Source organism: Trifolium pratense, linkage group LG1 (genome assembly GCF_020283565.1).
Source record: "Trifolium pratense cultivar HEN17-A07 linkage group LG1, ARS_RC_1.1, whole genome shotgun sequence".
NCBI lineage: Eukaryota > Viridiplantae > Streptophyta > Magnoliopsida > Fabales > Fabaceae > Trifolium > Trifolium pratense.
Window position 1 is genome coordinate 11,440,126 of NC_060059.1, and position 59,119 is coordinate 11,499,244.

Below are 59,119 nucleotides of genomic sequence, written 5' to 3' on the forward strand. Positions count from 1 at the left end.
CATGTAGCATGAACTCTTTGTGAATATAACTGCAGCTTTCTTTGATGCCAAATCCTTCACTCTATCCATTACTACTACTTCAAATTCAATAATCAACTTTTGCTTAGTAAGAGTATAGAAAAGCTTGTGTAAATGTGTTATGTTTTTTGCTTGATGGAATTTGAGATTTCATCACCTCTTATTTATAGTGGTTGGTGAAGATATTGGATTACATTAAAAAAAAAAAAAAAATCACCACGGTATCCGGCCTAATGTACCGTCTAATCTGTTTCGGAGGTCAGTTTTGGTATCAAGTGGTCCTAGCCCCCTTCCGATCGCAGTTGCGGGAGATTGAACTGTGTCCTCCCTACCAAATTCAGCGTCAATCATCACTGGACCAACTAACGATTGGTTGTATTGCATTAAATTGTATATTCTAGTAACTAGTAAAGTATGGAGAAAATAATTATACTTAAAATGGATATAGGAAAAATACATAAAGTTCCTTAAGATATTTGTTTGGATAAGGGAAATTCAAATTCTTTCTACTGATCCTTTGGTGACTATGTCTATGAACATGAACAAGCATCTAGAATCACACTATTTGAGTGATATAATTGAAATCAATTGGAGTGGGGATGAGAGCAATCAATGAAAGGAATAAGAACAATATAATGTAAATAATAATTTATTAATTAATCTTTCGGTCTTGGTTCACAGCATCAATCAAATTATTATTCTAATGTTAATTTATGCAAACTTCTTCTCTAAGGTAGAAGGCACAAAACAATGTTGCGTTGTCATTACAACATGTCAAAAGAATGGAATTTTATATCCAATTAGAATTAGAATTAGCATTGTTATGTTTATGTATGCAAATGCAAAAGTCAGAGGCCATGAAAGAGCTCCATGTGTCATATATGTCTTGTTATTCACAAGGTAACCATACTTCAAAGTCATGGCAATGCTAACCATAAACTAGAGATGTCAACGAGGCCGGCACAATGGAGAGTGTTGGCTACTCTCCGTCTCCGCCCCTCAAATGTTCCTTGTCTCCGTTCTCCATCACATGAAAATTTTCTCCTCCATTTTTACCATGCATACAATCAAGGGCCGCGACTCTTAGAGACTCGTCAACATGGGAAAAAAATATATAAATTTTACATTATTTACTATAGAAATGAATTTCAACCAACTTGAGATTTTTTAGCAATGATAGAAATCAGAGTAATGTGATCATGAGTGTTATTTTATTTTAATTTTTGTTTTTAAAAGGGCAAAAATAACTAAAAGAGATGATATTTGCAATATATTGTACATTTATAAAATAATATTGTAATATTCTCGAGGACGGGGAAATTTTGTACGACGGAGGGCATGATCTTTGTTTTCATCATCAAATTTCCTTCAATAGGATCTCATGTGGCCGTCCTCCTGGGAAAATAACTCCACAGGTAGAGTTCCAAATAGGGCGGTCTCTATAAGATCCTGACATAGACAAATTAACAACCATATCATCAACACATTTATTTACAAAAAAAGAAAAATATAATTATGAAAAATGCAAAAATAAAATAAAAGAAGAAAAGGAAAATCATGATTAATTGATTCCACTTCCTTCCTATAGAGGTGATCGATATGTTCTTATCATCAATTACGTTGGTATTCCCTTTGATTCTAAATGTGAGGATGATGTGTAGAAAGATAAGTGTTGATCCAAAGTCTTTCAACTTTCTTCTCACTTTGGTCCTAGCTAGCATCAGATTCATGGAATATAAAACAGTGCAAGGTAGACAATCCTATGTGTAAATATGGCCCTTTGGGGTATAGAAAGGATCCTTAGCTACTACCCTAAGCACAAGGGTTTTGAAAATAATAGTTCCACAATTGAAATCTACGCCGCAATATCAATGTGTTATATGTGACCGTAATTGAGATCACTTCACAATTTGCACATGATTCTCTACATTATCATACTATCATAGATTATGATCACAAAAACTTTGGTCGGCACCAATAACAAAGGCAAGAATTAAATTTAGGGATCAAATCTAAAGTATAAATTTTTTAAGAGAAATAAGTTATCTCATTTCACTAATAATAATAAAATAAAATAGATACATGTTAGAATATCTTGAAGATACGGAAAAAATCAGTTAAAGATGGAGCCTCCCTAGCAAAGCTTTTGTTTTTAAGAAGTCAAAGAAATATATATTAAATAAAAATAGGCACAACGAATGCCTAAAGGAAAGAGTACAAAAACATGATCCAACATATAAGAACGAAGTTCAACCCACCGCAAGCCCTATACAAGCGAATGGGTTGGACAACCACGAATTTAAGTCATAACAAAAACCTTTTTTCTTAGCTTTCAACCACCACCAAATGTTGATTTTCATGTTGTAAACCAAACTAGTAGCAGAAATCTCTTTGCGATTAAAAAGTCTATTATTACGTTCTTTACAAATAAACCAAACAGTCGCTACCCGGATTGCTTGAAAGCAACTTCTTGAGAATTTGCGGAAATCGTGCGCCCCACAAAACTGACAAGCCCAAGCAATAGCATTATCAGAAAAGACGCAAGGGATCCCTAACCACAAAATTATGCTGAACCACGCCGCACCAAAAACGGGACAATTCAAGAATAAATGGTTCATATCCTCCACTACATTACACCTGGCTGAGCACAAAGTAGAATCATTACGGAGACACCCACGAGCAAATAAGTTTGACTTTATAGGAAGCCCATCACACAAAAAACGCCACGCAAAAATAGATACTTTCGACGGAACAATCTTATTCCAAATGAGAATCCAAAGTTAATATCATTGTAATTTTGTATTGGGAAAAAAACTAATGATAGTAAGGTTCTATTTAACAAATAAATATGAGAAATTCATGCATGGATACTCTCTTAACACCTCACTCTTACATACAACCGATTAATTGCGGTGCCGGCTAACTACCGGGGCACCCAGCTCTATGAGCAGAGCCACATATTTTTGCAAGGCCGCGTAAAAATGAAGTAGGAGTAGTATATGAATGACCCTTTATTAATATATATTTTGTACACACTTAAGCTTTTCTAGATTAATTATTCCTCTCAAGAACTCTCTTCTTCCTTTGTTTTTTTCTTCTGGAAAGAATAAGTGTCATGAATTAAATGAATGCATCTATATATATATATATATATATATATATATATATATATATATATATATATATATATATATATATATATATATATATATATATTTTATCCCTCCATTTTTAAAGAATTAGAGTAAGAGACCATATATGTTGGTTTAAAGTTCAGATAAAAAAAGTAAGTTAAATATCACTGGTGATTGTTACTTGTTACTTGCATTTGATTTATTGATTTAAATGTGACTTTTTTTGTTATTTACATAGATGACTGTTTTTTATATTATTAGTAATAATTTATTTATAATTGAAATAAAGGATAATTATTTTCTTTAAAAAAAATTGTTTTTTTTATAGGGATCTATTATTTATATTAGAGTTGGACCTCCAATTCGATCGGGACTGCCCTGATTAATTGATAAGTTTATTTCTAGCAAATAACTTATAGTTAAAAATGGATAAGCAACTTGATTGATTTTGTGTTATTCGGTAAAGTTAGTGGTTAATTAAACTATATTATAAATATGAAATTACATAAAAAATATATGTTTAATTAATAGTTAACTTTTTTAATATGATAGGGGTAAAATTGAGAGAAAATTGATAATATATTAGCTTATAATGGATAAGCTACTTGACTTTGTAGTATGATCTCTAAAGTTAGTGATTAAATTAGATTATAAATATGAAAATGACAAAAAAAAAAGTGTAATTAATATTTAACTTTTCCAAGATGATAGGGGTATAATTTGGAGAAAAAAATGATAAGATAGTACTCCCTCCGTTACTTTTTATTTGTCGTTTTAGAAGGAAAAAAAATTGTTTCAAATTATTTTTCGTTTTGATAATTTAAGGTTATATTTTGTCGATTATACTCATTGTCAATTACTCTTATCTTTTTCAATAAAACTAATTAATGCTATATATTTGGAAAACTATTTTTTTTTTGGTACATAACATATTAAATTTGTTTTTTGTATTTACATAATATATTAAATTTATTGGAAAGAGAAAATGTGTGCAAGAAAAATATGAATGTATTGGTATATTAAAATTAGGGTATAATAGGAAGATAATGTGCAAATCTTAATTTAATCTTTTTTTTTCTTTCTAAAACGACAAATAAAAAGGAACATAGTAGCTTATAATAACGAATAAACTACATGATTGAATTTGTCATATAATTAGGTAAAGTGGTTAGCTAGATTATAAATATGAAAATGACATGAAAAATATGTTTAACTAATTATACTCCACTTAATAGGTGTAAAATTGAGAGAGAAATGACAAGATATAGTAAAAAAAATATTATAAGCTGTTTTTGTGAGAGAAAAAATGATCAAACAAATCTTCTTTTATCATGAGTTTACGAGGGATTTGCATCCTCTTCAATTTTCCCTCATATTTTCTCTTATTTTTCTTAATCTAAGTGTTGGTAAATTACAAAGAATAAAAAGAAGAGAAAATCAACCTTTAGATTAAAAAAAAATACGAGAAAAAATTGGAGATGATTCAAATCCGTTTACAAGCTATACACTCAAAATCTGACACTGCTTACCACACATAAGAATTTCAATAAACTCAATATTTTTTTTACTTTTTCTAATAAGACCAATATTTTTTGTTAAAAAAAAAACTCAGTATTTCATATAAATCATTATATATTAATTTTCCAAATAGATACTATTGTTGGGTTTCAATTATAAGTGGTTAAGTCTCAAGTCGACTATGAATCGGGAAAAAGATGGACTGTTAACATATGTGACCCACTAACCTAATGTCTTAAGTTTTTGGGTGAAGATGCGGTATGTCACTCTCTTGGTAGTCCCAGAGCATTTAACTCGATATTTTTTCCGAACTTCCTTAAACTTACAACAAGTGATATCAGAACCGTGGTTTATGTGACTCCCCCAACAACTACCTCTTATATATTATCATAAAATAATGAGTTTGTGCTCCATAATATTTATTTATGAGTCAGGATCCGTTGACACCAACTAGTTTGACACCAAATGTTACACCTCTCAATAACGTTTTAACCGATATAAATTTTATAAAATCCACCGTTGGATTGAAAGTTTACATCATATAGATCATTTGTGTAAAATTTCAAATAAATCCAAAATCATTTGATATGTTATTGAGATACATCAAAATTAACGGTTTTTGTATTTTTTTAAATGTCGTTAATCTTTATGTGTCTCAATAGCATATCAAATGATTTTGGATTTGTCTGAAATTTTACACAAATGATCTATATGATGTAAACTTTCAATCCAACGGTGGATTTTATAAAATTTATATCGGTTAAAACGTTATTGAGAGGTGTAACATTTGGTGTCAAACTAGTTGGTGTCAACGGATCCTGACTCTTTATTTATATATGAGTTTTATTTTCCCAACTAATTAATTAATTTTTTTTATATCAGAGAAGCTAAAAACTCACTAATTAATTATTTATATTAAAGAATCTAATCAAAATTAGACTCTATAATTTTTGAAAAATAACAGTGGTTCAAAACTCATTGCAAATGTTGAATATGCACTCTATTATGTTCTATTTAATCAATAATGGTCTCAACTTCTATAGGGTATAAATTCCTTGTCGAACTGTTCCTGTTGTTCATGTTTACTTTGAGAGAATCCTTCTTCCATATTCGATAGATTTAGAATTCTACCTGATCAGTATTCACTTTTGACCCCTTGCCTAGCTAATTCGATCTAGTTGATTTTGGCCATATATCACTTTAGAATCATAAAATACTCCCAATATTATTTCTTCATATGTTATTTGTTAATTTAAATTTTTTGACAGAATGTTATTTGTTAATATTGTTTATGAGGTTATTTGTTAATATTAACTCAATGTGTGTTTGCTTCATAAGTTGTGGAATTATATTGAAATTAGGTTGAATGGTCAAATTTCTTCATATGTTATTTATTTGTCAAACCATTGCACCATAGTGCGGTATTTATTTGATTTAGGTTGAATGATCCAACTCAATTCAGGATATATATTCAATCAATGATTTTATTATCGTCAATAGATCCAGAAACAACCCTACAGACTCATGAGAAAAAATTATTATCAAACGGTTCGACTTTAAATTTGATCTTATAAACTTATACGTTAAAAATAATTACTATGAACCGATGGTTTGACCTTGCTAAACATAATCTAAAGTGCCTAATAGACATTTGATCACCCAACACCTCATTTTTTTTACAGACAAAATGAAAAAATCATTATAAACTCACACGCGAGTGAAAGAGCTTGGGTTTGAACCCCGATCATGACGTCCGCCCTAACAAAGACATTTTTTGTCGATTGAATTATGACTTGTGAACAACACCTCTTTTAGTTAATTAATTAAATTAATATATTTTTAGTCCCTCCAACAATACTAGTATTAATCAGAGAATCTTCACATTATAGAGGTAATCCAAAAAAAAAACATTTACAAAGGATAAACCAAAATTCGCCTCCTTTACGAGAGTAAAATCCCACAAAGTAATAGATTGTTTCAAAGGAATAGATCGACAACTTGAAGGAAGAATCTATAGAAAGTTACGTTTTTAAGAATATGGTATGATTAAATGGACCCGTTTTCAATGTTTAGTCGAATTGAATGAAATGAGAATAATTAAAAGATCCTTCACATTACGTATAGGCATTCTATGAGACAATGACTAAAGTTATGAAATTAACTGAGGTTTTTTTTTTTCTTTCTTCTTTTTCTTTTCTATAATAATCAAAACGGGCTTATAGTGAATAATCTAACTAAAGTCTGTTAGTCTAGATTATTTTTAGAGATTTCTATCCGACGCATAAGTTGATTTGTATTTATTTAGAACAGTGAAAATCAATCTCATAGTACAACTAGGGTTGAGCATTGGTCGAGTTTGGGCCGAAAATTGTCAAACGATAAAAACCGGAACCTCTTAATTTGTTCGAGTGTCTAGTTATACGGATGACCGTGACAGGTTTAACAGGTTAAATTGAAACTTTGTTGCTACATTTTTTTTGTTTTACTTTCACCATCAGTTTAATCAGGTTCGAGGGTTAGTTCTGGCAAGTGGTTTCAGCTCCCTCCCGATCTCGCAGTTGCTACATTTAAAGTTCCATTGATCCATAAATTTATATTTTTCAAATAATTCAACACCTAATTAATACATAGAACAATAAAAGATAGAAGAACTTGATAAACAACAAAGAGGGTTAGATACAATCACTTTGTTTGAAATTTGTAGAAATTAAAATAGACCTAGAATATTAGATTTATATTTTACACCTATTTCTTCACATATTACAAGGTTATAACATTTCTCTCATCTATCAAAGATGGATAAATTAAGCGATAGAGGGGTGGGGGCACTTGAAATCGAGAAAAAAAAAGTTGCATCTTAGTAATTGTTCGGTCGGTTTCGATTATAAAACATTACATTGAAATTTTTTGTCTACTTTATGTATGTGAGATTTTTAACTCATCATTCTCTTTAAAAGTCAGCGTACATTCACAACAAATTTCACTCTATCAGCGTCAACTCAGTGGTAGCATACTAGTGTTTTCTTCTTTGATGATTTTACTCGCTATTAATATTGTGTACAAGTTTTTTAATCCAACATATATGAACTCTTTTTGTGTGTCACGTGTGATTTTTTCTTAAAATCTTATCATCTCAGTGCAATGTTTGTTTTCTCGTCTTAATACGTTTAGTTCAAGTTTTCATATCAATTTCAATCAATTAATAATTCAACTAATAAATAGGTCAAATATTGCATATACAAAGACATGAATATCCTATTCACTTTTTTTTTTCTTTTCTTTTTATACTTCCTCTGTCCTAAATCTTTGGTTCTTTTAGAATTTTGTACATAAATTAAGAAATAACAAATATTAATATGTTAAGTCAATTATACCATTACATTATTAAAAAAGAGAAAAAATCATTTAATAAATTTTTTTTAAGGGTACAAATGGTAAAACATAATTTATTATACATTGATTTCTTGAAAGAATCAGAGTTTTGGGACAAAAGCAAAGGACCAAAGATTAAAGACGAAGAGAGTTATATTTTTTTTAGTCGGGGAAGGTAGTTAATTTTTAACAATGTTAAATTTGTGATTTAAGCCACTAGACTACGAAAAAAATAATAATAAGAGACCGTAATTATTTAAACACAGCATGAAAATTGCTTTTGCCCCCCCCATTGTTTCCTCCAAGGCCCCCCAAAGTGACCATTTTGACCCTATAAATGCGTTTGGACTCTAGAATCCGAAATTTGTTTGTTATGGTCCATACAATCCGAAATCAGTTTAAACAAGCAATTGGCTGGTTATGCCTGCCTTGTACGTGATGTTTTGCCCAGGAAAACCTGGGTACGGACTGTACAATCCGAACGTCCTTATTTTTAACGGTTTTGGAGTATGGAAGCCGAAACTTGTTTGATATGGACCATACAATCCGAAACCAGTTTAAACAAGCCATTGGCTGGCTATGCCTGACTTGTACATCGTTGATGATTTGCCCAGGAAAACTTGATTTTGGACTGTACAATCCGAAATGCTTTGATTTTTAAAATTTTGCATCAATTCGGATTCTACCAACCGGAAACGCTCATATTCGGTGTGTAGGATCCGAATTGAGTCTATATAGCCTATATTTCAGAAGTTGCACTTTCATAACCACTTGGACACTCAATTGGGAGCTTTGGAGCCAGGGCGATTTTTTTGGCGTATCAGAGACTTGAAAGCAACGTTTATTCACTCAAAGAGGGGCGCAATACTCAATCGGAGTCATACAAGAGGTAATAAGCACTTTAAACCGTTAATTTTTCCAATTTTCATGGTTTTATGATCGCAGTCGCGTTTGGCTCATACAATCCGAACCCATTTCGGATCCCACATGCCAAACTGGACAGCTTTTTGAAATTTATTGTGATAGGTAGGGTTTGTGATGGCCGAACCTCCGTTTGAAATGAAACCGAACATCGATGAACCCGACATTGCACAACCTAATGTAGTTGAACCCGCAAAAGAGCAAATTCCGAACATGCATAATGTTGGCCTGTAAAACTGTAAAAAATTTCTGCAGAAAACTTGATTTTGGACTGTACACTCCAAACCTGTAATTTTAGTGACCATTTCGGTTCGCAGGATCCAAACCTGTGATTTTCGTGACTATTTCGGTTCGCAGGATCCAAACCTGTGATTTTTGTGACCATTTCGGTTCGCAGAATCCGAACATAATTGGTTTTGGATTGTAGACTCCAAACCAACGTATAAGCACAATTTTCGCCCCCCCCCCCCCCCCCCCAAAAAAAACGTGTTCCCATCTATAATTGGCTTGTTTCGGATCCCACGAACCACACATAATATATTTCGGATCCTAGGATCCATAGCTTCCTAAACCCCCCAAATTCAAGGTTATTTTGGGATTTTTGAGGGGTTTAAGAGAAACATGGGGGGCGAAAAAAGCAATTTTCACACCGCATTGGATTAATTAAATACAGGCTTTAGTAGCCCAGTGAATATAAAGTTCAAAAGCCCAACCCAATACTTCTATCATCTCTTGGAGATCGCGTGTCGATGAATAGTTTACTTCTTATTTATCCCTTAATTTTGCACTCTTACCCCACATATTTTTTAAAATTCTTATTTTGCCCTTTTCGTTTTAAAAACAAAAAAAAAAATTCAATTTTTTGAATTTTGGAAAAATTTAAAATTTGAGTTTTCTAAAATATTTTTTGTTTAGAAAAATTAAAACATCCATAACAGTTAATCCTGCTAAGGCTTGTTCAAAAAAAAATTAATCCTTCCAATGCTCATATAAGTTTTTGGTCAAGTAATATAGTGGTTAAAAATTTTACCTTAAATTGAATAAGTGAAGTATACGAGATTCGAACTTCAACTTCTGCATACATAATGTAGTGTTCTTGACAACTAAAATTAATAGATGATTGTGTTGTGAATTCAAGTAAACCACACCAAAAACAAAATCAATGACAAACAAAACTAAAATACAAAATTACAAATGATTAATTGTAGTGCTATAATTTGTCCGAATAATAAAGCAATAGGTGATAGCTAAATAACATATGCAGATTCAGCACTGAGATTTTAACTTGAATTTTCACCTAAGTGAAGATTAAATACTCAGTACCACCAACCATAATCTAATAATTAATATTTGTGCCACATATTTTTCAACACGTTTAAACTTGTATTGTGAGCATACTATAAATAGTCGATGGAATTTTTTTAGCATCTGGAAAAATGTTAAACTAATTAAAAGTTGAAATTAAGCATAATCTAAATTACAAATCAGAAAGTGACAGATCATATCTTCTTTAGCTTCTGATTAGTGTCATTGACATGCTCTTCTAGTTTTCTAACATTTTTTTTTCCATGTATTCTCATTCCTTTTCTAAGTTTTGTCACTTCCTTACCTATTTTAGCATAAGTTGCTCTTATCAAACAACCACTATTGATCATTTGATCAAAAGGAAGATGCATTTATGGTTGACTTGATTTAGAAAATATTATAGCTTAAAGTTATGTTTTGAAGGGGATTTTTTTTATTAATTAAATTGGATCTAATGACTATTTTATAAGGTTATAAATCTAAACTACGATTAAACTCTTAGTATTGAGCTAATACCTCAAGTGTTATAGTTTCAATTAATAAAAATTGCTCATTTTTTTACTAATCTAATGTCATTAGAATCTTTGACTCTAGTAGGTGCCTTAAGGTATCCCTACTGACACTATGCCTTAGGTCAGATGGGCTCACTATGAAACTAATCCCTTAGTTAATGATACAGAAAATCTAGTTTTGTTTTTTTGACCAGGGTTAAACTCCCAATGATGAGATCACTGTATAGCTGATATGTAATTTGAATCGTCTGATCTCAAATCAACGGCTGTGATTAAAAAACAGTGTGAAACTGCATGTATCTTGGATAACAACAGATCCATATCTCAAATAGATGACTCCAAGAATCGAATTCTGAGAGGAGATTCATATTGTCAATTTTTCCAACACCATGTTGACGGAATTGCTCATTTATAAATCAAAATACAAGAATCTTATCTATAAAAAAAAATCTTGAATTCATTATAGATTTACCTCAATATATGTATATGCAACCACGCATGAAGAAGATAAAAGTCTCTAGAATAATCTGAAATTTTGTCTTAAGATCTTTTTTTTTTTTTTTGTCTTAAGATCTTATTCTTTCCTTTATATTGACATGGTCACATGCAACAATACATTAATCAACCTATATATATCCCTTTAACGAAGCTTAGTTTCTTCATATAACCAATTAGCTCAAAAATCATCCAATTACGTACATAGCATTACTTCTAGCTAATTATTAATCATGGAAATGATTACAAGGATGGTGAATGATAAGGCTGTGGTGATATTTAGCAAAAGCACATGTTGTTTGAGTCACTCCATCATGTCATTGATAAGAAACTTTGGTGCAAACCCAATTGTTTATGAGCTTGATGAGATGACAAATGGGATACAGATTGAAAGAGAATTGCTTCAATTGGGGTGCCAACCAAGTGTACCAGCTGTGTTTATTGGGCAACAACTCATTGGTGGCTCTAAAAGAATCATGACACTCCATCTTCGCAATGAGTTAGGACCAATGTTGAAATGATGAATGAGAGCTATATATATATGGATTTGATTTTAAGCAAAAAGCTAGTTCTACATCACTTCTAGTTTAATAAATGTCAAAGTTTATCAAGTATATTTTGAATTCTATAGCTAGCTTAATGTTAATATATACAGTATCTAGTTATAAATAGGTTAAATTGCAATTTTACCCCTTAACTTTTAAAAAACTTACGATTTTAGTCCAAATTTTCATAATAGCACTTTAAACCCTCTAACTTTAACCCATTTTAAAAAAGGTTGTCTTCCAAACTTTCACTGATTTTGATCAAGTTAAAGTACATATACTCTCATGCCATGTTAACATGTCTTATCACATGGACAATGATGCACATGTCACGTCATCCTATGTAACAAGACATGCTGACGTAAAGATGAATAATAAAGAATTAAAATTGAATCAAAATTACATCCTCTCTTATGGATAGTATTCATGTTAATAAATAAGTTTATTTCTTTTCTAGCACTTTTGATCCAATCTAATAAAAAAAAATGGTACACGTGATTTATTCTTATTTATATCATTTATATGTGCTTTAAAGCTAGTAGTATATATATACAGAACTGCGAGAACCAATATCAACAAATGACTTCATGGCCCAATGGATAAGGCGCTGGTCTACGGAACCAGAGATTCTGGGTTCGATCCCCAGTGAAGTCGCTTTGTTTTTTATCAAAGCATTTTTTCTTCTTTTTTTAACTTTACCTTCGTTGCAGAAGGAAATGAATGATATAATATTATATATGAAATTTGTTATATACTAGTTCCTACTTCCTCATTTGTTTACCACTGAAAATATATATTAAATTATTAATGTTGTTACAATTCTCAATCAATCGGAAAAAGTAATGTAAATTATAATGGTATTGGTATGTTACCATATTACCAAACAAAACAAAATAGACACAATCACTCCATGCATAATACCATATAAACTATACATGATCTTACTATATGTTAAACAGTTTTTTTTTTTTTTTATTAACTCTCTTGGTTCTCAGAAGAGGGGGCTCAGTAATCCAGAGTTCGGTCGCAAAGGTAAGTAAAATCTGACCATATATGTTAAACATTCTTTTTTGTAGTCAAGAAACTGAATGACGTCTTCTTTTAGGAAAAGGGAACCTTCTCTCAAAACCAACACCATTAGCCTTAATACCATTAATCCTAAACAATGCATTAAGCTTGCTTAGTTTTTTAGTAAATGATTTGAAGAGCTTATTAGCAGGATGAGACTTAACAAGTTCTTGTTTCATAGAAACATGATCTTTCTCCAAATCGGTGAGTCTCATTCTCATTCTTGTTACTTCGAGTTTCAGTTCTCGATTCTCTCTTCTAACTGATGCATAGTTATCTCTAGGTGACATTGCTCCACTTCCTGCACCACTACCTGAACGTTGAGGGAATTGACCATTTAGTCCACCAAAGAGTAATTGATTGTGTCCTCCATTCATGGCGTTGCGAAGACGGATTTGTTCGAAGTATAGAACTTGTACTGCCATTTGAACTGGTAGTCTTTCATTTTGTGCTGCATGGCTGCATGCTTCTTGTGACAGTTTTTGGCAATCTATGGTTTTGCATAACCGGTATCGCTCGGATTCCTTTATGTTTGGATGAACCTATGTCACATAAGTGGAAAATCAATTTAGTCGCGAAGTTGTTAATATTTCGGAATAGTCCTTAAAATTGATAAATCTTGACTGCTCTTTGTAATTGTCTAACAAAGACTAATGTGATCGAGAATTTTAAATATCGTTACTTTTAAAGATGAAATTGTCTGACACGGATAATTTGAGGGACTAAATTGATGATTCGTTTGAAAAGCAAAGACTACTGAGACTGATACCTTAAGGAAGATATCAACTTATCTATAGAGTCAATCACAAAATCATCCTTTAATCAATTTAGTCACGAAATTGTTAATATTTCAGAATAGTCATGGATATTTAAAATTCTCGACCATATTAGTCTTTTTGAGTTGGATGAATTTAGCCATTGAAATTGTCCAACAGAGACTAATGTGACCGAGAATTTTCAATTTTGTTACTTTTATAGAGATAAAATTTCCTGACCCTAAATTGATTGATGATTAATATGAAAAGCAAAGATTACTAACCTTGAGGAAGATATCGACTGCTCTATAAAGTCCATCGCTTAAAATACGTGCATGATCGGGAAGCAATTCAGCGAGTGAAATGAACTTTGATGGAAACAAGTTTGGGTCTAATGCAACTTCAGCAAGATAATTGTCCAGCAATTTGGATACCTTAAGAATTGAGCTTTGTTTTGGAGATCCAGGGCTATCAAAATCATAAACCATTTCATTTTCATCTCGCATCCGGCTATCGTCCTCATCCTCTTCATCCAAGTTAAGAAAAATCGAAAAAATCCTCACAATTGAATCTGTATCGTAAATAGTACTGCAACGGTTATTATTCTGATACGAACTTGTTGGAATCAGAATGTCTTCAAGAATTGCTTGGTCAAGTTGTAGACCGATCCGCTTCTCCAAATCCGATCTACAAGAAGTAGATGCTGAAGTTGCTATTGAAGATTTCAACAAACTTGAGAGAAAAGCTATTGGAACTTGGCTTTTCCTTGATTGAGTTGGTAATAAACTAGTTATTGTTTCAACAAGAATCCTTTGATTCTTCAAAACTTCCAAGTCAAGTAAGCTTCCTTTGACTACTTGAAGAGAATTATGTGCATAGTTTATCAAAATTTTGCTGATAATGTCTTGTTTTAGTCCTTTTGACTTCATCGCGGATAAAACTCGTTTGAAGAAATCAAGGTTAAGAACAGTAAGAGATTTTCCCCACCATTGTGAAGGTGTTTCAGGTTCAATGGTTTTAGAAGGGAAATTATAGTCTAGTTTTTGCAAACCAGAAGTAAGTTCCTCTTTGCACACATTACTTGAAATTGCATTGATTAGTCTGTTAACAAGGCCAATCTCTTCTGAAAAAGGTAGGAGAGTTTCGCAACGGTGAAGAACAGATATTGAGTTTGCTATGTTTGAGAGCACTGTCTCTTTTAGATATGATTCGGCTCGCGTCAACAAGTTTTTCTCGGCAAAGTCTTCTGTCATTTCTAGAAAATGAGCTATGCATCTTAGCATAGCAACATTGGAGAGAGTGATCTCAATGTTAACTCCATAACAGAATTTTGCAGCTAGCTCGAATGCCTCTGCACCACCTGGTACACTTGGTAGACTTATGCGCGAAACTTTCGAATCTCTTGATTCTAACAAAAGTTTTCTAATTCTTCCACTCCTAGAAACTAGAGGAAACTGTAGAAAAAACAGTTGCAAACAACTTATTAGTACTTCAATATTGAAACATTATTTTCATGATTGTAACATTAAAGGAAGATTAACATTGTTTGTTTACCTTGTGAAGTGCAAAGCTTGAAGCTCCGACTTCGATGGTAAGATCACTAGAGACATCAGATATTGGCCTGTAATGCACAAATCTAGCTGAATAATTGCATATGCTAGACATGGAAAACTCAATATAAAGAAGCAACAATTGAAGCAGCTATATATATATATATATATATATATTACCAAAATGAAATTATATTTGAGACCTTAGAAGAGTCTTATGCTGCAGCATATGTATATGTAATTTAATGTACTAAATAGAGTTCAATGTATGTGTTTTGCTAACCACAAACAGAAAAACAGTGTAATCTTGCAAGATCAAGTACATAGATGAGAATGGCCCCAATTCAATAAATACATAATTTGAATGTGACCACTTTAAGTCTTTTACATTACCCTAGACAAAAAAGTAAGTTATCGGCAAATGTTAGTTGTTAGTTTGTTAGAGGGGGAGAGAAAAATTGTTAGCACCAGGAATCGAACTTTTAACCTCGTTTTTAAAGTTTAAACTCATTCAGCATCCCAACTCATACTACTGGACTACGCTTTCGAGGACTTAACTTGGACGAAATGGTTACACGGGTTAAAGTATAGTTGAATATTACAAGATAGGTTATTATTATGGCACTGTAGTAAAACACTGGAACCCATTAATTGAAATCATTGATGAGTGACATTGAGAGATAAGAAAGGGAAACCATTTGTGCCACAAAAGTACTGTCATGTTGATGTTTAAGGCTATGTATAGAGCCAAAATGTTTTCTTATAATCAGTGACTTATTATTAAATCAAAATTCCCTAACATAGCCTTTTAGTTATAGAGGCTATCTAAAGATAACAAAAGTATGTGAATAATTGCAGACAAATGTTCATTGGCATTATCATAAAAGACACGTGGGATTTGGACATTTAACCATGCAGCATCATACTATGTTTCTGTCTAGAGTGTACATGGCTACATCAAAGTCAATGTTCCATTCCATGTTACATCTTAATTTATCTGCTAATTTCAACGTTTCAAAATTGTATCATCATGGACTGAAAGTGAACGTGTTGCTTTTTTCAACCATAGTTTTGCATAGGTTGTGAATGTTAATCAAATACGATATAAAATGTAACACCGACACTTCTGATTGAAGATATGTCTGGTATCTAATTTATGTGATTATATTCAATTAAATTCACTTTTTTCTTAAATTATTAACAATGTTGATGTATAGTGTCGTGTATATGGTGTTTCTGATTGTATTAGTGCTTCATAGGATGAGAGTTTAAGGAGGGTTGGAAATTGGAGGACTATCAAGAGATGAACTAACTAAACCTATGCAGCACAGACACTTTTTGGATTAGGTGTGTCCCGACATCGACACGACACCGACACTTATGATTATATTGAAATATGTTATTTTCTCAAATTATTATTAGTGTCGACGTATCTGTGTCCAGTGTCCGTGTCTTTGTTCGTGCTTCGTAGAACTAAAGTAACACATGAGCAACACTACAAGACAAAATAAAAGTTTTCCAGCTGTTACCTTCAGAATCAAATAAGAAAGGGACGGTTGAATTAATTGTAGAGTGCAGACCCACAAAAATGTAAACCACTAAACACTAACCTTAAAAAAATTAATTCCAATTATTAGTCAAAATCTACATATATGTATGTGATAATGACAATACAGAGGAAAAATAATTAGGATTTGTTTAGAGTTTATGGTGGTTTGTTGGTCATTCATTACTCATTAGAACAATTTCTGTCATCCTGCCTAATTCATATTCATTGTGTCCTCATTGCATTTATTATTTTTAACTAAGAACAAGAAAAACCATCTTCATGTATCTAAAATAAATGCTTCTATATGTTTCTGTAAGCTAGCTAGATTGTATATTTGGAATCAAGGTGAGTTTGACAGAATAACGGTGTACTGTGATTTTGTTAAAGTCACACAGATACATCGTGATTCTGTCAAACTCACTGTCAATTCAAACATATTTGTAAGACAAAAATTAACGGTAAAAACACACATAATTAAGAAATAACAAAGTATTACCATTCAGTTGCATGTCTTATGCTAGAACTTGGACGAAAGGTCCTCTTCCCAGAAATGCTAGGCTTATATTCTCCAACAGTGACAACTCCCATTTCCACAAAATCTGGCAAATTTTGATGCCTTTGCACCCCACTAATTTAATGTACTGTCACTCTTTTACTGAAGTCACTATGTTAACAACTCATTCAAAAACAAAACTATTATGTCATTCTCTTGGTAGATTCTTTTTGTTGAGAACCACACACTTTGTTTCTTCAGCTTCTTTCTGTATAGTTCATGCAGTTCTATAGAACTTGAGGTGATTATGAAACCATACTTTATGAGTGTGTATAATTTAATCTAAAGTCAAGAAATAAACAGGTGTATGGTTTCACTTTTCGGTGAAAGGTAATGAGTAAGTGGACTTTTTCTATTTCTTTTACATGTTTTTTGTCTTAAGATATTGCAGGAATCCGGAAGGGTTGCAGTGCTTTTGGGATTAGTAATAATTATATGAATAGTTAATGAAAAATATTCAAATAATTAGCATATATTAACTGCTACTATAATGTGTATACAAAAGTGGAATATTAGATCAGTCCGATACAAGTATTAAGTTATTGAGCAAGTCATATAATAAAGCTAAGTATATATTTGGTTCCATTTTCAGAGGTGTCAAAATTGATTTTGAAGATATACAATTGATTTTGACATGTTTAAATGTTTTAGAGTAAAATTGATGTTGCCTCCAGAATCGATTCTAACATGAAGTTTTTGTCTCTACAATTGAATGTTTTTGTCTTGAATACGTTGTTCGACTCATTTGTATTGATGTATTCATAGTTTCATAGATAAATCACTTTACATTGAAATTATTTTTAACTAAAATTGTTCACATGTGTAAACACAAGATTAATACAAAGTGTGAGCTGCTCTAAAGAGTTTTATAGCACTCTAGAAAATGACTGTTAAAAATACATTGTTTTACCCTAGAGTGGATTTGTCCCTCTTTTTCTCCCAAGTGCTTCCTTTTATAGTCCATAATTTCTTGACTTAATGGGCTTTTCTCATATTTGGATGTCAAGTTCAATAAGCTAATGGCCCAAATTCCATATGCAGTCTGTCCGTACAGGACACGTGGAGCTGGCGTGCGTAGTTCACGTGCAGATCACGTGAAGCCGAAGCACACGTAGCTCACATCATTCGTCCGTGCATATCACGTGAAGCTGAGGCACGCGTAGCTTATGTCACTATGTTCCCTCGTACAGGATGTGTGGCAGGCCGAGACGAGGTCCAAATGATTTGCATAGTTGAACTAAGGATTGAGCTCAACATGGCCTTAATGGCCTCGATGAGCTTGTTGAGTTGAGTTGGGCTGAAGATGAAGCTCGTGGTGATCTGTATGGTCAAAGTGTAATAGAGTACATATGATATGATCCCCATACCATTTCACAGTCCACCAATTGCCATGCCTGTTAATGCGTAGACGTTTATTTCTTCATCGGATCAACCAATATCAGTCCAAAAATTAATTTCAAACAATCAATTCATTCAAAACCAATATTTATTGGTGCAGGACCAAACACACAATAAGTGAATAGCAAATGATGATGAGTACTAGCACTTTGGGTCACCCCAATACACATGAATTAAATAAAAATTAGCTCATGATATAGACACTAATGTGTACCACAATTACTCATCATGTGACAACAGTTGGGACAATCATGATTATAGCTTATAGTATTGATCTGGTGGTCATAATTAGGCCATCAATTTATTTTGTTGTATGGTTTGAGTAGGGTGGTGATAGGCAATGAGTAATTGAATTAATACAATTTAAGTGGATGTGTCCTTCATTTCATATTCTATAACTTTGAGTCTGCTAATGCCTCATTTTTTTCTGAAAAGAATTGATCATCTGAACCAAAGTTACAGGCTTTACAGCTTCTCTTTCTATAGGAATATACAGTTGGCAGGTGGTCCTATATTACTCTTCAAATTATTCCTTTGTAACTCTAGAGAAGTACAAGCACCAAGCAGCATAATCAAAGAGTCTTAAATTTGCATAACCTTTTATTCTTTCCTCCTTGATTGCCAATTATGCTCCGTTATTATAGGTATGAAATGAACCACAAACACATAAACAAACATCGAACACAATATGAATACTGATATATAGACACCAATAATAATTTTAAAAATTGACATAATTCAATGTAATTATAAGTATCGATTTTGTGTCGGTTCAGACAATGTAACATGCCTATTTCAAAAAATATTCATGCTTCATAGATTAAGTAGCCACTAACTTTAATATGGACCAGGTGTGTCAAAAGATAAAAATTTAGATCCCAAAGCAATGCCAATAAGTACTAGTAGATAAAATAATTGAAACGTCTAAGCAAACATTTTAACTTTTTAAAAGGAGAAAATATAATTGAAAAGTAGCTTTTGTTGCATGTCCGAATCAGATATCAAACCCAAGACAGAATATTGATTAAGATATAAGAGACATGCGTCATTTCATTTAAACCTTCTTGGATTGTTATTGGTAAGATAGAAGAGCAATTACAAAAGTATACTTTCATACTATACAAAATTAATGATGTATGTAAGGGAGAAAAAAGACAAAGAAAGTAGCGCCTAATTTAATTGAGATATTATGATTGAGAGGGCCTTAACAAAAGAGGTTTTTCCCCTTTTCACACACATAGACATATAGGGATTAAATGAAAGTAACTACTACGAATATGATTAGTGTAAGGGTGGAAAGATTGTGGCTACAATCATGGTGTGCACAAACAAATAACCCCACATGTTCAAAACTTGTGGGACTGGGAATTCTACCATTATTAATTGCAGGGATGAGGCCTATATTCAAAAGGGTGTATGCATCTATAACCTTGTACTCAAATCAAGTTTCAATTATATAACTAACTGTATTGTATTGGATGAACATGTGGGTTTCTTATCACTTGTCATTCTCACACGAGAGGTGCTAACATAATTGAACCAATTTGTGAGAAAAATGATTTATAACAAGGAATTTTTTTTTTGTTGACAGGAATAACAAGGAAAATTAAAAGTGAAGATTAGTGAGACCCATTAAAAGTGGCTCCACCAATTAGTGGGTTCCACTGATCTTCGTTTGTGTCTATCTATGTCATAAATAGACAACAAATAAATGAGTAATGAGTAATAAATGGAGCAAACCCAAATTCGTACGACAACAGCTCACCTCCAAAATTTAAATGTTGTATAAATTTGCATTTTATTGAAGGGTTGTATTTTTTTTTTAAGCAATTGAAGGGTTGTATTAAATATAAAAATATTGGTTTTGTTAATAATTTTTTTAAATGCTCTTCAAAAAAAAATTAAATGGTGCAAAAAATAAATTAAAATATTAAGGGCCCGTTTGGTGCACAGGATAAGATAACTGTATCATATCCTGCCGCAATCCAGTGTTTGGTGATACAGCAGGATATGATAAGTTAATCCTGAAGTTTATCTTATCCTGTCTCTCTAGTTATAATTCTTATCCTGAATTTGAGCTGGATTACCAGCAGGATAGGATAAGAAAAAAAAATTATTGATTTATTTTATAAAATATATTTTAAAATACATAAAATATAAATAATAAAATAATTAATTTTTAAATACATATGTGATTTTCTCACAGGCGTAATTTTGTAATTTATATATTCTAAAAAATCAAAATTTTACTAAAATTACAATATTTTAAAGTAAAATGATTATTAAAAAAATTGACAAATAGGGATATTAATTTAAATTTTATAAAAAATTAAATATAATTCTTTTGCAATAGTAGTTTTATTATTTACGTATGAGATATATCATATATTTATTTGGCTTATCTAACATGTATATATTATTGAGTTATTTATTTGATCAAGATTCATATAAAAAATTAAACTTGATTATTTTCTCATAATTTTTATTTGAAATTATATAAAGTTATTTGATTACTTATTCATATTTTTTATTTATAAAATTAAAAGTATTACAAAATAATTTTAAAAAAATAACAATTGTTTTACAATAGTAATTTTGTCATTGTCATTTAAATATGTTATATATCTTATCATATTATTATGAGCTATTAAAAACAAAATATAATAGTTATCATGTTTGTTATCCTGTGTGCACCAAACACAGGATATGATAACTGAGTATAACTGTTATCATGCTGTTATCATATCCTATCATTATCCTGTTTTATATCCTATCCTGTCACTATGCTATCCTGCGCACCAAACGGACCCTAAACACATTCAAATTGAATAACTTTGACAAAAAATATACTATCAGTGTGAACTGTGAAGTCTTTGAATTTTTATAAAAGTAGTGTTTCTCGGTAAACAATTATTTATGAATTATGTCAAAAAAAAAATTATTTATGAATTATCACATCAAAACATATTTCTTTTCTAATAAACCTGGCCAATTATGCAAATAGTTAGTTTCCAATGTAATTATTTTTTCACAATTAATCCAAATACAAAAGTATACTTCATTTATTTATGTATTGAAAGTGTATTTATTTATTTTTTGAAGAATTCCTTAGATACAAAGTAAGTATTGTAATCATTGTTTTTTTTCTGTTCTAAAACATATTTAGGTGAGGAATGGTATCCAAATGCAAGGTAGAAAAGTCCTTAAAATTTAAAGAACACTTACAAAGAATGTATATTTACTTTCTTCTAAGATATGTCTTGTTAAACTATTATTGTTGATATTAGAATATTCTTTGTTATTATTAGTCATATAGAAAATAAATATAGAAACTTCCATTGTATATATCATTGTAAAAATCAATAGAAAGGTAATAAGATTTATTGTTCTGACTTGACTTTTTACCACTGGACCAAACTCTTGAATTGGAGTTTATAAAAAAAAAAACATTATATAAATTAAAGAAAGGTAAATGAATGAATGGTTGGTCAAAATTGTTCAAGGTTAAAATATACAGTATAGTTTCATTTGGGGTAAATTCTAATATGGATCACTTCATCAAGTAATCCATGGTGGACCAGTCATAAATAACATTATAACGAATACGAATTTTACAAAATCCACCGTTGGATTGAAAGTTTATATCATATAGATCATCCATAGAAAAATTTAGAAAAATTGAAAATCATTTGATATGTTATTAAGACACATCAAGATTAACGGTTTATTAAATAATGTAAATCTTGATGGGTCTCAATAACATATCAAATGATTTTCAAAAAAATTTAAAAAAATTATAGATGATTCTATACGATATAAACTTTAAATCCAACTGAGAATTTCGTAAAATTCATATTCGGTAGGTCACTTGTCCACGGTGGACCAGCTGTAAAGGTGGTCCACCGTAACATTAGCCTTCATTAGAGCAAAGTTTTGGTAATGATGGCAAATTATATACAGTATTTCATAATAAGTCAGAGAATTCTCGGTGAAAAAACAAGCACTATCGAATTAAATCTTTCACGTGTTCATTAAGAAAAAAGGAAAAAAATTAAATCTTCCAAAGGAGTTGATGGGTTTTTCACTTGACTGTCTCCCCTACAGCAAGACAAGCTTGCAAGTATGGAACCACCACCCACCACACTTTGGTAGTTATAGTTGTTCAATGAATCAATATTGATTTGATTTGATGGCCGTGTAACGCATAAAGTTACTAACACGTGAATTATTGCCTATATAATATGATGATTGCTATGAGTTTTTTAAAACCCAACTCACTTAAACAGTTAAACTTTTCTATATAAAAACAAATGGTTTTGTCCATGCAAAGTGGTAAATTAACCGGAAACATTCATCAGTGTTTCAAGTAGAGCATCTAACATTTGCCTCCTTTACGTGTTTTCATTATCTTGCGCTTAATTCACCAGAACTTCTTTCTAAGTTTTCTATATTTATCAAATTCCAATGGCTGTATAAAACCAAAGCTGACTCTGCTGCATCCTTGACATCAGCTAATATTTGCTTATATCAATGGCTTAAGTATATATGTTTTTTTTATAGCTTTATACTTTTTTTTTTAAGAAGCTAAATTAGCCCACCCAAATTGGCGCCAGAGAGAATCGAACCTCAGACCTCAAGAGGAGTACACTCCCAGGTCCCAAGCCAATACCAATGCACCAACCCAAGTAGGTTTTATATAGCTTTATACTATTAGCGAAAAATGTATTTTGAAAAAAAATAACTTATGCAAATATGATAATTTAAATTTATGAAAAAACAGATTATGAAGATACATTTTTTTCGTTAGTGAAAACTTATGAATTAACATAAAAGTTATTTATTTGCATCAGTTATTTTTCATAAGCTCAAAAATAAGTTAATCCAAACATGCCCTTAAAATCAATTGCGAAATAAATCACCTAGAGATTGACTATCAATTTTTATCATATAACATGCATGGATTGCATGGCAAAAAAAAGAGACTAATTTTCAAACACAGTAGAAAATAGCAAAACTAAAATTTGAGCCATCTGTGTCTCTAACTCTCTTTACCTTTGCACAGGGCATGAAGAAGTCAAGAAAGCATAATAGTATAAAGCTTATATGAGACTATAGTAATAATATTTATAATAGTAATAATAATAATATGATCAGTAATAATATTTATATAATATAATAATAGTAATAATAATATGATCAGATGAAATAAGCATAAAAGAGAATGACCTGGTGTATAGGCCTACACACGAATCAGGATTGGATGACATTTTCAATGGCGAAAAGAAACTTGAACAGTTTCCGTTAAATACTGAGGGGAATATAGACAGAAGCATTGGAGGCTTGTGAAATCACATTTGATAGATAATGTGGAAGCATTTTCAAGTTTTGTACTATAGCGCGCCTGATCAACGTATCTCACCACTCTGTCTGCTGCTTCTGCTACCGTTTAAAGAAGCAGAACTTTGGCTTGAGAGTTGCGCATCAGACAGTGAGACAGACCCACCTTGTGAAAAATTTAAACCGACTGAAGTACCAGAACCATTTCCGGAAGAATGCATTCTGGCTGGATAGGATTCCTTTTTGGGACCTGACTTCAGTTCAGGCCGAAACTCTGAATATGTCGTTGAAGGAACCAGGCTAGATAGTAAAGACCCAACTGGGTATGGAGCAACTGGAACATCAATAAGAGAAGATGCTGATGGACTGTATCTCATTGACCCCACAGGATGATCGAACTTGCACGTCGAGCCAAACTTGCAGTGCCCATTTTGTAAATAAAACAAACAAGGCTGTACACCCTGTTTTCTAGAAAATAAATTAATTACGAACAATTCCCAAAAGAATACACATAAATTAAGGTGCTAATACAAACATTTTTGTTAATCGGCAAAAATAGTGCTAACACAGCATTATAATGTGACCAAAAACAATTAGTGATTAGATTCAGTTTAATACTTCGTATGAATAGTAAAAGTTCAATCAGCTAGTTAACTCTAATAATACTCGTTATAAATGAATGGAAAAGCATGCATATGATACGCAATAAATAATTAATCTATAGAGCTACTTAATGTGGCTAACTACATTATATGTCCAAACGTTGCAGCCACAATGCAAGTGTACATAACCGCATAGCTTGTTCCATCACAAATCCTCCGTAAGAGGAGAAAAAAGATCACCGCAGCCATAATTTACTTACAAGGTGATGAACATTGCTTTTTTGCAGCCGCGTCTTTAATCCTATGTTTCCATCTCATATCCTCTCAACCATGATAAGACACCAACCAAGCAAAGCACAGGTTAAGAAAGAATAGAAACTACCATACGGCAACTTTAACATTATGTGCATCACTACATTGACATTTTGAGCAGGAAACTGGAAAGGCTTAACCATCAATTCCGAATTAGGATCGACTAATGAAACCTTGGGTTTTCTGAGCTGAATAACCGTTCAAAAATTATATCCATATAAAACAATCACAAGCTCATAAATTTTATTTTAAAAACATAGAACTTTTGAATTACAAACACTTAGAATGCAACAAGTAACATGACAATTTAAAAGGAAATATATTGAATACGAGATTTTGCATTAAGACTGTTACATATATATCATTACAATAATGTGCATTCATCCGAGCTTAGGAGAGTTGGTCCTTGACATGGTATCATGGCTTCAAATTGAATGACCAAGTGACCATAGGTTTGATCCATGTAACCCCCATTTTTCGGAATAAACAGACAAATACTATGTCTCAAACCCATGCTTTTGTGTGAGGGAGCAGGATAGATAGAGAAAGCCAATCATGTTCCATCAAGGAATCAAGCAAGGTTGTCAAAATCGAGATCCTTCCTAGGATCAATTGGGGAGAGAGAAAAAATTTAATTGTGTGATCATATCATGATCCATAATCAAAATACAAATAATGATAACTTTAAAATCACCTCTAACATTTATTTCAACTCTAATTAAATATATAATGATATAAATGACATTCAAAACTTAAATTGAAGTTATAATTTATGAAAGAGTTCTAGCACCACTCGGTTGCAGCAGCACCAACATGATGGAACAGCAACTCAGATTGGAGGGGAACATAACTACTCAATATCAAATTGAATTGGAATACACATGGGGAAACGGCCATAAGGATGGGGTCTTTTAATTTATAGAACTAGGCGAGTAGCATTTTCTGAAAAAGAAAAGTTTTCCACCATTTGAGGGAGCATTTATTAGGGACAGTCCTACAGCATTCTCACCATGCAGTTGTGCAAAAAACATTAATACTAACGACACAGGTAACAAGTTAAACACCGAGCAGGGACATTGGCCCTAAGCCCCTAAAAGAACAGCTTTGTTTAGACTAGCAACAGATTTTGGTTTCTAATACATAGGAAGTACTGACGGCATGTCATGACTCCTAGCAGAATACATTTATTATTTACATATTTATATGGTTGATATCAGAAATTACAAGTCAAGCAGCATAAATTTAAACCAAATGAAAGAAAACTAAACAATCGATTCAACAAATAACCAAATTGAGATACCATTCATACCGGGCGTAACGGAAGACCAATGGGACTAAGAAGTGGTCGTGCAACACCCTGATCCTGCGGATGATGATATCGACAAGCTAATCCAAATTTACAGTCTCCAGTTCTCAGATAGTATTGGCAGACCGGTTCACCAGGTCTTTCAGGAAATACTTTTTCCTGCAGGCTGCTTCCTGCAGGGCCAGGAGAAGAGGGCAGAGGAGTATAAGGTCTAGCAAAAGCTGATGTTGATGACGACAACTGGGTCAATCCATATAGAGAAGTAGCCCCAACAGCAGGTTGCGCGCCAGGAGATAACACAGGGCTTACAGGAGCCTGCACTAATTTAAAATCATCACAATATTGTAAGTACTAAAGCAAAGGAACAAAAAAGACTTTCACATACAATATATACACACACAGATATGTCTCTCACCGAATAAGGACTCCATCCAGGAAATGGAACAACCCCTGGGGAAAGAAGTACAGGACCATAAGCCCCTTGTACATACGAACCAGGTAACACAGGAGGTCTAGCCACTCTCACGCTTGGGGAAGCTCCTCCAAACTGTTCAGGCAGAGGAACAGTTGGAGACTGCACCTGTTGATAAAATTGAGGTGCAGATGCTGGCAATGACGTGCCAGCAGGTTGAGGATGGTGGAATTTACAAGTTACGCCAAATTTGCACTGCCCCGTTTTCAAATAATAGGAGCACTCATTCTCGCCCTGTTTAAACAAAAGACACGGTTTAACCATATGCACAATTCTCTATAAATAATAGATAAGGAAGAAAAAGAGAACAAAAATAGGAGTCAAACCGGTCGTAATGGGTATCCATAAATATTTAGTGGAGCTTGGCTTAAATATCCCCCTCCATTTTTGGGATGGTGGAATTTACAGGACGCGCCGAATTTACAGGTTCCAGTTTTTAAATAATACTGCTCATCACAAAGAAAAAAAAACAACCACAATTAGTATAACCCTTTTATTAAACAGTAAAGATAAGAAGTTTCTGAACCAAATACAGTAATAAGTTAATAACAAATATCATTGAAAATAAACAAACTATACCTGACATGGAGGTTCCCCGAGCCGTTCTGGGTAGTCCCCCGTAGCTCTTACTGCAGCAGCAACCTGAACAGGAACAGTAATTGAGTTGACTCAGTTCATATATTTATATCCTTTAGCAAATGTTATTGTTTTTTTGGTGTTAACCCTCTGGTTCCCAAGGGAACGGGCCTAGTAATCCAGAGTTCGGCCACGAGGTAAGTAAAGTCTGACCAAGAATTGTTCCCACTAGGAATCAATTAGCGAATGTATATTACTTAAATGGAATATTGCATTCTTCTAATACTTTTTTCCTTACTAATACTAACACGTGTTTATACATGAATCTTAACAATTAACAATTTAGGAATAACACTAAACAATCCAGTCAAAAAAGGCAATAAAATAGTATCTACTACTAAAACTAACAGCAATAAAACACTTCCATGAAATTCAAACATAATGTAGATATCTAAAAACGATTAAAACCGTTACCGCAGCACGATCACGCGGATGATTGAATCGACACCTTCCACCATAACCACAGAACCCAGTTCGCATATAATAAGCACAATTAGGCACACCATGTCGTTCAGGGTAAGATTCACCACCACCAATCGTTAAATGCCACATCGAATCTACAACACCTACAACACAAAAACCAAATTCAAAACCCTAATTATTATTAAAAACAAAATCCCTAACATAAACATAACAATAACAAAACCCTAACATAACAACAACCTCCGAGAGCAGTTGTATCAGCAGTAGGTGAACGCCATTCATGTTGATTTAACGGGTTGGATCCGTTTCTAGTGGGGCTCCGAACGTACAAGTCCATTTTTGTTTGTTGTGTTTGGGGTTTTTGAGGTTGTTTTGTTTGTTCACCTGTACACAGCAACAACTTTACAAAGAGTGATCTAGAATGTTCTGGAAGATCGGCGAGCTTAGCTCGTCTTTCTTCCTTCCTAATTGAGAACCCGACACACAGAAAATGGGTTTTTCTTTTCACACGTTCTTTGTGTTCTCGTTCGTGTGTGTGTGTGTGTGTGTTAGTGTTTCTTTCTCTTTCTTCTAGTTTTTCACTCTCTCTCTCTCTGGAACTGTATGTACGGTCACTGATTTTCTTTTCTTTTCTTTCTGTGTTGTTTTTATTTTCAGATTTTCAGAATTAATATAATTTTCTGTTTTTTTTTTTTTTTTTTTTGTGTGCCCGCCAAATAGAGGAAATGTTTGTTGTATTTCGCGGAATAAAAATATCATCATATCATAGTTTATAACGGAAAACGGAGTGTTCTCACCAACTACGGAAGATCCTAGCCGTAGAATGGAATTTATTATTTATTTTCGAATTAATTAATAGTAGCGTCAACATGTACCATCTATTTGGTCCAAAAAAGAATAAAAATAATGTTAGCATTAGTACATTTTTTTTGGCTGGAACTCAAATCTCACTAAACTAGTAGTACTAGTGAGTAAAGTAGTGACCGACACTCGTCCTTTGAAAAATGACGCCAATGTCCCTTGCCTTACAACTTCTTTTGTTTGGTTGGTTGGGGTTAATGATATACGGCTGTTAGAGATATTTGTCCCAAAAAGTATTTGAATTTTGAAAAGAGTAATTTAGTAAAATTTACATTATTTCTCTCTTTTATTTATATTCATGTAAAATGGTTAAATAGTTCACTTAATATGAGATGGAGTAACAACTTTAATTGCATTTGTATAAAACTTATGTTTCCAAGTTGTTGATTTTAAAGTTCAATGCAATATTTAGAATGTTTTGTCAATAATTAGGAAATCTCAATAGCACTTAGATAAGATGACACGAGTCTCTTTTAGCTTAACTAAAGTTTTAGGTTTGATCTCTGACTATGATATGTTTGTCATCCATATTTGAACCTCACAAGTCTCAAAGAATTGGTCTATGCAATTGCACGCACAGAGGATACTTAATTAACGAAAATAAAATAATTGTTAGTTAGTGTAAGTTGTTGTTTTTAACATTCAATGCAATATTAATGTTTTTGTCAATAATATTTTTACTTATTAAAAATTACGTTATGTCAAATTTCTTGTGTGATATTTGTGAATGCATTCATGTAATGGTTCCTCCGTATGATGTTTTAGGAGATGATAGTATTGCTCGGAGTGATTCTTGTCTTGCCAATTTTACCATGGCTAAGCTTTTTCCGTCATTAATCCTCCCTTAGGGTGCAGTTGATTTTTTTCAAACTCGTAGAAATGGAAATGTCTAATGAGAATATGGATCAAACACTAGAAAATTGTTCTGGGTATCCTTCTCATTGATGATCTCAGAGCTCGATTGGATTTCTATGCCTCTAACCTTTGTTCCGAGATTAAAAGATAACTTCAAGTGTTACAAGACTGCCTATTTGCTACTAAGATATAACAGACTGTCTCGGAGAATAACCTAGCTAAGTGCCCATTTTCTCACCATGTGTCTTATTCACTTGCTTAATGAAAATTAATGCTTCAACCTCTAGACCTTGGCATTTGGTCTCTAAGGTTTGGCGTTCGATCATTTATGATTCTACTGAAATTATTTCATATTTAATAATGATTGCAATTATCATCTATAAGTTGTTTTTGTGATTAGGAGAATGGTGGAGGCTAATTTAGTTAGTCTTCCAAACCTTACCTTTGATTTTCATATTATTTAAGGTCATGTCTGTCGTGAAGGAAACCAAATAGTCAATATTTTAGTCAAATTTGACCTCTCCTTAAACTGTCACGGTGAAATATTTTATTTTATTCTCGCTTTCGTGTTGAATGTTGGTTTTGCCAATGATGTGGTTGTTTCTTTTCCTAGGGGTTCTAGCCTTGTTTGTTTGGGCTTTTAGCCCTTTCTAGTATTCAATAAAAAAAAATTATTACTTAGGGTCCGTTTGGTATGATGGAAAGAAAGTGAGAGGAAAGAAAATTATGTAAACCGATGAATGAACTTGAATTGTAAAGTAGTCCAAATTCATCTCTTGGAATGCGTAATATTTTTTTCTTCCTCTTTCTTTCTGCTCAACCAAACGGAGCCGTATTTCCTGTAGATGGATAAATAGATAAGATAACACAATAAATGATCAATGATATTATAAGAAAAAATAAAGAATGATACCAAAAATAAGTAAATTTATTGGTTGTCATGTCTTGATATGTGTAAAGTGTAAAAAAAATACGTACGATTAAAAAGAAATGGAGGGAGTACAATTTTTTTAGGGAAACTCAAATAATTACTTTAATCAATATGATATTCAGATATTGGGACTTGGGAGAGTTGGGAATAATAAATTCTACTACGAGCATAACCTTAAATCTTTTATGTACAGGTGCGCACACACACATCAAAGATAAAAATTAAATTATAAATAATTTTGTCACATCAATCAATATCAAATAATAATTTTATCTTTAAATTTTATTTTGTTGTGTATGTGTGCCTAAATTTGAATAGTTTGTATTTGTGTCTATGGAAGTGTTCCTTGTTGGAAATAAGACTCTCCACCCCAAAAGAATAATTTGGGTTTGATTCATGGAATCTTTTATTTCGGTAGGTAGGTAAAAAAAAACAAGATGTTGTGTTGCTTACTCGAGGATTAGTCATGCAGTGGGTTTAGAAGTCCTAAGCCGTGGAGATACCTTAAAGCACCTAATAGATACTAAAGATCCTAATATGTTGGGTTAGCAACAAAAGAAAAAAAAAGTAATAGCTATCGAGGTTCTCTCTAAGAAGTCTAATTGTTGAACTTCTAAAGATTAACTTATAAATTATAAATTCGTATATCATAATAGACTTATTTGATGATAATTTCTTCGCGTGAACATATAATTTTTGTTACTTGATTATAGTAATGGAACCAGAAATTTTCATTACTGTATGCAACAAATATATAAATTTGTAGCATTAATATATATACTTCCACATACACGAAATTTTTAAGATTAGAAGTTGAGAAGTGTTCTAAACTTGACTTTCTTTCTGTTAGATTTTTTTTTACCAAATTAAAACTATGTTCAAATGATACACATACAATATGGTCCCATTTGGATTTGACTTATTTTTTAGCTCATGAAAATAGTTTACACAAAAAAAAAACTTTTATATTAATTCATAAATTATCACTAACAAAAATTATACCTTTATGAACTAAGTTGAAAGACTTATAATACACAAAACTTATTTACATAAGTTGTTTTGCATGAAGTTTTCTCTCCCGACCCCCCTCATTTCTTTTATACCCCCTGAATTTCCGTTTTTACCCTTGGGGGGTACTGCGGTTTATAAAAACCGAAGTCTTTTGACATCTTGAAACATTTCGGTAACTGCGAACCGAACGTGGTGTTGACATCGTTCGGTATCCACGAACCGAATGTAGGGTTGCTTCGGTGGATATTAACCGAAGGGTTGATTCGGTTAATATTAACCGAAGTTGTCTTACATATGAACAATTTCAGTAAGTTCGTTTTATTTTGAAAAACAAACCACAAAACTCCTCTCTTCCTTTCTTCTACACATTTGCGGCCAACTTCAACATCCAACTTCAAATCACATTTCATCAAGTAAGTTTCTTTCCTTTATTTGTCATTCTATGCATTCCTCATGACCATGACATTTCAAATTCATTTTTTGTTCTTCCGTATAAAAATTCCAAAATTTCAATATCTGATTATTGAGTTAAATTGTTGATTATGTTGTTTGAATCGTTGATTATTGGTTAGTTGTTAGATTGGTTACATACTAGCATGAATGAATGTTGCTAATTGAGTTAAATGTGAATATGAAGCTAATTGAGTTATAGTGTACTCTAAGTGTTTGTCAAAATGTACGAGTGAATATGAATGCATGTTTCCATTTGAATTATGTTTCCATTGTTGCAAGAATCATGTGTTCGATTGAATTATAAGTATTGTATTGACTGTGAATTTATTTATCTATGTATAGATATGGAAGAAAATCTACCTAGGGGTAGGCATGGAAAGGCAATCAATGCACATGCTTCCGCTCGTAGAGAGCTTGCTGCAAATCATCCGTCCAAACGAGGTCGTCGCAAAGGACCAACTCCGGGGCAAGGTACACATGATGCCGAGGCGGGTGGGTCGCATACACGTGGACGGACACGTCTAGGACAATCATTGGTGGTGCAAGATGAATTTGATGCCGACCAATTTTTAAATGCGTGTTTTGATTATGATGATCTTGGATCACCACAAGTCTCACCACAAGTCTCACCGCAACACTCACCGCAAGATGAACCGCAAGACCCACCGCAACAACCACCTCGACAACAACGGCGCAAACCAGTACGCCGAAAACCACCAAAGTGTTCACGTAATGATGATGAAGTAGGTTTTGGAGGAGGACCGACGGATTTGTCCTTGTTAACGGAGTACGATAAGCATATGGCTATTCCGATATGGTATGCAGACCCAAATGACAAAGAGGTAAACCAATTTAAAATACGACGATTATTTTATTAAAAATGTTGTGATTACGTTAGCTCGATAATTTTTTGTGTTATTTGAATTTTTCAGATTTTAGCGGTAAATTTACGTTGCATCGCCAGCGGAAAAAAAGTTATTAATATACAAAAACCGTCGCGCCGCACGGACAGATGGTTTTGGGATGTGGTTGAAGCATCGGGATCTGCTGGTGGATCTTGTTCCACGGACCACCTTTTTCTTTTTAGCCCCTTTTGATTTTACATTTGTGGTCGGAGGCTCCACATCGGTGGTTGTAGGATACGCAATCTTGCGGAGTTGATCTCGGATCTCATTTTTCATGCTTACATCAGCTGTCCTCAATCGTTCCTAAAACAAACAAAAAAAAAAATATGCCATTAAAAATTAAAAACCAACGCATAATGATCGTAAAATCGTAAAATAAGTGTATTATGCCTTTAATAAACACGCACCTGAATTGCTTGCCACTCTGCCGTGCACGCATAATCGTCCTCGACGTCGCCACCAACTTCTTCATCTTGGAAACAAATTATCTTCCAATGTTTGTAAACCTCATCGAGTCTAATAGGCCTATTGTGGTGCAGTTTCTTGGCAATCAAACACGCACATGGCAGCCCGTAGTTAGTCCTCATCAGACAACCACACTTCATGCTATCCATACCAGTAAACTCGACTCTTTTTGATTCAGTGTGGATGTATCTCATTGCACGTCTAGAGACTTTAAACATCAAAGTCGAGTAAAGTGTTTTCTTCCGGTATGTGTGTCCATACACAGACATGTTCTGGCCAAATTCAGTTTGCACTTGGGTGAATTGATTGCCTAACATTCTGTGAATCGATTCCCAACCCTTCACCAAATCACCGAGACCGTCGGTCAAGTAACTTTTCAAAACACCGTGTGCGCTTTCAGCTCTATTTGTCGTATTGTTGCCCATGTGCATATACTTGTCCACCCATGCACTCACGAGCTTCTCTTTGTCGGTGTCCAAAATTGTCTCTTCAACGTACCGAACAAATTTTGGCCACCTCTCACATAACTTCCTAAAAGCCATAACATTTTCAGTATACTCAGCCTCAGTAGACGAATCTAACACATCCTCGAACGCCAAACAGACTCTTTCCCTCATGTCCGCCGCCTTGACCTTTTCCCCATCCCTCACCTTGACCAGCTCGGCTGCCTTGGTCCTCACATTCTTCTTAACATGGAACCGACAAACCAACGCCGCCGCTTCTGGAAACACAGCCGGAATAGCATTCATCAAAGCTAAATCTCGATCCGTCAAGATAACCTTCGGCAAATTTGTCTCACGCCTTAACAAACAACGTAGTTGTTGCAGAGCCCATATAAAGTTGTCTTCCTTTTCGTTACTGAGCCAGGCAAAAGCAACGTTGAATGTCTTCTCGGTCGAAGTGTATCCGACTATTTCAAACAGCGGCATTTTGTACTTGCTGGTTTTGTATGTGGAGTCCATCATCAGCACAGTATGAAAAGAGTTCAATAAAGTTATGGACCTCGGATGTGCAAAGAATATATCTTGAAGATGTTCTACTCCATTTTCAACAACCGTCCGATACTTGTAGTAGTACTTGTTATCATCAAGCTTCTTGCATAAGTGTTGCATCTCAGTCATGGACGCCCTCATTTTAACTCTGTACCTATGACGAGCGTTGTACACTTGCTTTGCAGAGGTCTTGTTTTCCGGATCTCTCTCCTTTAATGTGGACAATATGTTTTTTGGAGCCACCGCATTCCTTGTCATCTCGTCCATAAAATCCTTCTCTTGTGGTTTCAAACGCCCCGCCACGAGATGCCCTTCAAGCCCTTTGTCCAACTCGTGGTTATGCATACCGTTGACAACAGTCAAACGCCATAGTTTTGTTGCCTTGTTGTAATACCCACGGAGTCGGAAAGGACATTCGCATTTTCTTGTTCCGGAGGTATCGGATTTCAACTTCTTCTTGGCTGGAACATACTTCCCACTACGTTCACACTCTAACACCAATTGAGCCTTTCTCTTCTCGCCCGAATCGGATCGCCTAACTATAATTGCGAACCTTAAACTTTGCGACACGCTTCGAGCCCATTTGATCAACTCATCTCTGTCGTTCTCTTCCCTGTCAGTCGCAAAATGAGACGATGTGTCAATTTCTATCGGCTGCGGCACATTAGGAGGACTTCTTGGTTGACCAGCTGGAACAATGCCCGTTGCAAAAAGGCCAAGCACAACAGGTCGCCTAACTTCGACAACTTCGTTAATTTCGCCTTCCGTAACTACAGCATACGCAAATGAAAAAACAATCAATCAACCACACATAATATTTACAATCCTATTACAACACTAATTAAACACATAGGACACTATGAAGTCAATATGAAGCCAAAATAAAGCCAAGTCAATATGAAGTACAGTTTATAAGTCAATATAAAGTCAAGTCAAGCCAAGCCTAAGCCTAACGCAGAGGATCAACATTTCGGTTCGTATAAACCGAAGGTCACATAACCTGACTTCGGTTTATATTCCCCGAAGGAATACTGTCAGAAACCTTGCGAGAACAGAGTCTATGATAGCAAGAAAAAACGAATTTAAATCGGTGGTTACCTGAGTTTTGTGCTTTGGTGCGTGTTGAATCCATTAGATGATGCTTCAATCTCGATTTCAAGCCTCAAATGCGTCAAAAGTTGATCTTCTTTCCGTAAGATTTTCAAATTCTCGTTTTGTGAATAATAAGAACTGACAGCAGAGTATTTATATATAGAAACACTTCGGTTAACATTAACCGAAGTAATTCAGCGAGTGGTTTATATAAACCGAAGTCCATGGCCTGCGGTTCGTAAAAACCGAAGTCCATGGCCTGCGGTTCGTAAAAACCGAAGTCTCTTGACAAAATTTTTTTATACCGCAAAGGGCAAAATGGGATTTTCGGGGGGTATAAAAGAAATGGGGGGGGGGTCGGGAGAGAAAACTTCGTTTTGCATAAGCTTAAAAATAAGTCAATACAAATCTACCTTAATTATATAGAACTCAATCAGTTAATTGATAGGTGACGCTGTGTTGTATTGTAAGTGGTGTGTTGTATTATATGTGAAGAGTTAAATTGAACTTACTTTAAATTGGTAATTGGTAATAAGGGAATGTAAACGTCTAGTTAAAATATTAACACCTCATAATACTAGAACTAGTACTAGTATATAGTAGTATATAAACAAAATTCTCAAAATATTTGTGTAGGCAGGTGCCCATACAACGCCCAACCTGCCTCCGTCCCTGCTAGGTTATATCATTCTCTGATACGTTACTTTAAATAATGTTTGAGTTTATAGCTATAGCTGTCACTCTGTCAGATGGATATAGTCCAGTGAAATTACCTATTAGCCCATATTTTTGCATGGTCTAGAAGACGTAGTCAAGCTAGTTAATGACGTGCATATTATTGGTTATTGATGTAGTCATGTTGATTAATAAGATGTAAATTAAAAAAAGTGATTAACAACATACATTTTTGTGGGTAAATGTAGTTGGCTCTCTTTTTCTCTCATCTCCTAAGTTCTAACCCTAGCCGTCACCTTTTTTTTTCTTCTTAGTTTATCAAAGAGGGGTGATTTCAGGTCAAATCTTGACCTAAAATCACCCCTCCAAATTGTTTTTTCTTTCTCGTTTTTAAATAAGTGTGATTTTTCACATATTTGTTTGGTTTTGTGTTATTTGTTATCCCGTCCTTGTGCGGTGTATTCTGTTGTGCCGTCTCTGTGCGGTGTATTTTGTTTTCCTGTCTTTGTGCGGTGTTCATTTGTTTCAGGTTGAAGGATTAGATCCGATCAAGTACACATCTATCCAATGTCGACTTTTGTGTTATCAACGCTGCAGATCTGGGGGCATGGACATTCCAGACACTTCAATATAGTCATATATGTAGGCTTATGTAATTTGCCGTTTTATGCTATTAACATGGATGCTGTGAGTTTGTTTGCAGATTCATCCTTTTTGTTTTTAGCAAATTTGAATTTGTATTACATCGATGTACTCTATCAGTTTGAATGAATGAATATCCTTTATTTTTAGTCAAAAAAAAAAATACATTTTTGTGGTTAATCAAGTAGTGAAATTGATTAATATTATCCACTTTATAAATACGATGAACAGTACAAGGTGAACATTTGATGTCAAATAACATTGCTCTATTTTAAAATTTGTTTTCTTTAACCAAATAAATTTGTTGGTTTATGCAGATCCAATTTAGAAGAAAAGGTTTGGAGGTTTTGAATTTGAATTTCGTTAGTGTTTTTAGAAAGAAAAAAAAAATTAATCCATTTTAAATGTTTACCAGCTTTAAGATCTTCTCGATCTTCAACTAAATAACGGTAACACAATAAATTATAATGTTTTTCACATCTATTCATTTCCCAATCTCATTTCTTATTTATTTCTCTCTTCCAAACTATTGTGGACTTGGCCTAAGACCATATACAATGGTCTCAACACCAAAATACATTTAACACCCACTTTTTCACTCCACATCATTTTCTCTTTCTTCCACATAATCATTCAACACACATTCAACTTTTACCCTCTCCAATGGTTTTTCTATTCAACACCCTACCCCACCACTTTCTCTACCCCACCACTTTCTATTTCATATTCTTATTTAAATTTAATTTTTTTTATGATTAATTAAAATTATAATTATCGATTAAAATTAAATTAAAATAATTAATACTTAACGAAAAAAGAATTGTTGGGATAATTAGAAGAATTATTGGGATCTATTTCACTAAAAAAAGATTAAAACTTCAAAAGAAAGACTAATTAGAAAGATAATAATAGATTAAGATAGTGAAAAACTTGTTTTTTTTTTCTGTGTCCAAATGAAATGAACCAAGTCTCTATTTGTAGAGAAAAAAAATCACGAATTTTGGTAAAAAACTAAAAAAAATAAAAAATTAATTTGCAATGAAATAATTGAGTTCAAAGGATAAAAATCATAAAAATCCAGCGAACCAATCAGCAGCTGACAAGTGGCAGATTCAACATGTTGAATTCTTTCATCATCTCCCTCCTCCACATCACATTAAACACCCCCACTCCAATAGTTTCAACATATTGACCTTCATTCAACACCCCATATTCAACACCACTACACATGGTCTAAGTCCATGCTCAATGTCATGTCAAGCCAATACTTAAGAACTGACAAAAATATATCCATTTATAACATATGTTCATTTAATACAAACCTCAACGACCTTAATTCTCTTCTACCATACCATCGATGAGGCTCCCCATTGAACATATATATTATATATACTCTTTTTCTTCAAAGGATTCAAGTTGGTTGACTGTCTTGGAGTGTGTTTGTTAAAGAGTGTGTTGCTAGCATTATTCCCTCCTACAATCTTTACTTCTCACTTCACGTATTGACATGACATGCTCAACATCGGCCACCTCTTTCTGATTATGTAAAATCACAAATCAAATCACAAACATAATGTTTCTTAATCTATTCAAGTAGCATATTTTAAAATGCAAAAATTTGCACGTGTAAGGTGTTTATTTGTTCACAAAAGGCGCACATAAGGTATTCTTTATTGAGAAAAAGTAATATGTATTGACAATGTAAAATAATTTTACTTTGACAATCAATATCAATTATCTTTTCGGCCATGTCACCCCACTTTATTAATATAACATGACAAATTAATAGTTTTAGGTGAATTCTTTGATACAAATATTATGTGGACATGTACCAGTACATTTGTCGAGATAGATGATTCTGATTGATTTACGAATAATATTTATTGTTTTTTTCTATATTAATACTATTATGGACCAATCCCAAACCATATAATATATGTGTCCGAGTGTTAATCCTTTTTTTTAGTATTAGATGATTGTGTAAAACCATTTTACACATGAATTTCAGACAAACTCTTCTTTATTTATTCTGCAAAGGCGTGACACATGTCGTGCTCCACACACCATTGCCTTTCCACTAACATGGAGAACACAGAGCTCAGGTAGTAGCAACCAATCGAATCTGATACGATACGATTCAGCGTAGTTTTTATCAGAAAACAGAATCAAAAATCAACAAATCCTAGATAACAACTCGAAGAACACAACAATGGGATTTAGATTCAACAATCTGAATCCCATTTACAGAACATGCATTTCACGACTTTCCTCTTCAAAATTCCTCCCTCCGCCAACGGAACCACTGAAATTCCATCAATCAGAGAATCCCTTCATTTCCCCCCAAAATCCAGCTTTCAAAATCCCTAGAAGATGGCATTTTGGTCATTCTCATGATCATGATCACCAAACCTCTAAACATCTCAACGAAGGAGAGAACATTTTCCGTCTTGGTCTCGCCGCCGATATTGCTTTAGCCACCGGAAAAGCATTTACCGGTTATGTGACTGGAAGTACCGCAATTATTGCCGATGCTGCTCATTCGATATCCGATGTGGTATGTTGTGGTAGAACAAAACTCACTGACTTTTATCTAGGTTTTAGTGGCAGCAATTTTGATCATTGTTGTGGTTTGTGTTTTTTGTGTTGCAGGTTCTCAGTGGCATTGCTTTGGTGTCTTTTAAACTTGCTAAGGCTCCAAGAGATAAAGAACACCCATATGGTCACTTGATTTGTATCTACACTCTACTTTATTTATCTCTTATAATATGCATTAAGTTACTGTTTTGTTAGATATTATTGAATATGGATGCTTATATTTCATTCATCATTAGATGTTAGGCTAGGGGTTTAAGGCTATGTTTGGATAAACAGTTTAATTAAGCGCTTGTTTATCATATGATTATTAATGCATAAGTTATTTCTATAACTACAGATAAATAAAGGCAAAAGGTTTGTTAGAGTTCCACATCATATGAGGTAAGGCCTGAAAATGTGTTTATAAGTGGGGGTAGTCCTCATCTTACAAGTCAGTTCACAAAGTTTTGTAAGGTTGAGTTTTTGTAAGAATGAGCTAGGCCCAATCCAATATTGTAAGATGGTATCCGTTGGGCCACCTGCTACCAGATTTCTGTTATCAGGCCACCCACCATTTATATCCACACGCACCAAGCCCAATAGTGTTGGGCATGAGTTGGTGTGTTAAGAGCCCGACAATCCTCATCTTACAAGCTGTTTATGTGTAGTTCAGTTAGACCCAACCCTTCTAAGACGGTCTCACATAAGTTATACAGTAAGTTGTTTTCGCAAGCTATCCTACGGAGCTTATTGGAAATAAGCAGTAAAAGCTTATGGACATGTCATAAACTGTTCCCTTAAGCTCTCCAAAATAGTCTCGCAAGTGCTTATGTTAGTAGATAAACTCAAATAAGGAAATCCAAAAAGACCCTTAGTATAGATATAATGCTCTTTATCTTTGGTATTTTGTTGTGATTACGCTTCAGTATAATTTTTACCGTCTGTATGTGATTTGTCAAGGTTTATAAGGACTGCATGTCTTTAAAAGGCTATCTGTTTTTTATGATTATCTTTCTTTTTCATTGTATCTTAGGACATGGTAAATTTGAGACTCTAGGAGCTCTTGGAATCTCCTGTATGCTTTTGGCCACTGGGGGTGGTATTGCATGGCATGCTGTGGATCTTTTAACGGTATGTAAATTCAAACTTAAATATCTTTTGTTGTGTCACCCGTTCTCACGAACAATGAAATTTAATGAAACATCAATTGAGTATTTTGTTAGACAAGGCATGGAATTAGATCCTATGTCTTCTTTCTTATACAACTTAGAAGTCATTGCTACACATTTGCAGGGATTGCTCTCAGCTGGCCCTGAAATGGTTACCCAAGCAATGGCACATGAGCATGTACATAGCCACGAACATGGTGGACATCACCATGGAATTGACATGGAACATCCTATACTTGCCTTGAATATGACTATTGTGTCAATAGGTGTTAAAGAAGGGTAATGCCATTACTAAGTATTGTAATAAGACATGGTGAAGAATCTTGTATTTTAATGTTTATTCTAGCCACCTATGCTACTATTTTATGCATGCTGAATTTTACTGAACTCTAGGTATCGGATTCTTTCCAACTTGAGTATAAGATACAAATGAGTAGAAGTCAGCAATAGATACAAAAGAAAGATACGAAAGGACAATCACTGAATAAGAAATCTTAAGACTACATAGATAATAATAAAGTTTAACTGAATAATCCCTTAAAAAATTAACTAAGACGTCGTAGATATGTTAGCCCAAACACTTTACATTCCCAGGGAATGTGTCACTGTGGCCTTAGCTCTTTACTTTCCCCGGGAATGTGTCACTGTGGCCTTAGCTCCTTGGCCTTCACTCATTGTTGGGGTCTAAATTAAATAACTTTTTGGTTGGATTTCTGACAACACAGACTAGTAATTTGAACTCCATTTTTCTGATCCGGTATTTTATTGATGGGCTCTATGCTTCTATTTTTTTTTAAACGGTCAAAGTTAGTAATTAGTTATTAGATTAGTATTTTCTCCTTCACCATGTTTTGAGCCTTGGACCTCCAACTCTTTTAACCCTTAGCTCAAACTAGTTGAGCTACCCAAACCCCCAAGCCTCTATGCTTCTATTAATATGCCGACTACTAGGTTATGCCTTTTATTATCGTTTCTTCTTCAATACATCTATATTCATTTTTGCTTTCAAAATGTGTAGGCTTTATTGGATAACAAAACAAGCTGGTGAAAGGCAAGGCAGTGGGTTGATGAAAGCAAATGCATGGCATCATCGTGCAGATGCAATTTCATCAGTAGTTGCTCTCATCGGAGTTGGTAAGGACTTTTGGATATTTGAAAGGTCACTAGGCCTGTTTATTTGGAATACCGTGCTATTGCTATGACACTGGTTTCTGTTACAAGTTGTGTCTCCAATCAGGTTTTCTTGCTTACATGGCATTAATGGGTTATGAATAATGATCAATTCAAATCACATGAGCTATTAATTTTTTAACGGACTTCTTTTTAAAAAGAAAATGGTTATCTGTACATCTTATCACCAATGGATTTTCTGATATTGATATTGTTACTATTATCACTATACTACTATTTTTGTGTTGATGTTGACTTGCTGCTTACTATTACTATTCCTTGTTAGTGTTACTGTTACTATTCCTAAATTTACAAGCATGACCATAGTGGCTCTGAGCTCAAGTTTTCTCGTATACTCTAAGACATTTGATTTAGTTGAAATTAAGAGATGCTTCAGTTTTTGTGTAAGCTTGGAAGATATAAAAAAAATTAACATTTAAAAGATGCTTTGCTGTCTGTCTAAAATCCATCATTAAAGTTTTAGTTATTTAATTTACTCAATTTAAGCCTTCTCTTTTCTACAACCTTAGCAGAGTATCTTCTTTGTTATCAATTATCTGATATTGCACCATATTTTAAAATTCAAGGGCTTGTAGTTATATTTTTATTAGAACCCAATTTCAGTTCCTGAAAGATACATCCAATATCAAATTAGTCCTTCCAAAGATTGATTTTATAAATTTGATCTGTCAAACCTCAAATCCCCTGTATTTTAGTTTCTCCATTTATTTCAGTTTAACAATGTTTCCAGAAAATGCTTATCTGTAGGACAAATGTTGATCCAACAGCATAATACTTTAATATTATTGGCTAATATTTGAATCTCTGAATGCCAACCGTGTTAGTGGTATTATATTGAAATGGATGGAGGGACTAAATTATTAGCAGTGTTGTCAAATTTCCGCCATGGCGCTTTGAGCCTATGATGCTAGCCTATGGCATGACGGATTTTGTGTCAAACAACCATAGGCCGCAACATCTTTTGTATCTGTGTTTCCGCTGTAGGCTGCAACACTGCGTTTATTTTACATAGTGGAGTTTTAGCTGACCACCATAATCCTCTATCTGCCATCAATAACACTGATTATTAGGTTTTAAAGTTTAAGGGGTCATTTTAATAAAATTAATCTCATTGGGACTTAATTGATAACAAATATTTCTTATAGAGACTAAAAGTTTTACTATTTTTTGGCCTTCAATAACAACGGCAGGCTGTAAGATGATAAGTGTGTACCCTTTGCACTGCACAGGTCTTGTTTCTGAGTAATTGACCCATTTATGTGTTGCGTCTTGCTAACCTTCACTTGACACAAATTCTTGTCTTCATGTTAGGTGGCTCTATTCTTGGAGTGAAGTTTTTAGATCCCCTTGCTGGACTCCTTGTCTCGGTCATGATTTTAAAAGCTGGAGCTGAATCTGGTTACCAAAGGTACCTTGATTGTATGTCTCGGTCATATGTTTCTCCTCGGTTTATCACATTGCTTGCAAGTCTAACTGATTTGTATGTGTGTGTGAGATTGACATTTGAATATGTTTTTTTTTACTATGGTGTCTCCATGTCAAGAACATTTTGGAACCTAAGTTAGCGTGACCCTCATACGAGGATAGGACAGAATATTGCACACACCTGTTCTGGACATAGAAATGTGCTGGATACCTATAAAATAGGCTATGTTTATCTTATAAATGAAAAGCGTAAATACATCAATATGTTGAACATGTCATCTTAAATGTTGGTTAATAGAGAGAGCGTATGGGGGAAATGTGACTTCAAATGTTTCTCCACCTCCAGATGTATCTATCGACAATTTTGACTATATGCGTACTTCTAATTAGTTTTTTTTATTTTTATTTTTATTATCAACTATCAGTATCTTGGAGCTGGTGGATGCTGCAATCCCGGCACAACATTTGGATCCTATTAAACAAACAATATTGCAAGTTGATGGTGTCAAGGTATTTTTTTGCATATTAATTTTTAAAGTACTATTTTGGCATCCTTTGACTTCACATGTGATTTCTTTTTCTAATGTCATCCTTTTATTTGAAAAATGTGTCAATTCATGCTTCCAATTTTTCGCATGCACTTTAACTAGATGTTAATTACTTCTGTTTTGCATATGAATATACGAACTTAAAGGATATTTTTACCAATTCATTTTTAAAAACATTGTATGCAGGGATGCCACCGTTTAAGAGGAAGGAGAGCTGGTTCATATCTGTATCTCGATGTAAATATCGAGGTTAGCTCTCCTGAAATTCATATTCTTTTTGTTACATGCATTATGTGTCATGAACTCATGATTTGACCCACTCTCCAGGATTTACTTGTTTGTTTTACCTTGCAGGTTGATCCCTTTTCCAGTGTTAGTTCTGCACATGACATTGGTGAAAATGTCCGTCGGCAAATTCACAAGTCCCACCCTACTGTGACTGAAATGTTTATACACATAGGTCTGTTGGATAGTTTTATCATTTTCCTACGTTGATGGAGACAGAATCTTAGTTATTTGGTATCAGTCGCTACCCCCAATATAGGATGGACACTCCTGACAATTTATGTCTCTAGTATATAACAGAGTCTTCTGAAATTTATACTGTGCATGGCAGCGAGTTATTTTTAAATAACTGTTGAACCATTGCTTATGTAGAGAAAATGCTAAGCCTGTTATGAGTGTCAAAAGGAAGATTTAAATCTGTCCATTTAGGTCAGTCTTTCTGTCTTTCTTATGTCACAGACTAGAGGTCTGTGCATTGCACAGATGTGCCATTAATTTTATGTTCATTCTCCGTTTACTTTAAATTTTGCAGAAATTCACGTGTTTCCATTAATAAGCAATTACAAAAAAAATAAAAAATTATGATGAGGATTTCTGATATCAATTGTAGTGTATGTCCCGTACTCTGATATCTTGTACCCTTTAATTATTTTCCCTATTGATAAGTCTTGATTCTATTGTAGATCCTGCTATGTCACACGCATCCCCCAGCACAACAGATGAGCAAGATAGTTGGAGCGGAGACATGGACCAGGACAGTATTGCTCCTGCTGGAGATAATAATATTGAAGGAATAGTTTCTGATATCATCTCCGCTAACTTTCCGCAGGTAACATATTTATGTGAAAACTGAAAACCAAAAGATAGTCTAAATAATCTTCAGGTTGGAATTTGACGTGTGTAGGCATGGTAGGTAGGTGGACTACTGGAATATGACATGCTCAATTTAAATTAAATCTGTTACACATTTTAAACTTTCATCTATTGGTGATTTGTTTGTTTTAAGTATATTGGTTAGAAGTGACCAAATTATCTTGCAATTATTCTAGTTCGTTACAAGTATCGAAGAGGTTATCTGTTTAAAGGCAAATTATAGAATGGACCACCACTATAGGTGGTCCGTCATCTCCCGACCACTGAGATTTTTATTAACCAATCCAATAATCAAAATGCTTCACAATATTGTTGTCCATAATGTACCGCCTATCAGGGTGGTCCATCTTATAAGCAGCCCTGTTTAAATATTGATTGAAGGTGGCTAAAATCAAGAGGATTCCTTTGTCAATGGAAGTATATTTGGATTTTAAACTTGGGCTACAATTACTCGTATTTCAAATAATTAATTGTCATTAGCTGGTTTTCAGATGTCAGTTGAGCGCATAACACGCCACATGTTTCAAAGCAAGATTGTTCTTCAAATTGAAGTTTCCATGCTTCCTGATATCCCAATTCGGTACACAAATAATTTGTCTAGCCTTTTTTTGAGTTACTTTTGAAATGGATCAGTCTCTCATCGCAGCATATGTTTTATTTACCCACAGACATGCAATGGAAATGGCAGAGAAAGCTGAAAGAGAGATTTTGAAGGAAGCATCAAATATACTTCATGTTGGCATCCAGCTACGTTTGGGGCGACCATTTCCACATACCAGCCATTGATTAGAAACCATCCAACATGTTGGAAAGCATATATTCTTTCAGCTCTTTACATACTTAAATATGGTTGAAGTTAAGTTGATTAATTTTGCAATATAGCGTTCAAGAGTTCAACAGAGGCGATAGGTTCAGGAGACTTGTTAAAAGCTTGACATAATTTAGCTGCGCCCATTGGACGTGTTTTGTTAGTATGCTACTTATGACAACCACTTACGTTAGCAGACAGTAGAAAACACAGCTTAATTCCCTTGGAACTCTGAAATTACTGAATATAGTTAAACAATGAAGGTGTTGGAATTGATCCTTATAATTGTTTGCAACTTTTTAGTTAAAAGTTTAATCAAACCTAAACTTGTTCCCGCTGCTGCTTTGATTAGCGATAATTTTGCTTCCTCTTAATCCCTGTTAGGATTTTTCCTAACATAATAAGTAAATATATTATGTATAGGATTAATAAGGATCCAAAACATACCAGTTCAATCCATTTAACGCATTATTTTAGGCGGAGCAAGTTGATATGTTTTGAGCTCAAGTGCTCAACCACTAAAGATAACATGTCCTGTTTATTCTACTAGGAAAAACTGCACGGGTTGTTCCATCAGGTCAATTTCTAGAACATGGTTTTTAGGTATCCTTTTGAGTTTATTTTTGTTGTTTGTAGAAAATTGCAGAGCTTGATCAATTTATTTAAGTAGGCCATAATTAATAGTTAAGTAATCTATTGGATTGTGACTGTAACAGTGTGTTGAGGTGGGAAAATTCGGTCCATGGCTGATTCAAGTGTAACGTCGAGGCCAGTTTTCATAGGGAGGTAGGGGTTACGAGGCTGCTGTTTGCGTGGCAGTAGTGGGTAGTTTATTAGATCGTAAATCAACTGGTGCAGGCCCGAAATGCTCAACGTTAAGGGTGAGGTAGCTATGTTGCTTGAAACAATCAAGCGGGTTAGTTATTTGGGACACCAAAATGTCATTTTCGCGAGTGATTCATAAGTTGTTGCGGAGAAAATTCATTCATATCCCGTAAAAGTGTTTGGATTTAATCTCTCAATTTCTCATATTAGAAGTAAGTTTGAGGTTAAGTTTATTCAGCGAGAAACAAATGTAATTGCTTATATTTTAGGAGTGGTAATTCTTTGCTTAGTTGCTATGTTTTTTTTTTTTTTTAACTTATTAAACTTTATATTAACAACTATTTATAAGTAAAGGTATAGGTTGAGTTTGGCTTTTAAAAGAAAAATTATAAATATATATGAATTGTATTTTAGTTTGAATCAAAACTTACCATGTTTGATTCCACAAAGAGGCATTATGTTATTTTGGAAGTTATTTTTTACTTACAAAAAGAGCAAAATGGAGATGTTGGATTCAATCCCATAACTATAGTGTTGGTAAGAAGCACATTATTATCGATATTGATGGACAGTTGAGTAGTTGACTAATACATATTCTTTTTATGCAAACTAATACATGATTAGTATGCAAACTAAAACTCTAATTTCACTTGTCATAATCTAGTTTTTCCTCAAAGTCTCTTCCCTCAAAAGCTTCTTTTTCGCCACAAAGTTAAGTATCAATTTTTTTTATTTTTATCTTAAATGAAGTGGTAATCCACCAAAAATAAACTCACATATAATTGTGAGAGACCGGGTTCGAACCCGGATCATGACGTCTGACCTAACAATTTCGACAATTTGACAGTTGAGCTAGGACTTATGAGACTAAGTATCAAACTTTGTTGAAGGCCTCTTACTAAAGTAACTAATAGCGATGTTAAGTATCAAACTTTGAAACATTTCTTTTACAGAATGAAGACATCTTGTAAAAAAAATTAATAAAAACTTTTTTCACTTGACATGACTTTAGATGTCCATATATAAAATTAATACAAATTTTTGTCTTCTAAAAGACAAATTATACCGTTTTGAAAGTATATTTTAAAAAATAGATATTAAAACGAGTTAAAATTCTCTTTATTTTTGCTATTTCTAATATTTTGGGATTATAAATATAATAATGTAATATTTGGTAAGTCAAACTATTTAATATATTATATGAAAACTCTTAAAAATTATAATAATGAAGAAAAAAAAATGGAGAGAATCTTAACTCTATTAAAATGTAGAGCAAAAAGAATATATATGAAAACAATAGATGAAAATTTGTCATATTCAACTATTAGGGCTAGCGCTGACCATTATGACAGAATAAAAAAGAACTTTATTAAGATCTGATTAGCAAATATGCCCACTATAAATAAGTGGGAACGAACTAGTTTAGATGTCTGAATTAAGGACCGAGAATCTTAACCCCAAAGTGGGAATGAAAATAAGTCCATCATAGAGATTTTTAATAACCCCTTTTGGGAATTTGTCTCAATATATGTCCTAACTCCCAAGTTCTTGTACCCTAAACAAAAATTCCATTATCAAGGTCCTATATATTTGTTTATTGTCGCAAGTTGTGACAAAGAATCCCCGACCAAATCGTACTCAAACTTATTCATTATTGGCCTTTCTTTTATTAAAAAATAGTCACACAAGACGCAAGTTGTATGATATGATGCAAAGTGGTCCATTTGATATGATAAAAAATAAAGAATCGAACGGAACAACTTCAAATGTACTGTTTGATTTTAAAATTGATTTTGGGATCAGATAAATTGAAGATCAAAGGATTGGACAAAACTTAATTTTTTTATCACACATTGAACTACGAGACAATTTTTTTTAACGCAAGTTATCAAACATAACAAAATAACCTTTTATCCACCAAACATCGTACACGATAACAATCGTTCAATACTTTAAATATTTATCTAGTGTTATTTTATCGTGTACTGTTTTATCTAATTTTTACATTTTGTAAATCAAACCAATTTTAATATAATTACATTAATGCAAGCCATTTATTATGCAGAAACATCATAATGAATTGTTAGGTTATAAGTATGAGATTTGTCAATCATGGACCTTTAAAAATTCAAAGGTGGACCCTCGTTTATTTCGAATGATATGTAGAAGTTAAATGAAAAATTCAAAGGTAGACCCTCATTTGTTTGGCAAGGAAGAAAACGAAAATAAATAAATAAATAAAGTGGGTCAATGGCGACACTGCCTGTCACCACCTGCACATGCATGAAGTGGCAGTGTCGCCACTCTCCTGTCCCTGCAACGCGTCAGATCCTGTCCCAAAGGAGGGGCATTACGACAATTTTTTTGAAAGAGGGGTATCGTTATAATTTTTTTTAAGGGACATTTTAAAAAAATTTCAAAAAATTATTATGATAGGAAATACTTTACGGACCAAAAATTGTGATAAGAAATATTTAAAGGACCAAAAGTTGTTGAAATATTTTATAGGGACAAAAAACAAAAAATTGAGATATTTATAAAAGCAATTTTTTTTAAAGAAACAAATTTATAACATTTCATTAATCAATAAGTGTTCAATACAATGTGATATGTCAACCAAAGTTTGGGGACTAGCTATATATGTGGCCGTCTTAGAGCAACCTCATTTACTTGTCGCCTAATGAACTCAACACTACAGTTATAGTAATGAGCAGAGAAAAGTCTCCTACAATGTGCAATAATTTTGTCAAATTCGGTCGCATCATATTTTTTGGAGTGGAAATTATCCACTACTATTTTCGAATCAAGCTCAAAATCAATCGGACCTAAATTTAGCTCATGCACCCAGTTAAGAGCTGAAAGTAAGCCAAGTGCCTCACCAATGCGAACATCACATATTGGATCAAAGTGATCTTATTTTGCCATAATAAATTCACCATAATCATTACGAATGCACATTCCTATGCCTACTTTATTGAGTATCGATGAGAAAGAGGCATCAATGTTACATTTGACTCGTCCATTGATAGGCTTTTTCCATCTGTGAATAACTTGAATAAGATACATTGGCTCGTCATTCCTTACCCTATCAACAGATTTCCAATCGTTTAGAACAACATTAGCACAAGTGAACACAATGTTCTGCGCATCAATAATATTATTCCAAATGCGATTATTTCTTTGCTTCCAAATACTCCAAAGAACACATGCCATAAAGGACGTGTCCTAAGTACTGAGTTGCCGCAATAAGTAAAAAATCAATTCTGATGCATTCAAATTGAGTTGCAGACATGTCATGACAGTAACATAAAAACTGCTCATATGAGTTGCACACATTCTTACTACCATTGGCTCGTGGAGGAACCTTGAGCTTCCAAATTAAGTTCCAATCCCCATTCATTCTCAAATGAGATGTGTCTAGCAAATCTTGAATGCATAAGCGGTAGGCGCTTCTGACGGAATACATACACCATTATTTTCCATAGACCAAATTCTTTTATCCTCAATCACATAATCATACAGAGGGGTTTTTTGAATATTTTGTACACTCTCGGGCTCAAATAACGACATTAGCAGAGACACATTCCGACTCTTTTCCTCTAGTAGGAGCACATCAGAAACCAAAAGATTAGCAGCAAAGAGAGTTTTGGTTTGTTGTACATTTAGAGTTGTATTATTATACAACCAATTCTCATCCAATAAGGGAATGTCTGAACCACTGCCAATTTTCCATCGTGTCCCTGCTCTAAGAATAAATTTGGAATTACAAATATTCCGCCACACGAAGCTAGGATTATGTCCCAACTTTGAGTCAAAAAAATCGCAATGGGGAAAATACCGTGCTTTATAAATTTTGGCTATAAGGATATTCGGGTTGGTCATAATGCGCCAACCTTGTTTCCCCAACATAGCAAGATTGAAGGCAGGAAGACTTTTAAATCTCATACCGCCGTCGTTCTTATGCATAACAAGTTTATCCCAAGACATCCAATGGATGACTTTGTTGCGCGCTCCATAATGGCCCCACTAAAAAGAATTCATCATTTTCTTAATTTCATCACAAAGAGAAGTGGGAATAGTAAAGATTCTCATGAAGAAATGGATCTGAGTTTCAACTTTTAAATATTTGAGAATAAGAATTTTGTAATTCATTTTTTCAATTTTTTTTTTGTTAAACTATATAGAAACCTCATTGTAATTTATTGTGGACCTTAGTGAGGTGAAAATAAGTCTCCCAAGGTGGGAGACCTATATACCACTTTCCCATGCTAGAGAAGATCCTAAGTATATTCTCTTTTTGTTAAGAATTAGCAATACTCCGGTGTTTTTATAGTTTTAAATCTGGTGAGTTCCTAAGAATTAGGTACATGCCCACACAAGTGAGGGTCATACCCCCTCATAAGTATGTTTTTTTCGATTGCCTACCTCTCAATATATTATAAACATTCATCACACACGTATGCTCAACTATTCCATTGTCTTTTCATTAAAAAAAACTTTTCCATTCTTTGCATATGAGAACCTTTTTATTTTCACCCATTTCTTTGGGAATAATGGAGGAAGTTAGTCAAAAAAATAATGGACTATACCTCATAATTAATCTTCTAACTTTGTGTGAAAAAAAACCCACATTAATTATTATTTACTTTCCAATTTTTGCAAATTAATCCTTATATTTTTCAAAATTTTGTAGATTAAACCCTATAACTTTTAAAAATTTATAGATCAGTCCTTCATATTTTAATTTTTTTCATAATAGTCCATATTTTGAAAAATTGTACATTGATCCCTCAACTTTTTTGAAAATTTAAATTCAATCCAAAACTTTTAAAATTCCCATTTTGAATTATTTTTCATCAAACATGCGCGCGCTCACACACACACACACTTTATCCCAAAACTTTTAAAAATTATAAAATTGACTCAATTTTTTTTTAAAATATAGCATTTGTATTGGGATTATAATTTTATTTTCCTAAAATTTCACTTACCTCATTATTTTCGAGTTCCACTAGTGTCCATATAAGAGATTCATTTTATAATGTAAATTTCTGATAAATGATACAAATATGTGATTTCACACACACACACAAACTTGTTTCATGAGTAATTTCAAGAAGCAATCCAACTTTTTGTAAATATTAATTTTTACTAGTAAAATAGCTAGTTAGTTTAGCTACTTTCATATATTTTCCTTAACTTTAATTAGGGTTATTGAGCCAAATGAATTATGGATTTCAAAGATTTCAAATTATAAGTCTGAGTATGCTCGCTAATTAAGAGAGAATATATAGCAAGGTCAAAGTGAGTCAAGTTAGAAAGAACCAAAGCAAAACCAGCAACGAACCAATGTGAGCGAGCCGTGTCAGAGAATGAAGCCATTTTGATGTTGTCAAATTCTCCTAGTGATTTTTAGGCACGTGGTTGAGTTGACAAAAGTAGAAGAATTAAGAAAAATAGTCTTTGCATTAAATTTGTTCAGTAATGTAAATTATATTTTCAAAATTACTCTTCAATTATAAGAAAGATAAATGATGATATTTTACTTCTCTTCATTTAATTAGGGGTATTTTTGTGAAAATTTAATTGAAGCATTTCAAACTTTGAAAATAATCTTATAAAACGGGACAACAAAATTTTACAAAAATGTTTTATATATTAGGACAGAGGTAATTAATATTTTTGATCCGTAATTTTTTTTTTGTACAAACCTTTTTTTTATTTATTTTTATAATCAAATAATATTATAAGGGAGTATAAGGGGGTACTCAAACCCTTACAACAAAGAATAAGTAACTCAAGAGTTATGAATACACGACAACAGATCTAAACACCAAATAGGAAAAGGAATACAAGCTTTACGACTAAACCGACGGGAGAACCATAACCAGGAAGTAAGCTTAATCTCTTCCAAAAGCGCTGACGCATCCGTAAATGACGCATTAATTATGACTTCAAGAAAATGGAGCTAAGCAGATTGTTCCATAATTGAAGAGAATCAATTGCGTTACTTGAAACTATGAAAGAAATGGAACAAAAGAGATTCACACACGTCATTTTTGAGTCCGGTTTGAAGAGTGTGGCGGATGCCATTCACAACTTATGCGTGGTAACTCAAAATTTAGTTCTTTAATTTGTAATATTAAGGATGAATTTCTTTAAAACCAAACCTTGTAGTGAAGTTTATAAAACGAAAAGCGAGTATGGTGACTCATACACTTGTTAGAACAACAATTTTTTGGTCTAATCGCTATACTTTTGAGTTGTTACCTCTTTGTATTACTTCTTTTGAACTGTTGATTGTAAAATAAAATAATTCTGACTTCATTAATGATAATATTGATATGGCATTCTAAAGATTTCTACCATTACTAGGTTGCCTTTTAATTAATTTAGGACAATTTTTGTGACAACTTTGTTTTTCATATTTTCATTGTATATTTTGATCAAAATTTTTATTGTACTTGCCAATCGTTAGTTGGTTCAGTAATGATTGATGCTAAACTTGGTAGGGAGGACTGCGGTTCGATCCCGCGCAATTGCAATCGGGAGGGAGCTAGAACCACTTGATGTTAGAACTGACCCCCGAACTTAATTCAACTTATGGTGAAAAACCAAATAAAAAATAAAAAATTTCATTGTACTTCCTTTTTTTTGTCCAAAAAAAGAAAATAGAAAGTTATATATCCTAAAAATTAGTTTGTTTCTATTGATAATTTTGATTTGCTTCTATCAATAACAGTTTTTTAGTCTTAACTCTTAAATGTAATCATTTAGTCTTAATTTGTCTTCTTTACCTGCTAAGCATAGTTGTTTTTGTCTTTTAATTTGTCCTTCCTTCATTCCTGGGTAAGACTTGTGCTAGAGTTGGAATAGTTCTACTTCTAGTATATTTAGCCGTTTCAAAAAATTATAATATATAACTATAATAAATTTATTCAATAATAATATAGACTACAGTAGAACATAATTGCAGCAGTAGTCATAATATACTAATATGGGAATTAATTATAATTTAGCATACAGGCGACGACATGAGATATCTCATGATCATTTTCTCTAATTATGGATTTGACAGATAAATTAAAATATTGAAAATTTATTTTAGAAAGCTTCCCCAATGCTCCAGGAAAAGATGATAAAAGGAACGAGACTTCTTTAGTTCTTTTCTTTCTGTTGAAAACCTAAAACCTACATATAAACTTAAAATAAATATTTTTAACAAAATTTAATAAAATATATTGTTTTTTGCTACATAATAAAATATTATATTATATTTGTTTCATATTTTTAATTTTATAAAATTAACTCTTTACTACTTTTAAAAAAAATTAACTCTTAATTTATTACTTCATCCGTCCCATAATGAGTGACCCATTTTGAAAATGTACACTATTCATATATCTTGATTTGACCATATTTTTCTACTAATAAATAAAAATAAATATTATCATATAAGATGTTGTTGGATTCGTCTCGATGAGTATTTTCAAAATATCAAATTTTTATAATTTTTACTATTATACAATTAAAAATATTAATCGTCAAAGTTATGGATCGACATACGTGAAACAATCAACTTGATCACTCTTTTTGGGACAGAGAGAATACTAAAAATTAAAAGTCAAGAAGATGATAGAGAAGAACAATGATGCAACATTGGCTAACAATCGGATAATCTGCTTTCAGTGAAGTTCAATTAATCATTTAGATAATCATCAAGTTTGACCATTGATCAAAACAATTTTACTTATTCAACTCGATCTCATAGGCAAATTCAAATAACCTGAAATTCTTTAAAATTTAGACTTTCAAATTTCTGATTTGTACAAATCTAGTAATTAATGCTCTTGAGAATAAATATTAGACGCACAAAATTAGCTATAAATAATTCACATGCTATTTTCACAAGTTACTTTTTTTTTTCTCAAATAGGCTACTCAAAATCCAGATAAACCACAACGAAAGGAAGACACAGAGAAGTGCAGATTATATAAGAGAACCTTGCATAATATATTTTATTTTAGGATCTATTCTCTTAAAATATCACAATCAATAAAATCAACACACCACTCACAAAATAGATGATGTTCGTCCTTTGTCTTAGCTAGAAACCAGTACTAAGAAGAAGTTTAAATTTTTTCTTCTTGTCTCAAACCCAATTATTTTGAACTTGAACAAAATATCACCACTAAAATTAAAATACATGGGTATACAATACATATATTTCATTACACAACTCCTATCACATAAGGATAGATCAGTCAACCCAAAAAAACAAAACATTTTAGAATATATAGATCTAAAAATTAGGAGAAAACTAGAAAAAAAAATAAAAAAATCTTAGTTTCAAAATCCCCTAGACTTAGGTCCAAGGTTCCTATTACTAGTTCCTTGAGTTTGTGACTTATCATCATCATAATTATATGTTTCAATTTCATCACTATTGTTAATATTGTTACCCTTACTTTGATTTCCTCTTTCCACATCGAATTCTCTATACTTATACAAATACCTTTTGAGTGGCTCAGAGTAATCATCAAACCCTAGATTTGTCATGGCCCAACAAACATCATCACCATTAACTGTCTTTCTCTTCTCCTTGTGACACTTGTCAGATGCTTCGCCAGTTACAAAGCTAACAAACTCAGAAACACACTCTTGCATGGTTTCTTTAGCTTCTTTAGAGATTTTTGCATTTGGTGGCAAGATTTGTTTCATGATTCTTCCAACATTAGCTATTGGAAGTAAACGATCTTGTTCTTTGATTACTTCGTGATCTTGAGGAGATGTGAAATTGTTGTTGTTTTTGTAGTTAAAGGCTTCTTCTATGACTTTTCCTTTGTTGTTGTTATCACCCATGTTTTAAGGGAAAAGGGTTAAGTTTAAACCTGTTAAACACAGACACGTTGCTCTTAGCTATGGTCAGGTACCCTATTTATATTAGATTTTGGATGTAATCAACATTTTATATTGTAATTAAACACTAGTGCATGGAGAATCACCATTAATATATATTTTTTGATGTGTTGCTATTTTTCGTTTAGTTTGGATGGATTTTGATTTAAAAATCTTAATTTGTTTTTTATATCATTTTTAATATAAAAGAAAATTTAGTTTTTAGATAGATCGAGTAACTAATGTATATGAGTTATAATTATAATATCGATTAAATACATTAGTTATTATAATATATCTAAAAAGTAAATTTTCTTATATTAAAGATTTGATGTAATATCAAATATGTATCGATTATTTTTAAAACAAAAGATAAAATTAAATTTCGTCAAAAAAAAGAAAGATAAAATTAAATTAAATTATTTTTGTATAAAGTTTATTCGGTTCATCAAATTGTATTTTTTATTTTGGTTGACTAATTTTAGCAGGTTTTGTGTTTCAGTCCTCTTCATAGGCATTTCTTGTGTTTAAGGAAGAGCTTTATTATAATAGCTAGATCAATTTTTATTATTTCTCATTCGAAGGAACTCAACTTTTCAAAAAAAAAAAAGTAAACTACTTTTGTATAAGTTATCTTAGAGAGTTTATTGGTTAAAAAAAAAATATCTTAAAGAGTTTATGAAAATAAGTTGAAAATAACTTATGAATATGTCATAATTATGTTGCAACTATACAATTTATTAAATAGTTTCACAAATATTTATATAAGTAGATAAATTTAAATAAGTCAATTCAAGCATAATGTAATTTTTTGGATAAAATTAAATTTTGTCAAAAAAAGAAAGATAAAATTAAATTAAATTATTTTTGTATAAAGTTTATTCCGTTCATCAAATTGTATTTTTTATTTTGGTTGACTAATTTTAGCAGGTTTTGTGTTTCTGTCCTCTTCATAGGCATTTCTTGTGTTTAAGGAAGAGCTTATTATAATAGCTAGATCAATTTTTATTATTTTTCATCTGAAGGAACTCAACTTTTCAAAAAAAATAAATAAGCTACTTTTGTATAAGTTATCTTAGAGAGTTTATTGGTTAAAAAAAAAAAACATCTTAGAGAGTTTATGAAAATAGCTTATGAATATGTCATAATTATGTTGTAACCATACAATCTATTAAATAGTTTCACAAATATTTATATAAGTAGATAAATTTAAATAAGTCAATTCAAGCATAATGTAATTTTTTGGATAGATGATTAGTTTAATTAAGTTGCTATGTTTTTTACAGGTTGTATTGTTCTAAACTATCATGGGTTTTGGCACCCTTGTGTCTCTTTATGAAGTTTGTGTTTAATTTGTTGTCAAAAGAATGACATGAAAATAAACAATTTCCAACAAACTTTTAGATGTTTAAAGAATGTAATGGTATTAAGTGAAAATCCATTTAGACTTTACTGTATTAAAATTATAATTAAAGGCAAAAATATTTCACCCGTCACAAATTAAATTTGTGATACAAAAAATAAAATTATTATATATATAAGATAAGATACTATCCTTTTTATAAAAAAAAATAAAATTATTATATAATGCACGTATAAATTTGACATTTTAATTAGATCAAAGTATTTTTTTGACTAAAATAAAATATATTAATTTAAATTGGTAGAGTACATCAGATTCAAGAACAAATTTAATACCATTAAAAATAAAAATGGTGAATCTGCAAATAAAATCATTGTTATTTTCTTTTCAAATAAACAAAATATATTCAAGAGAGTACAAAAGAGAAAAGACCCCATACAAATCCACAAGGTTGTTGAACCAGTCAGAAAATTGAAAATCCTTTCCTCATGATAAATCGCCCCAATTCATTTTCATATGAGCTATTACTCATCACAATTATACTTGTGATAGCCGATCCAACCCCTGGTGGAAAAAAAAATCAATTGAGGACATTTGATTGCTCTTAGAATGAGTCTTGGGCCTAACTCATCCTTACAAAATTGGCTTGTAAAGTGAGGATTGCCTCTAGCTTATAAACACTTAGTCAGGCGATCTCTCAACCGATGTGGGACGCTTAACACACCCCCTCACACCCAGAACTATTGGGTTTGGTGCGTGGATATAAACGGTGGGTGACCCGATAGCGAAAACCTAATAACAGGTGGCTCAACGGATCGTGGAGAGGCTCTGATACTATCTTAGAATTGAGTATTGGGCCTAACCCATCCTTACAAAATCGGCTTGTAAAGTGAGGATTGCCTCTAGTTTATAAACACTTAGTCAGGCCATCTCTCAACCGATGTGAGACTCTTAACAATTGCCGACTAAAGGACTAATCTCGTAATATAATTTAAAAATAAAAAAATTAAACAAGTTGAAAAGCCTCAAAGCATCTATATAAATCTGAATTTTCTGTTGTAGGTTTAATGACACGGTTACACAATATTACACATAGTAGTAAAAAAATATTAGCTATTGATTTGAGATCAAATGGTTCAAATCACACATTCATAAAATCAACCTGAAACAATATCGACGGTTGGTTATGATCGGACGAATAAAAGCATAGGATATGTTACCTTGTCTATATATAATGGATTAGTAGAGGTCAAAGCTCTGATAATTATGGATTAGCATAAAATATTACCACAATTTACAAATGAACTTTAACAAATGCTCTCCATATATAGAGTAGATTATTAGTTTAAGAAATCCCTAATAACACACTTCATTATAGAGTAGGTTGAATTTATGTAAGCAAATAGTAGAGTTGAGTCCATATATAAGAATTTTCCTTTAATTATGCAATATATTCATGCCTATATGTCTATGTGTAGTATAGTTATTGATGACGTGGCAGGCAATTTTCCTTTGTTGCTTTGAGTTAGGTTTATATATTGTTTGATTATGATCTATGACCTTAATGTGTACATGTTGTTCCTAGATCTCAAAGGGCTCGTGGAGCAATCAACTTCTCGATATCCTTACAAAATGGTCCCCTACACTTTCCTTTTATATCTTGTAATATTTAATTAGCAATTTCTTAAACTAATGCTGTCCATAGTTTCGAACTATGTTAAAGCTTGAATTTCTCTATAAAAAAAAAAAGCTTGAATTTTTGAACTTGTGGCCAATATGTGTGCACGTCGCTGTTTTGTTGTACACGTAAACAAGATCTATAAAAACCTAAAAATGTATCCGCTTTTAAGTTAAAACATGCTTATGTTGGATTACCGGTCACAAATTTGGATATCTAAATGTTCACTTTTGTGATCGGGATGAAATTAAGGGGTCAAAAGTTAAAACATGCCTCACATCCATATTATCTTTCATCGTGGAAATGACTACGTACCACAATTTGAAGACTCTCCTGTTGGAAAATTCAGAGGAGCTTGGAAGAAACAATTAGAAAAGATGTGTTGAAAAAAGTGTGTTAGAAAGTGTGTTGCTAGCATAATTCTTGAAAATAATATTTTTGACCTCTTAACTTCATCCTTGATTGCAAAAGTGAACCCTAAATTTAAAAAAATAGCATTTTTGATCCACCAAGTTCCTTAATCTGACTATATTGGCCCCTCAAATTTTAAAATTTCAATTATAGCCCTTTAAGTTTTAAACATTAATTACTCACTTGCTTCTATAGTTAATGTTTCTAATTTAATTAACATTTATTTGTATTAATAATCAAAGTTTGCATTTAATACTTAAAAAAAACATGTCCACATAAGTGTTTATTAGGTCAAAATCAAATGATGTCTCTCTTTTGCGGTTCATGATAAAATTAAGAGGTCAAAAATATTATTTTTAAATATTAATTGCCAAAACCGTTCGATTATAAAATTTAAGGGACAAAAAT

The 59,119-nt window shown here is 32.6% G+C and overlaps 7 protein-coding genes and 1 non-coding gene across 11 annotated transcripts in view; 3 read left to right on the forward strand and 5 right to left on the reverse strand.

Moving 5' to 3' along the window:
* Positions 1-149, reverse strand: part of LOC123920594 (glutaredoxin-C11-like) — a 711-nt gene extending 562 nt beyond the window's left edge. Inside the window, exon 1 of the mRNA XM_045972913.1 lies at positions 1-149. This exon is cut by the window's left edge and continues 562 nt beyond it. Within this exon, the coding sequence (XP_045828869.1) occupies positions 1-69 (69 nt within the window). The 5' untranslated portion in view covers positions 70-149.
* An 11,332-nt stretch (positions 150-11,481) lies between these two features.
* LOC123920683 (monothiol glutaredoxin-S1-like) lies at positions 11,482-11,796 on the forward strand. Its single transcript, XM_045973014.1, has one exon. The coding sequence runs from the start codon at positions 11,509-11,511 to the stop codon at positions 11,794-11,796; it is 288 nt and encodes a 95-aa protein (XP_045828970.1). The 5' UTR covers positions 11,482-11,508.
* Positions 11,797-12,401: 605 nt separating this feature from the next.
* On the forward strand, positions 12,402-12,474 carry TRNAR-ACG. Its single transcript has one exon. It is a non-coding gene; the product is annotated as a tRNA-Arg (tRNA).
* Positions 12,475-12,592: 118 nt separating this feature from the next.
* Positions 12,593-17,701, reverse strand: LOC123920765 (BTB/POZ domain-containing protein At1g03010-like). The gene is made up of 4 exons (XM_045973114.1): positions 17,239-17,701; positions 15,198-15,264; positions 13,928-15,097; positions 12,593-13,430 (listed from the first exon to the last, which is right to left on the reverse strand). Exons 1-4 carry the CDS (start codon positions 17,328-17,330, stop codon positions 12,897-12,899), a joined length of 1,863 nt encoding a protein of 620 aa, XP_045829070.1. The 5' UTR covers positions 17,331-17,701; the 3' UTR covers positions 12,593-12,896.
* A 6,129-nt stretch (positions 17,702-23,830) lies between these two features.
* Positions 23,831-28,529, reverse strand: LOC123920840 (zinc finger CCCH domain-containing protein 32). Of its 4 annotated transcripts, none has more exons than XM_045973279.1 (7): positions 28,022-28,437; positions 27,773-27,915; positions 27,302-27,364; positions 27,049-27,168; positions 26,666-26,956; positions 26,254-26,565; positions 23,831-24,491 (listed from the first exon to the last, which is right to left on the reverse strand). In XM_045973279.1, exons 1-7 carry the CDS (start codon positions 28,116-28,118, stop codon positions 24,099-24,101), a joined length of 1,419 nt encoding a protein of 472 aa, XP_045829235.1. In that variant the 5' UTR covers positions 28,119-28,437; the 3' UTR covers positions 23,831-24,098. The 4 variants fall into 4 exon arrangements, with proteins under 4 accessions (XP_045829235.1, XP_045829159.1, XP_045829365.1 ...); XM_045973203.1 differs by having other exon boundaries at positions 27,773-27,924; positions 28,022-28,436; XM_045973409.1 differs by lacking the exon at positions 23,831-24,491 and adding an exon at positions 25,163-25,546 and having other exon boundaries at positions 27,773-27,924; positions 28,022-28,529.
* A 4,310-nt stretch (positions 28,530-32,839) lies between these two features.
* Positions 32,840-34,857, reverse strand: LOC123888355 (PKS-NRPS hybrid synthetase cheA-like). The gene is made up of 2 exons (XM_045937395.1): positions 33,205-34,857; positions 32,840-33,100 (listed from the first exon to the last, which is right to left on the reverse strand). The coding sequence occupies exons 1-2, from the start codon at positions 34,597-34,599 to the stop codon at positions 32,840-32,842; spliced, it is 1,656 nt and encodes a 551-aa protein (XP_045793351.1). The 5' UTR covers positions 34,600-34,857.
* Positions 34,858-38,673: 3,816 nt separating this feature from the next.
* Positions 38,674-45,818, forward strand: LOC123921085 (metal tolerance protein 2). The gene is made up of 12 exons (XM_045973505.1): positions 38,674-39,217; positions 39,313-39,382; positions 40,271-40,368; positions 40,531-40,685; positions 41,425-41,540; positions 42,909-43,005; positions 43,448-43,532; positions 43,757-43,819; positions 43,925-44,030; positions 44,539-44,684; positions 45,220-45,308; positions 45,397-45,818. Exons 1-12 carry the CDS (start codon positions 38,873-38,875, stop codon positions 45,512-45,514), a joined length of 1,488 nt encoding a protein of 495 aa, XP_045829461.1. The 5' UTR covers positions 38,674-38,872; the 3' UTR covers positions 45,515-45,818.
* An 8,429-nt stretch (positions 45,819-54,247) lies between these two features.
* Positions 54,248-55,275, reverse strand: LOC123921159 (nuclear transcription factor Y subunit B-4-like). The gene has a single exon (XM_045973611.1). The coding sequence runs from the start codon at positions 55,221-55,223 to the stop codon at positions 54,711-54,713; it is 513 nt and encodes a 170-aa protein (XP_045829567.1). The 5' UTR covers positions 55,224-55,275; the 3' UTR covers positions 54,248-54,710.
* Positions 55,276-59,119: the final 3,844 nt, after the last annotated feature.

Bases quoted from the DNA above. Each gene is read 5' to 3' on its own strand.
- LOC123921085 (XM_045973505.1), top strand. From the start codon at position 38,873: ATGGGATTTAGATTCAACAATCTGAATCCCATTTACAGAACATGCATT. The intron at 39,218-39,312 runs GTATGTTGTGGT...TTTGTGTTGCAG, and splicing joins CTCATTCGATATCCGATGTG to GTTCTCAGTGGCATTGCTTT. The intron at 39,383-40,270 runs GTCACTTGATTT...ATTGTATCTTAG, and splicing joins AGATAAAGAACACCCATATG to GACATGGTAAATTTGAGACT.
- LOC123920683 (XM_045973014.1), top strand. From the start codon at position 11,509: ATGGAAATGATTACAAGGATGGTGAATGATAAGGCTGTGGTGATATTT.
- LOC123920765 (XM_045973114.1), bottom strand. From the start codon at position 17,330: ATGGGAGTTGTCACTGTTGGAGAATATAAGCCTAGCATTTCTGGGAAG. The intron at 15,265-17,238 runs GTAATACTTTGT...TGTGCATTACAG, and splicing joins ATAAGACATGCAACTGAATG to GCCAATATCTGATGTCTCTA. The intron at 13,431-13,927 runs GTTAGTAATCTT...TATGTGACATAG, and splicing joins CAGTCGATATCTTCCTCAAG to GTTCATCCAAACATAAAGGA.
- LOC123921159 (XM_045973611.1), bottom strand. From the start codon at position 55,223: ATGGGTGATAACAACAACAAAGGAAAAGTCATAGAAGAAGCCTTTAAC.
- LOC123920840 (XM_045973203.1), bottom strand. From the start codon at position 28,118: ATGGACTTGTACGTTCGGAGCCCCACTAGAAACGGATCCAACCCGTTA. The intron at 27,925-28,021 runs GTTGTTGTTATG...TTTGTGTTGTAG, and splicing joins TGATACAACTGCTCTCGGAG to GTGTTGTAGATTCGATGTGG. The intron at 27,365-27,772 runs GTAACGGTTTTA...GTTCCTGTTCAG, and splicing joins ATCCGCGTGATCGTGCTGCG to GTTGCTGCTGCAGTAAGAGC.
- LOC123888355 (XM_045937395.1), bottom strand. From the start codon at position 34,599: ATGCATAACCACGAGTTGGACAAAGGGCTTGAAGGGCATCTCGTGGCG. The intron at 33,101-33,204 runs GTGCGTGTTTAT...TGTTTGTTTTAG, and splicing joins CAGAGTGGCAAGCAATTCAG to GAACGATTGAGGACAGCTGA.